The 72,089-nt window shown below is 40.9% G+C and overlaps 3 protein-coding genes and 1 long non-coding RNA gene across 4 annotated transcripts; 1 reads left to right on the top strand and 3 right to left on the bottom strand.

The window, feature by feature from the left end:
- The first annotated feature begins 13,306 nt into the window (after window positions 1-13,306).
- Window positions 13,307-18,857, top strand: LOC143883060 (uncharacterized). The gene is made up of 2 exons (XR_013252333.1): window positions 13,307-16,127; window positions 18,482-18,857. It is a non-coding gene; the product is annotated as an uncharacterized LOC143883060 (long non-coding RNA).
- Window positions 18,858-19,376: 519 nt separating this feature from the next.
- Window positions 19,377-23,747, bottom strand: LOC143883061 (uncharacterized). The gene is made up of 4 exons (XM_077386424.1): window positions 22,466-23,747; window positions 20,963-21,202; window positions 20,782-20,873; window positions 19,377-20,263 (listed from the first exon to the last, which is right to left on the bottom strand). Exons 1-4 carry the CDS (start codon window positions 23,249-23,251, stop codon window positions 19,579-19,581), a joined length of 1,803 nt encoding a protein of 600 aa, XP_077242539.1. The 5' UTR covers window positions 23,252-23,747; the 3' UTR covers window positions 19,377-19,578.
- Window positions 23,748-31,735: 7,988 nt separating this feature from the next.
- Window positions 31,736-32,747, bottom strand: LOC143883062 (uncharacterized). Its single transcript, XM_077386425.1, has 2 exons — window positions 31,919-32,747; window positions 31,736-31,811 (listed from the first exon to the last, which is right to left on the bottom strand). Exons 1-2 carry the CDS (start codon window positions 32,550-32,552, stop codon window positions 31,765-31,767), a joined length of 681 nt encoding a protein of 226 aa, XP_077242540.1. The 5' UTR covers window positions 32,553-32,747; the 3' UTR covers window positions 31,736-31,764.
- A 2,298-nt stretch (window positions 32,748-35,045) lies between these two features.
- On the bottom strand, window positions 35,046-36,318 carry LOC143883063 (transcription factor bHLH162-like). The gene is made up of 3 exons (XM_077386427.1): window positions 36,064-36,318; window positions 35,427-35,759; window positions 35,046-35,323 (listed from the first exon to the last, which is right to left on the bottom strand). Exons 1-3 carry the CDS (start codon window positions 36,181-36,183, stop codon window positions 35,255-35,257), a joined length of 522 nt encoding a protein of 173 aa, XP_077242542.1. The 5' UTR covers window positions 36,184-36,318; the 3' UTR covers window positions 35,046-35,254.
- Between the last annotated feature and the right edge of the window lie 35,771 nt (window positions 36,319-72,089).

A 72,089-nucleotide genomic window follows, 5' to 3' on the forward strand; every position in this document is an offset into this window, starting at 1 on the left:
TGAAGTTTGGGGCCCTATCTCAATGATTTAATGGGGTTTTACACAAAATTGGAATGTTTAGGGCACGGTCATAATGGGGTGTCTACAGGATTTGATTGTTGCGCATGGTCATGAGTTCACATATGCTGCTTGCAGTGAGATACACTATTCGAAACAAATTCAATTTTTTTTGTTTTCATGGGGATAGGATGGATGGAAAAGGCTCCAAAATAATGGACATAATGGAGGTGGTCAAACAAATCCAACATAGCACAATAGGGTACATATGATATTTATGTTAGAAAAAAAAAATTTAGTACTGCTCGGAAGTCCGACATTTACTCGGAATTCCGCAGCAAAAAAAAAAAATTTCTCGGAATTCCGAGAATTATTTTCGGAATTCCGTAGAACGTATCTGCAAATTTATGTGTTTTTCACAACCCTGGTCGGAATTCCGAGAGTTTCTTCTCGGAATTCCGCAGTAAACTTCAACTTTTTGGAATCCGCAAAATCTATCTGGTCGGAACTCCGAGAATTATGTCTCGGAATTCCGCAGCGAGTCTGATGGTTTTTAAAAAACTTTCGGAATTCCGAGACATAGTCTCGGAATTCCGAAACTTATGTAACTCCTTTTAAACCCTCGAACGTGGTTTTTTTTTCATTTCCCTCTTCTAATCTCCCTTCGTTTTCCGTTCTCTCTGAAAACCGTTTCCAAACCCTAACTCCATTAACCATTCTCCCTTACAATCCGTTCAAATCTAACCCTAATTTATCATCTTCATCCTCCACAACCCTGTTTTTTACCCAAAAACCCATAAAATACGTCATCCCTGCTAAAACCCCCAATTTCTCTTCCTATTCCTCAATTTCCTCCTCCTTTTGTCAATTTTCTTCCATTCACACTCCTTCTCCTTCCATTTTCTCTTCTTTTTCTTCCACATTCCTCATTTTCTTTGTCATCTCTTCCATTATAATCAATTTCTCTTCCATTTTCTTTCATAATCTCCATTTTCAGAAATCTAAGGTTTCCCATCTTCCGTTTTACCCTCCATTACAACTTCTCTTATTCCCTAACTGTTCTCAAGATGCCTCGAACCAAAAATGTCCAAATCAGAGGTTCTACCCAACGCCAGGACGATGAAGGACCATCGAGGAAGCGGTCTAAGAAAGCTACGGCTCCGGCTCCCGAACCGGAGCTTATTCCAAATTCCTACTTCTCCTCTGCACAAGCGAAGAAGGCATGGCCGAAAATGGCTAATCGTGGTGTCCGCACCGGACGCTTCATAGAGCCCGACGTCCTCAAACACTTGGACCTTAAAGCTCGGTTTGACGCTCTTGGATGGACACAATTTCTTCATCTTGATGAGCTTATCTATCCTAGATTGGTACGTCTTTTCTATGCCAATCTCACAATCAGTCCTACGTACTTCGAAATTGAGTCTCGCGTCAAGAAAACAACGATTCGACTCAATTATCATGAACTTGCTGAGATGCTTGAGATTAGTTCCAATGGTTTTGAGCATTACTTTTGGCCTGGAAATGGGATCCATTCACTTAATGATCTTGATCACGACACTGTGTATGGTCGGATTACCCGGAGTTATAGATCCAACATGATAGTGAAAGCCTCCCATCTCATTCCTGAAGCTAAGATGCTTCACAACTTCATGTTCAGCAACTTCACCCCTCGCGGGGGCATGACCGATGCTCTAAGGCCCTTAGAGGCCTACCTCATCTATTGTATTCTTGAGCGTCGCAAGGTTTGCCTACCCTATATCATCTTCCGTTTTATGTTCCAAACACTTAAGCGGTCCAGAGCCTCCTTGCCATATGGCATGCTCCTTACGTGTATCTTCCGCAACTTTGGCATTGCTCTAGATAGTGAGGCGACCATCATTCCTACCGCTCCATTTGATGATAAGTCTTTCCGGCGCATGGCTCTAAACAAAGAAGTAGTTGAAGTTGCAGCTGGAGAAGAAGACGAAGAAGGAGAAGAAGAAGGAGAGGAAGAAGAAGAAGAAGAAGATGAAGAAGAAGAGGCGGATCAGGATACTGAGGCACCTGTGGCACCACGGGCATCTTAGGATTTCACCGCTATGCAGGAGGCCCTTCAGCTATCCATGGCTTCTCAGTTTGAGAAGCTCACTACTCACGTTGACAGGGAGATGACCAGTCGCTTCGAAACGCTCACTACTCACGTTGACACGGAGATGGCCAGTCGCTTCCAGGCGCTCAGTACTCACGTTGACACGGAGATGGGTAGTCGCTTTCAGACTCTTACTACACACATTGATGAACAGTGGACCACCTATTACCAGTACCTCTCCGGTGGTCAGTGGGGTCAGCAGCCTGCCAGTTCCTCATATCCTCCACCACCACCTCCAGAGCAGTAGATGGCTTCAGTTCTCCGATGATGATGGATACTTTTTTGCTCAGACGCTTTATATATACTGACATATGATGTATTAAGCTTATCTTCTTGGATGATAATTTGGATAATGTAGTTCGTATGCTGGCCAAGCACCTGATAGGTAGATTCTGTGATCAGTCGCTTTCAGGTTTTGACAATTGTAAGTGCTCCTTTGCTTCGTAAAAAAAAAATTCTCATTAATTATAGCACCCCATTACAGAAAACATACATGTAATCCAAAAAAACATACAATTATTCCAAAAAATGTTTATGAATTCCAAAAAATGCCGGGCATGCAATTCATACTTACAGAAAAAACGGAGGCAGGCAGGATAGACCAGGCCTGCAATAAAATTTACACGAATCGATTAACGCCAGCACGGGTTGTATCGAGGACTAGTAAAAAAAACATGTTAGATTGATCATACCTGTTCTCCATTGGTGCGGAAGGCCCGATTGGAGCCTCGTTTTGCTGACGATTTACGATGGGAGGATTCTTGCACGATCTCTTATTATGTCCAAGTTGCCCGCAGGTACCGCACTTATGATGCACTCCTCTTTCCAGTCCTCTCTCCACTCTGACTTTTTTTGGTCGCCCTGGCTGTCGTCTTACTTTTGGCGGCAATACCAACGGCAAAGTATGGGAAGGATCTGGCCATTGCGATCGATCTAACGTGGGATAAACTACTCCATCATAAGTCTTCCGATATGCATCGGCCAGATACCAATCCTGGCAGTAACAGTATGGATCTTGGTGGTTTAGTCCCATGGCTGCTATCGCATGCCCGCACGGAATTCCCATCGTTTGGAACATACGACACGTACATGTTTGCTTAGCTAAGTCCACCTGGTCAACGTGATACCTGGACGTTACTTGAAATTCGGTCCAACTACACTGCCACGGCGTATAGGCACCTGCTTCTTTACGTGCTTCCGCCAACCAGGATTCCGCTTTTGGTGTCAAACGAGTCGTCCATTTGCTACATGTCTTCTGACGGAACTGAAAGAAGTCGCAAACTTTCCATCTTGTGTGTTCGACAAGTGCTGCAATTGGCAACTCCCTTGCTCCCTTTAAAACGGCATTGAAGCACTCAGCTGCGTTAGTTGTCAACACATTATATCTGCATCCCTCAAAATACGCGCTCGCCCAATTTTCTTTAGGAATGTCCGATATCCATTGGTGTGCTCTTTTACTCTGACTTTTAATACTCTCCATCGCATCCTTAAAAGCACCCTCCCTTAGGGAATATGCAGCTGTCATAAAGAGTTTCCGGAGCTTTTCATTTTTAAAGGTTGAATGGAAGTTGGCACTGAGGTGATGGATGCAATAGCTATGGTGTGACCTGGGCAAAGCTTCAGTTACGGCTCTAGGCAACCCCTTCATCCGGTCCGACCCAATCGTGATGACATCTCGACCCTCTGAAATGAAATTATGACGGAACAAATGCAGAAACCATACCCAGCTTTCATACGTCTCAGCCTCGACTACTGCAAATGCTAGCGGGAATAACCCACCGTTGCCGTCTATCCCAGTTGCGGCTAGTAGAGTCCCCCTGTACTTCCCCCGCAAATGGGTCCCGTCAATTAGGGCGAGGGGCCTAACTGTTCGGTTGAATGCAAGTATGCTAGGGCCAAATGACCAAAATAAACGGGCGAAAGTATCATCCCCTCTTGGCCGTAACTCTCGGGATCGGCACAACCGTATTATTGTGCCATGATTCCTTCTTACCAACTCCTCAGTATACGCAGGCAGGATGCGGTAAGACGCCTCGGCATTTCCGCACTTAATTTCGTGTATAAGCTCCTTCGCCATGTGGGCTTTTCGATAGGACAATGTTATACCCCACTGGACCTTGATGTACTCTCTTATCAAAGTAGCCTTGACGTCTTCTGGCCGGGGGAATAAGGCTACACAATTTTCAGCAGCCCATTTTGCAGTGGCCATGGGATGATCGTTCCCTTTCACTGTGCCTGAGCATGTGTGTTGGGGGATAAATGTTTTTACCTTAACATAATCTGTGTAAGTGGTCCCTGTGATACGCCACGGGCAACTATGCTCCTTGCATCTAACGCCATACTTTGTGGGATTTTTCTCCTGTGGGACAAACACAAAATGATGCTGGATTGCATAGTCTTTGACTTTCTTTTCAAAGACTTTAAGATTTGGGAACATTGCCCCAACCGTGAACTCCTCAAGTCGCACAATCTCATTTACTTCATCAGCCCCTACAACCATTTCATCTGCTTCCATCGGCTGCCTTTCATACATATTTCCCAAAGCATTGCCTAGATAATTAGTAGGTTCATCTTGCTCATCACCCATGTCCTCACTGTCACTGAAGTCCTCTTTATCATCACCAAAGTCATCATCATCGTTATTACTGCCATCGTTCGGTCTAATCAATTCATTAGCATGAACATCACCTCCAAAATTCCTAGACAACTCCTCCTCGTATTGGCTTGGGTGGGTTGTCTCAAACTCGGTCTCAGTGGTGTCGGTCTCATTAAAATTGGGATCATCAAAATCCTGATTCAAGTCCACTTCGTAGCTGCACATCGGGTAGCAATTAGAGATAAAATATTCGATTCATAAATGAAAGGAAGGAATATGAATAGCACTCAACAATTGATCTCTACTATAATTTACCGATGTATGTTATGACTACTGCTATGTCTTCTTTTTTTTCCTTCTCGAGCAACGACCGATGGACTCGGTAATGCAGGGACAAAATTAATTTTCGGCCTCGAAGCGTCTGCAAATGAGGTAGGGATCGTTGCGACACCAACATTCTGGTAAGAAATATGATCTTCATAAACTTCACTTAAGTTGGCGTGACATCTGCGCAAAGGTGAGTAACAATAAAGGGAAGGCAATTTCACAAATGGATTGTAAACAATCAACTATTTTACCTATCACTCGTATATCTATCACCACATCTTCCTTCATCAAGAGGATCTCCACACCGATACAGCAGACCGACATCCGTAGGGTGAGGAGAATTGTTTCCTCCAAAATTGTACTCTTTAGTTACATACAAGCTCAGAGAATTAATAACCGTACAATCAAAAAGCATCATCACCAGATCAAGGTCGTTATCATCTCGAATATCGTATAAGATGATCTGATATGGGTCTAAAATATATCGACACTTGATGGATAAAGAAACATTACTTCGATTAGTCCCAATTTTCCTGTGAATTAGAGTGTCAAATTCTCTAAATTTTATTTTCTGACCCACAATTAATGGCAACTTCTTCCCTCCTACGTATTCAAATGATACCGCATCCTTTACAAAGCCGTCGACGTGTAAGATAAAAGAAGCTCTTCGTTCTACTGTTCTCCTGTTTACACAAAATTAAACCATTGTCAAAATAACAAATTAAAAAAAAAACCATTCCAATTAACAAGTAAAGCACCCATTTTTGAATTATGCACAACTTCAACCATTGCTAAGTCTCCATAAAACAACATAAACCACTACTAAGACCTACTAAGTCATGACAAGGAAATATGAACCACTACTTACCCCATATAAAGCACTTAGAAATACTATAAACCACTGTTAAGCCAATATAAACCACTGTTAAGCCAATATAAACCACTTATAAACACTTTAAACCAATGGTTATCCTAAATAAACAACTTATAAACACTCTAAAACCACTGGTCTATATAAACTACTTATAAACACTCTAAACCACTGATAGGGTTATATAAAGCAGTTGTAAAAACTCTAAACCACCGATAAACCTATATAAACCACTTATAAACAGTATAAACTACTTCTTACCCTGTATAAACCATGTATAAACACTCTAAACCACTGATAAGCCTACATAAACCACTTATAAACAGTATAAACCACTGATAGGCTTATATAAACCACTGATAGGCTTATATAAACCACTGTTTACTTTATATAAAGCAGTTGTAAAAACTCTAAACCACTGATAAACCTATAAAAACCACTTTTAAACAGTATAAACTACTTCTTACCCTGTATAAACCATGTATAAACACTCTAAACCACTGATAAGCCTACATAAACCACTTATAAACAGTCTAAACCACTGATAGACTTATATAAACCACTGTTTACCTTATATAAAGCAGTTGTAAAAACTCTAAACCACTGATAAACCTATATAAACCACTTATAAACACTATAAACTACTTCTTACCTTGTATAAACCATGTATAAACATTCTAAACCACTGATAAGCCTACATAAACCACTTATAAACAGTCTAAACCACTGATAAGCTTATATAAACCACTGTTTACCCTATATAAAGCAGTTGTAAAAACTCTAAACCACTGATAAACCTATATAAACCACTTATAAACAGTATAAACTACTTCTTACCCTGTATAAACCATGTATAAACACTCTAAACCACTGATAAGCCTACATAAACCACTTATAAACAGTCTAAATCACTGATAGGCTTATATAAACTACTGATAGGCTTATATAAACCACTGTTTACCTTATATAAAGCAGTTGTAAAAACTCTAAACCACTGATAAACCTATATAAACCACTTATAAACACTATAAACTACTTCTTACCCTGTATAAACCATCTATAAACACTCTAAACCACTGATAAGCCTATATAAACCACTTATAAACAGTCTAAACCACTGATAGGCCTATATAAACCACTGTTTACCTTATATAAAGCAGTTGTAAAAACTTAAACCACTGATAAACCTATATAAACCACTTATAAACAGTATAAAATACTTCTTACCCTGTATAAACCATGTATAAGTACTTTAAACCACTGATAAGCCTACATAAACCACTTATAAACAGTCTAAACCACTGATAGGCTTATATAAACCACTGTTTACCCTATATAAACCAGTTGTAAACACTCTAAACTACTGATAAGCCTATATAAACCACTTATAAACACTATAAACTACTTCTTACCCTGTATAAATCATTTATAAACATTTTAAACCATTGTTAATCCTTATAAACCAATTATAAACACTCTAAACAACTGGTAACCCTTAATAAACCACTACTTACGATTATAAACCACTACGGAGGAATCTTACCCAAAGAACCTATATAAACCACTTATAAACACCCACTTGAGTACTGGTTTATGGTAGTGAAATACTGGTTTAACTTAAGAAATTAGTGGATTACAGTAAAATAACAACGATTATAAAGTGTTTAAAGTAATTTAAATAAGATTAAATAGTGATTGAAGGCTTTCTGCAATTGAAGACAGTAGTTTAACATGAAAAACTTTCATTCAAGTTTATAAACATGCCTTATAATGGAAAGAGAAGGGAGAGGGGTACCTTTCCATTCAATGGAAGCTTTCTGCAATGGAATGGTGGTTTCTAGTGAACATTTTTAAGATTTCCAAATCTAATAACGTTTTTTTCCAATATTTGTTGAAAATGGAAGCGTTGTGCAATGCAATGAAGGGTTAGGAAGGCTTTCACATCTAAAATGAGGTTTTTAGCATTAGAATGGAGCTTTTGGCATCTAACAATGGAGGTTTTTGGGTTTCAAAAATGGAGGTTTTTGGGTTTTTCATACGTACGTTTTTTTGGTAGGTGGGAGGAAGAAGAAGAAGAGGGAAAAAGGTGGGTTTTGGGATTTGTTTTCTCCTAAATGTAATCATTTCAAATAGGTGATTTGATAGGGAGAGAGAGAGAGAGAGAGTCAAGGGCATTTTAGTCATATGCACTCTTGATTGGTGATTTAGAAAACAGCCCTCTTGAAATGTCATAGTCAGAAGAAACCCCTTCTATTTGGTCATTTTCCCTAAAATAAAGGAAACGCGAACAAAATAAAGCAAAAGACTGTACGGTTGAAAGTTACGAAAGAGAGGATAGAGGGGACAATGCTGCATAAATCAAACACAAATAAAATAGGGTGATGTTATTTTCACCCCACTGTAGTACGCATGCGCCCCCCTGTTAAGGTGATTTGACGTAAAAAAATAACGCAAAAATAAATGCTGTGGGGTTGGAGGTTACGAAAACGTGGGGCGCTTCTTTTTGCTAAATTGTGAGGCACAAGAATCGTCGGGCGTCAATGCTCTTGACATTTCTTTCCTTGCCTAGTGTGAACTTAGGCCCTGTTTGGATTGAAAGAAAAACATGTCTGATGAAAAAAAAAAATCTTGGAAAATTCTAGAGGGAACCATACGGTTTGAGTCAATTTGGAGGTCCATTAACATGTTAAGGTCCTCTAAGTGAAGAATGGTGGTGGTTTATCTTTTTTTTCCACAAAATTCTTGCAATCCAAATGAGGCCATGCATCATCTATTCGTCTTTGTTGCACCCAAGCGAATCCATGATCATCAAGGAGTATAGCCAGGGGGAGCCATGAACGCCGGTAAAACCCTTTTTAGTTTTACTCATAAAAGGGATTTTACAAGTCTTTGGGGGGTGTGGCCACCCCACGCTATATGTGGCTCCACCCCTGGTAGAGCAAGATTCCGAGCTGTTGCAAATATCAGTTCATGCCATTAATGGATCTATTGCTCCCTAAACTAATAAGGTTCAATGGTATCTCAAACACAGACCTATTGTTATTCTTATCGACTCTGGATCAACACATATTTTTGTGGATACAGTAGTGGCAAGAAGGGTTGGTTGTGTGCTTGAAGAGACTTCACCTTGGGTCCCATAGGTTGGGATTTTGCTGCATTACTAATGGAGTTTGAGCACAAGGATAGGCAACACGTGCTAGGGGGTTCCTCACATGGAGACGTGAAAACTGTGAGAAAAAAGAGAATCAAATGTGATTGCAAAGGGAGCCAAAGTGATGGCATTGTAAAAGTTGCAAAAGATTTCACTAAACTTGGATACTTTTACAAGAGGATGAATGTGTGCTTATATTGAGCACTTACATGATAAACATGGAATCGAAGTAAGATAATTATAGAATGAAATAATCCTAATCAAGTCTACTTTCCTAATCTCTCTTGCTTGCATCTTCTAATCCACTTCCCTAGTTTATCTACCTGCTTCATTTAGCCAACTTACCCAATCTACTTCCAAGATGATCCAACGGTGAGATCTTATCCCAATCCAACTGTTGGATCCCACATATTCTAACATGCCCCCTCAAACGTATATGGATTGAAAATCAATATAAGTTTGACAACAACAAAAAAAATTCCCCAATACAATAGAATTCCTGAAATTACAGATGTAATCAAAATTAGCCATTTAATGCACACTTTCAAAAGTCGACGACAAAGATCCTTTGATGAAGACTGATGTTGCTGCAAATGATCATTGATGATGATTGTTGAAGAAGATGATGCTTGTTGATGTATCACGAAGAAGGCTTAAAAGCCAATAGATCGTAGCCTCAATAGGACTAGATGATACTCAAGCCTTGATGGGCGAGTAGAAATTGGTCACTATGGACCAATGCCGGAACGGGCAAGAATTGGGTCGCTATGGACCAATGTCGGAATGGGCAAGAATTGGCGGGTCACTATGGACCAATGCCGAAATGGGCAAGAAATGGGTCACAATGGGCAAGACATCATGGGTTGGCATGTACCGATCCTCATGGAATTTGACTCTCTCAGGCACAAACCTCAAAGAATCGAGGCCCCTCAATGGAGTAAAGCAATCACTTTCAAGCATGCACCTCGAAAAGGTACCTCAATTGAAATAAGACAAAAGAAAGAACCGATAATAAGAGAGAAAGACGAGTAGGGACGAGACAACCAAATAGCAGCGAAGATTTTGATGACAAATATCGGCAACACTGTCTAACATCAACCCAGATCACTGAAGACAAAAGAGAGAAGTGTGATGACTAAACATAGGAGTTTCAAAGTGCCATGAGGAGAAGGTAAGAAATGAGAATGAAAAGGAGTGCAAATATCATGTAGAGGGCATATTCTGGACAAGAGAAAAGAAATGAGTGTCTTGAGTAAAGTGACAGGTTGCTATCAATCGCCACTTTCCCTCCTCCTCTGACTCGGTTGCATACAGACCTGGCAAAAGCGACCCGTGCCCGCGGGTGACCCAACCCGCAAAAACACGGGTCGGGTCGAGTCAACCCGCGGGCACCCACAAGTCACTTGGCTTTTTAAAGGGTGGTGATTTTGTTATGCTAATCTAGTTAGATGGTTTTTTTTTCTAATGCAAAGGATGGTGATTTTGTCATGCTAATCTATTCTTTAAGGGTTTGATGCCTAAATAGGTTATGGCTGCCACCATAGAATATAAATAGGTTGTGACTAGCACCATAGGTTGATCCCAACCCTCCGATTTGAAAGTTAGAGGGTTGATCACTTGATCCTAACCCTCTATAGATCGGAGGGTTAGGATCAACCCTATTGAAATGATTTTTGGGGCACAACCTATTTAGGCTGTGGGCCATCTAATGGACGGTTTGGATCATCCCACGGTGCCGGCTATACCCCCTCATCAAAATCCAGTGATAATATTTTTCAAAATAAACTACTGTTTGAATTTGCGGGTGACCCGCGGGTTGACCTGGCCCACCCGCGGGCCGCGCGGGTCACCAAAATTCTGACCCGCAAAATGCGGGTCATCTCCTTACCCGACCCGTGTGACCTGCACCCACATCACCCGCGGGTTGACCCGGCCGACCCACCCATTTGCTAGGTCTAGTTGCATAGCTTGACAACTCTCTCTCTCTCTCATATCAAGAGCCAAAAGACGAAGCATAACACAACACATCAGGTTGCTATATGAAATGATGCCTCTAGGGCTACTCGAGCAGCTTTGGGGCCGAAGAACATTGGGCCGACAATTGCAATGTGGTGTGGTCGGATCTGTAAGAATCATGACCGGCATGACTAGGAGATGGTGGGAAAGAAACACAGTCCGGCGATGGAAAATTGGGTTTCTGAAACTACCGACGACAACACAAAGCCAAATCCAAGCGGGAAATTTGCCGGGTTTGGGTTGATGAAAAAAAGGTGGGGACCAACTATGGTGGTGACCCGATTATTGAAAACAACAAGGTAGAAGCCCGAAACTAGCCGATCTATCCGATGACTGGTCCACTGTGGAACAACGGCAAAGGTGTGGAGAAGATGAAGGAGATTGGTAGTGCTTTTGGAAGGTATATCAATAAAAGCAAAATTGGAAAAATCCTAGAAGAAGACTGTAAAGATGAGGGTTCAAAAGAGCTAAGGATTTTTAAGCCATGGTTTAGGGTTGACTCTTGACGACGGCCCGACGAACGGCAAGATCGGCTGTCCGCCTGAGAACTGTGTTATACGAGTTGTGGTCAGGTTACTATAGGATGGGGGTGCTTTGATACCATATAAAATTTACAGAAGATTTCACTAAACTTAGATACTTTTACAAGAAGATGAATGTGTGCTTATACATAGCACTTACATGATAAACAATATAATGGAATTAAGATAATTATAGAAGGAAATCTACCTAGTTTATCTACTTGCTTCATTTAGCCAACTTATCCAATCAACCTTCAAGATTATCTTATCCCATTCCAACCGTTGGATCCCACATATTCTAACATAAAAAAGAAATGTAAAAATTTGTTGCTACGACTTATGTCCGCCTATTGTTGATATTGTTGAAGATGAATTGCCGCCTTTTGTTGAAGAATGTGTCACATGAAAGATGAGCTGCGAAGAGCCTCAATGAACTGGATTGGACTCAAGCTGGAATAGGCGAGCCTTTAGGCCGGTTTTGAATACCCAACCTTTTGGAAATGAGTCACCATGGACCAATGCCAGAATGGGCAAGAATGAGCCGAAATGGGCAAGACTTCATGGGTCTGCAAGTACCAATGCTCATGGGATTTGACTCTATCAGGCACGAACCTTAAAGAATTGAGGCCCCTCAACTAAATAGAGTGATGAATTTCAGGCACACACCTCAACTTAAATGGATCAATGATACCAAAGAAGGAAAAATTGATAAGAAAAAAAAAGAAAGGAGACGAGCGACAATGAATGACACGCGACAACAAATGGCTGAAGATAAGGACGACAAATATCAATGGCTGTACGAGCAGCCTAAGAATGTGGATGGCGCAATATATATATATTTTTGGTAAGGAGTGTTGAGATTAAATTTGGGGCTCATCCACAGATAGGACAATGGAATGGGATATTTGCAAGAAAAAGTAGGCACTTTAAAATTGGAATGGGGTGCCATTATCAATTAGGGGATAATTGATATTTTGCAAAAGACAATGTGACGGACTGTTGAAATAAGATGGAAGTGTGAAAGGTACTCCCACTCAACATGACAACACATTGAAAATTGAAGCCATGTGAGCACAAATATGCACCAAAAGCAGTTTTAGGATGTTTAGGCAATGATGAATGTGGGCTCTGATACCATGTAAAATTTATAGAAGATTTCACTAAACTTGGATACTTTTACAAGAGGATGAATGTGTGCTTATATAGAGCACTTACATGATAAACATGGAATGGAATTAAGATAATTATAGAAGGAAATAATCCTAATCAAATCTACTTTCCTAATCTCTCTTGGTTGCCTCTTCTAATCCACTTGCCTAGTTTACCTACTTGCTTCATTTAGCCAACTTACCCAATCTACCTCCAAGACGATCCAACGGTGAGATCTTATCCCAATCCAACCGTTGGATCCCACATATTCTAACATACATTGCCAACTTTTTTAGGCCACACTAGAAACAATACCAACCGAAACCCCAAGTGAACTCTGTGATTTATTAGTTGAGTATGATGATATTTTTTCAGAACCTCATGGCATTCCACCACCACGTGCCCATGACCACCACATTCCCTTATTTCCAAACACCCCCACCCAACCATCAGCCATATCAATACCCTTATATCCAAAAAAATGGAATTGATCATATAGTCGAGGAGATGTTAGGTACTGGCATAGTTCGCCCTAGTTTCGGCCCCATCTCCTAATCGGTACTCCTAGTTCGGGAAAAAGATAGTTCAAGGCACCTTTGTGTGGACTACCGAGAATTGAACCGAATCACAATTAAGGACAAGTTTCCTATACCAATTATTGATGAGTTGCTAGATGAGCTTCGTGGAGCTCAATACTTCTCCAAATTAGACCTCAGGTCTGGTTACCACCAGATTCGTGTACATGCCGAAGATGCTCACAAGACGGCTTTTTCGCACACATGAAGGGCACTACAAATTGTTGGTCATGCTGTTCTGGTTGACCAATGCCCCTTCAACCTTATAGAGTTTGATGAATGACATACTCCGACCTTACCTTCGTAAATTTATTTTTGTGTTTTTTAAGACATTCTTGTTTACAGCGACAGTTGGGGAAAATCATCTCCAGCATCTTAGGGTCGTCTTTGAGTTATTGTGATCTCGTAAACTTTTCGTCAGAAAATCAAAGTGCCTTTTGAAGATGTGGAATATTTGGACCGTATCATCTCTATGCAGGATAGAGCGATATGATTGATCTAGCAAAGGTGGAAGCTATGGTGAGCTGGCCCAAACCCAAAACTCTCAAGGCCTTGCGAGGGTTTTTATGGCTCACAGGTTACTACCGTCGGTTTGTTGGAGGTTATGGGAAAAATCAGTCGTCCTCTAACTGACATGTTAGGGAAGGACTCATTTCATTAGTCAATTAATGCGGATGAGGCTTTTGAAAAACTCAAGCAGGCTACGGTGACAACTCTAGTCCTTTCTCTCCCAAATTTCTCAAAGACTTTTGTTGTTGAATGTGATGGCTCAAGAATAGGGTTGGGGGTTGTTCTCATGCAAGAAGAAAGGCCTATAACTTTCACAAGCAAGGAACTATCAGAAAAGCAGTTGGGCCCAAGGTTACCAGAGCAGGAATCGAAAGCGGGAATCGAAGGTTCCCAGGGAAGAATCCTACTAAAGGTTGTCAGAGCGGGAATCGAAAGCGGGAATCGAAACGGGAATCGAAGCGGGAATCGAAGGCTCCCAGGGAAGAATCCTGCTTCCTTGGTTGGGCCTATCAACACATGAAAAAGAACTATTGGCAGTGGTATACACTGTCTCCGGGTGGCAGCCACCTGGCAGCCATCTATTGAGTAGAAACTTCAAAATCAAGACCGAACATCGTCGCCCGGAATATCTCTTGCAGCAATGTGTCTCGGCACTCATGCAGCAGAAGTGGCTCACCAAGTCGCTTGGGGTACAATTACAAGTTGATTTATAAGCACGGACATGAAATTCGATCACCGATGCCCTCTCTAAAAAAAAATGAGGATCTAGCAACTTCAGCGGTGTTGTCCCAACCACAAACCTTCTGGCTCGATGACATAAAACGAGAATGGAGTGAAGATCCTACGTTAAAAAAATTAATTGAAGAGCTGCATGCTAATGATGGGTTTCAAGCAGGTATTCTTCGACAGCTGGCTGACTGTTGTATAAGTGATGTCTTATGGTGAGCCCTACTTCTCCACTTCATGATAGCTTAATGCGAGAACAACATAACACTTTCATGGGTGGGCACTTGGGAATCATAATACCATAAAGAGAATTCATCGAGCATTTTATTGGGAGGGTTTCAACGTGATGTCCAACAGTTTGTGAGTGAATGTGGAGAGTGCCAACTGAATAAAGCCGAGACTGTGGCTTACCCTTGGTCTGTGGCAACCGCTACCAATACCCACTCGGATTTGGACAGATAAATATATGGATTTTATAGAGGGATTGCCGTCATCACAGGGCAAGACTGTAATCCTTGTCGTCATTGATAGACTTAGTACGCCCATTTTTTCGCATTATCTCATCCTTACACGGCCACCATAGTTGCTCAAATATTTCTTGATAGTGTGCACAAGCTTCACGGAATGCCATCTTCCATTGTTAGTGATCGAGATCCTATTTTCATTAGCACATTCTGGAGAGAAATTTTCCAACTGCAATGAACTCAACTCAAAATGAGTTCGGCTTACCATCCCCAAACCGAGGTCATTAACAGGTGCCTCGAGACATATATTCTTTGTATGAAATGAGACAAACCCAGGCAATGGGCACACTTGCTTCCATGAGCATAATGGTGCTACATTACCAGTACATTACCAGCTACCACTATGCCACACAACTCACGCTGTATGAAAGCAGTGTATGGACAACCACCCCCAACTCATATCTCATATATTCTTTGTGATTCTTTTAGTGCCTACAGTGGATCAGTAGCTTCAAAATATTGAGTCTCTCATTCGTATGATACGAGAAAATCTCTTCCAAGCCCAAAATCAAATGAAACAGTTGCGGATAAACACCGCTCAGAGAGGGAGTTCCAAGTGGGAGATATGGTCTATCTACGCCTCTAGCCATTTCTCCAAACATCAGTGGCAGTTCGACATTCAATGAACATTGCGCCAAAATTTTATAGGCACTCTAAGATGCTACAGCGTATTGGGCAAGTTCCCTACAAAATTGACTTGCCAGCTTCTTAAAAAATACACCCCGTATTCAATGTTTCTTGCCTCAAGAAGAAGATTGGGCAACAAACTCCCATACAACCTCATTTTCCGCCAATTAATGATGAGGGGCAGATACAATTGGAACCGATGGCAATTATTGATCGACGGATGGTGAACCAAAATAATCGACCCATAACTCAAGTGCTAGTTCATTGGTTGAATTCGTTTCCTGAAGATGCAACGTGGGAAGATTGGCAGGAGTTAAAGCATTGCTTTCCTAGCTTCCGACCTTGAGGACAAGATCAATTTCAAGAGGGGTGGGATGCTACGTGCGTGGTAACACATGAATCCAAAACAGTATGAATGTTTCATTTTTCATTTTTTATTTTTGCATTAAGATTATTTCCTCTTTTATTGTTTCCTTTCGTAGTAGGATTGTTTCCCTTTTGCAGTAGGATTGTTTCTTTTTTTACTTGATCTTCAAAATAGAAGTTTAGGATTTGGTTTCTTTTAGGAGATTTGAAGTCATACGGGATTGGGACTCTTTTCTATATCATCTTGCTTCTGTAATTGGAGTAGACAGGGAAATAACATTGTCTTTTTGAGTTTCATTCGTGCAGCGGGTGTCTCTCCTGAACTGAGAAAGTTTGTATATGTATTTCTTGCGTCTCTCTCTCATATACGTCTCCTGTCAAATTTGGTCTGTCATATTGTGCTAGTTGGGCAAGAAAGGAAAAGGAAAATACCTCATTTTCTATGAAAAGTGATAATGAAAATTAGCGACATAATTTCTTCGCTTAAAATATTATTAGAGACAGATTTTAAAACACTATTACTAATAATTTTATTTTTTATGTGCAAGATTTTTTTTTAGCAACAGATAATACTATTTTTAAATGTTTTCAATATGCAAAATTTAAGCTGATCGGCACAAATTCTTCCCCCATTCCTGCCCTTCATTTTAGGTAATAGGGTAATGAACATAGAGTTTTCTTCCTTTTTGTTACATCTATTCTCATGGAATTCATCTAGCACTCGTAGTAGATCACTAAATTTTTTGAAGAAAATCGTATTCGGGCATCTTAACCCCTTTTCCATACCAAGAATCCCGAATCTCCTCTTAATGGGAACTTCTTCCCATTATCATTAGCCAAGACTTTCAATTCCAATCCATCTAGGTTGGTTCTCCACTCCCTGCCACTAGTGTAATTTATGAAGAAATTCACAGTACCTTCCATTCCACCACCTTTTCCTTCAAAATCCCTCTTACTTAAATGCATTTAATGCAATTACGTATTCTTCTGCCATTGTCTATATGGAAAAAAAATGCCACATCTTTGTCTTCTTATTTGAGTCATATTTCCCCTGTTTTTTTCCCCCTCTAACTAGTTTCCTCCCATTTGCATATGCCCTTGATGTCATTTTTTTTTTGTTTGACGCATTTTCTTTCTCCTATGACAGTTCTGATCTTTTTCATCTTGTCTATGGTCTCTATCATTATGAATGCTGCCTCCTCTGCATGAAAGCTTTGGAATCCTTTTGCCCATTAATTTGGAAATTGTGCCACCATGCCACTGCCCCTGCCCCAATCGTATTAGGTAGGTCTCCAGTCGGTGAAAGCAACTTTCAAACTCAGTCCAATTCATCGACTTCATTACAATTGGGGAGTGATCAGATCTAGGCCTAGGTAATACTTTTTGATAGTGGCTCGGAAGCTGTTCCTTCCATACTTTTGAAATTAAAAGGGAACTGCATTTGTTTGATTATTAGACCTTGTGAAGCGAGCTTCCCCTAGTGACAGATCAAATCATCAAAAAGCTCATCCTTTCGGAATAAATCCTTAAGGTTGCTTGACTTCTACTGGCCTTTTCATATGCTCATCTTACAGTGTTCAAGTCCCCAATGATGCATCATGGGATGACCAATCGTTCTTGACACCCTCTAGTTCAGTCCAAAACCTTTTTCTTGCTTTAGCATCATCCGGCCCATAAACCAATGTGGGGACCCAAATGGTAAAGTCTACAACAGTTATGAATTTGACAGAAACTGAAAACTTACCACCATTATCGCTCGACATTGAACTAAGTCCTTAGACCAAATTTTATTCTGTCCGAGTCACAGGTGATGATTCCCACCCTTCATTTTTCCTTCTCCATAAATTATTGTCTGTTTAGTTTCACATTCATTGTTGTATAACCTAATGATGCTAGTGTTGTAACATCCAAAAGTCTCTTCAAATTATTTTCTGATCCGTTATTTAGTTACGGATGTGTATCATCCTTAAGATCAACTATTATTAGTTGAAACCATGCTATTGATTATTAAGAGCTACTGACTAAAGCATTGGTGGTCACTAGTTTAGCAAATGAAGAATCTGTATACCATAAGAGAGTGTCCATTCGAATTGTTGCCTGAATTGTGCCTGATTTTTTAATCCCTATTTGTTTTTGGATTTTGAGAATTGATTTTGAGTTGAAAACCAATTATTGGACTCAAAATTAAACGCATTTTTTAGTCCAATAATCAGTTTTGGACTCAAAATCCAAAGCGAACAAGGCCTTATTGTTTGTTAGTTGCATTTCTGTTCCTAGGGAGGAGTTTACTGGTAATATGTTACTTTCTAATCTCTAGCTACATGTTTTTACATTTCCATTTTACATGGTAACTGATTAGGAGATCCATACTTGACAAAAACCACATTTCTAGTGCAGAGGCGAGCAAAGATAAAGGTTGGCGGCCCCAGAAATTCCCATGGAGATTTGAGCAGAGAAGGGCTCTTGAAGCTACTTATGCATGCTGCTTTGGTAGGGATTCCATAGAAGAAGATGAAATATTACTCTGTATCATGCTTAATGCTGTTTTCACTTCTGTTGGGAAATCTGAGATGGATAGGATTGTCAGTGCAAAGGCAAAGCAAATAGCCAAAAAGTGGGTTAGAAAATTCTCCAGCAGCTTTGCAGCTACAAATGAAGGGCCTCCAGTTTCTGAAATAGAACAGTGAAACTTAAAGTTCGCATCCTTCTCTTTGGTGTAAAAGCAAACTCTTTGTTTTTGTTTTTTTTTTAATCGAAAGGAAAATTTACAGGAGTTTTATTGTTTCATAATGTCTTTCTAGCCCATTATAGAGATGACAAAGATCTTTATTTTCAGCTCTTTAGAGAGATAACAAGAAAGCTTTGATTGAATCAGCCATTCACCAAAAAAAGAAAGAAAGAAAGCTTTGGTTGAATCCCTTCAAGAATGTCAATGACATGAGGGGCTTATCAAAGTATGGCCATCAAAGTATGGCCCCTCTGATATTGGGTTAAATTTCTCATTAATTAGGGAAAAATGTTCTTAAAGGCCCTCTTTGTCACAGTGATTAGCTATCCCTATACCAGTCGCAACCCTCGGTCATTTTTGGTCACCAGGAATTGTCGCAGTTGGAATCCAAAACCTCTAATACTTTGGTAATTGGTTTCAGAAACCTTCAAAACATCACTTTACGGTACAATCGAAAACTTCCTATGACACTCTCAGAGTGCAGTCTTTTGTGGTTTCATTGAATGGGTATTACTGAAGTAAATGACAAGAATACTTCCTATAAAATTAAAACACAAGGGCTGCTATTTTTGAGGATTGGAAAGTTGTATATTTAATTTTAAGAAGAAAAATGTTATTGAACATACATGTATAAAATATATAGTATAAATTAGAAGACAACCAAGCTCCTATTAATTGTTGGAACACAAACAAAGCAAACCCAGCACCATCTCATAAAAAAAGATCTAATCTTGTCCCTGCCTACACACCACCAAACAGAACTCATTCAAGGATTCTTTACTTTGATCCTTAACTTCCTGGCAATCTGTGCTGCTTTTGGATGAACAGGCCTTTTGGTACAATCACTCTGCTCCACCTCTACCCAGTTGATAACCTTGAGTAGGAGTGACTGAGGGCAGCAAGAAACCTTTCGCCCGTCACCAGCGGTCCATCCTCTCTTCTTCTTTAGACCCATTTCTAACGCCGCCTCCAAAAATTCCATGAACCAATTTCCAGATTCAGTCTCAATCTGCTTACCCAATTTGATTGCGTTGCTAAAACTACTCAAAACTGGTTTTTTGTTTTCATCATTCATGCTTATATGAGTGGCTCCTTTTCTGTCCAAATTCTTCTCCTGGGCTTTGGATTCGATCTTACGAGGGGTTACTGAAATTGATTTAGATAGTGCAAACCTTCTCTTAGATGAGGTTATGTTCGAATTCCCACTTTGGTCGATCGAGTTGTGCGCAATTTCATGTAGGATGGATGAATCCTTTTCGTATTGTTCTTTCAGTGGTTCTTTCTGCGGGCCTGTTGGGGTTTGAGGGATTGCACTTGTTAAGCTGGTAGCCGCTTGAATGGACTCCAGATCAATCACTGCTTGGACGATTTGGTGATGAAAACTCAGGAACTGATCGAAACAGGCAGCTGGAGCATCTGGTTTAGCAGATGTACTCAAGTCTGAAAACATCCTGCAATCAACAGAACTAATTCACTTGACTGCATTGTGATTGCGCATTGAGAAAAAGGTACGGGTTTTAGAGTATTAGAGGAAAGTGTACATACAAGAGGCGAGCAGCGGACGTAATGGGCATATACAAAAGCAGGAAAGTTTTAGAGGAAAGTGTAAAAGAGGAAACTTCCAATTACGCTTGCCTCTTATACATTTTCCTAAATTACATCTAATACTGCCTCTTTTACACTTTTGTTGAAGTTTAAATGATTAAATAACACCTATTCTAACAGCTGAAGCTTTTGGAGTATTGGTTGGTTCACATGGTATGAGAGCTATTGTCTCACGGTAGGTCCTGGGTTCAAACTCCTTGATATTAAAAATGCACGTGTATGGCCAACCCAAAAAAGTGAGGGGTCACACGTGAGGGGGAGTGTTGAAGTTTATATGATTAAATGACACCTACTCCAACAGCTTAAGCTTTTGGAATAATTGGTTGTTTCACAACTTTCCTCTAATATAGAGAGATCTACGTACTTAAGAGTTCGAACTATATTTTCCATTGCGGAAGCATCGCGTAGTGCTTGAAGAGCGATTTTTTGAACTGCTTCTCTCTGCTGTATGACTTCCTGTGAAGTTATAGAACATGTTGATGATCCACATACCAATGAATTCTCATAACTGCACTAAGGACACAAGCCAAAACATGTAAAATTACCTTTCCAATTGTGCTGAGCTTTCCAGGTAATGACATGAACTCACTGGTGCTGCTTCTAGAAGTGGTGTTACCAAATGTGGGTTGATTGGCAACATTCTTGAAGGAGAGATTACCAGACTGAGACTGCAAATGGGGAGTTGCCTCAGGATTTGACGAGTTTTGTGCATCCCCGGCCAGAGTGAAGGAAACTGCTGTTCTTGCATTCCTTAAACTTGGTGGGGGTGTTGTACTCTTCTTTTCCTATACAAAAACCAACGAACATTTTATTTGCAACATTTAAGTAAACTTCAACCATCAAATTTTTCTTTTTATGACGAAGGGGTAGGACTATTCCCTACGGATGCGCGCAGGCACTCGTAGACCACGCGCATCGGGTAAGCCCGGGTGGGATTCGAACACTCGTCTCCGGGGAGCAAACCCGTGACTTTAGCCGAAGAGCCACACCCGTCCGGGTTTAAAAACTTCAATCATCTTGGTTGAGTATAAATGATTAAATAACACCAACTCTAACACAGCTTAAGCTTTTGGAGTAATTGGTTGTTTCATATGATTAAAAATTCACCGGTGCCCACCCAAAAGAGGGGCCACATGTGCTATTGCCTCTAAAATTCACGTGTATGTGTCAAAATATAAATGATTAAATAACACCAACTCTAATAATAACTTAAGCTTTTGAAGTAATTGGTTGTTTCACATGGTAGTAGAGCTATTGCCTCACGGCAGGTCTTGGGGTTCACAACCCAACAACTCATTGATATTAAAAATCCACATGTACTGTACTGCCCACCTTTGAAGTAATTGGTTGTTTCACATGGTAGCAGAGCTATTGCTCAGGGCAGGTCATGGGGTTCACAACCCAACAACTCCTTGATATTAAAAATCCACGTGTATTGCCCACCTTAAAGAGGGCCCCCAAGTTAATGGGTTACACAAGCTTTTTGAGTAATTGGTTGTTTCACATGGTATCGGAGCTATTGCCTCATGGCAGGTCCTGGGTTTGAAAAAAACCCAAAAAGGGTCAAACCCAAAAAGGGGCCACATGTGTCATGCATATGGCTAACCCAAAAAAATAGGGGCCACACGTGAGGGGGAACGTTAAAATGTAAACAATTAAATAACACCAAATCTAAGAGCTTAAGCTTTTGGAGTAATTGGTTGTTTCACAGTATCAATTAATCTTTTGTTTCTTTCTTAATAAATTCTGGTGGGGGTCTGCCTAACCCCCCAGCTTGCTGATAAAAAAAAATTAATCTTTTCAAATTTCTTCACTGATTAAAAGCTTTTTTCTTTTCTTGTAAAAAACCTTCCATTAGTGCCTTAATGAGAAGTAGTTGATAATTTTTCAGCTTCTGTATTCCTTTTTTAAAAACACTGATTCTTGGAAGAGGTAGTATGGCATCTCTTAAACATAGTTCTAGAGAACAATTTCAAACTCTTGCAAATCCACATGAAGTTATTTTGTAAATAGAAAAAAATAAGCAAAGAAGGGGAAAATGTACCTACAGTGAAGTTGAAGGGACTCCTTGGGATCCTCTGTTCTCGATCAGACACGCTCTTGCTCCTCGGAAGCTTCGATGCAGACGAAGGCGCAAAACAGCTCTTTCTAACTGACATTGGACTTTCTCCTTTTGAATCTACCATCCTGGACAAAACCCCACTCACTGAACATCTAATACCCATCCCTGAACCCTCCTTTCCCATTCTCCCCCTTATCTGCGGAGAAATTGCAATACAACTCGTCCTCATTGAACTAGACCTCTCTTTAATCGGCGTACTTTGGTTGAAATCCAAATTGACCGGTTTCACGACCGTAGGAGAAGAAACAACATCAATTAGATTTTGATCTGGTCCCCAAGACCCTCGCCTATGAGAATGGAATTTCGAATTTTTAGTTCCCAAATCGGTTTTCTCCCCATTCTCTTTAATAACTATTATTGGTTCGGGTGTGCCCACTAAAGGGTGGCGCCCGGGAAGCGGCTTTGTGCCTTTTATGACGGGAACTGGCGAGCCGGGCTCTAATCTGTCAACATAGACAAACTGCCCAAGTTGCATTTTGTTACTGAGAACAAGTTCATCTTGTTCAAATGGGAGACTAGTGTAAATTGAATGTGATGAATCGGATACTTTTATGTAGAACCCGTGTTTAGGCCATAGATCCTTTTCATCGAGATCCACTGGGACGATATCAGTAACTTGCAAGAGTGCGCTTCTGTGCTCGCTGGTGGGTTTAATCCCCGTGTTCATGCCGTTAAGGAGCTTCAATAGAATTCCCGGTGCCAATGTCGCCATGGTTTTTAGAAGGAAAACAAAGGATAAAAAGAAAACTCTTGGATGAAATGCTTGGAAAAATCCGGAACCAGCAAAATTTTATAGGGAAAGTTTCTCAAACAATGTACGGGGAAGCCCTGATTCGGATTGAGCCGGATAATCGATCAAGGTTCTTGATCAAGATTGAACTAGAATTAAAAAAGAAACCATATAAAGGAAATTCACCAGAACAGCATTCTGGGTGCTTTCTATATTCAACCGAAAGTGATCACAGGATACTGAAAAGTATGGAAACTAGGCAAGAATTATAAAAGAAACCTAGAATCAGAGAAAATCAATGAAAAAAATCACCTGAAACTGTAAGGATTCTTCAAGAAAAGCATCAAGAAATTAGCCCCAAAATCTACAATCATGGAAAACCTTTTGAGAAATAGGAAATTTCATCTGAGATTTCTGGCCAGGAGAAGGATATCGGCTAAACAGTGGGTTGAGAAAGAGGGCTTTTGAGAGTGCCGACTCCAACGGTCACAAGTACGTTATTAAGATCTTAAAATTTCGATTTTCTGGACGTTGGGGCAACGGTCATATTTTGCTGTGGCGTGTGACGATTTGAATTAGATGGAAAATGACGGAAACAGGCTGGCACTAATAGATAATGACAATAATATTTTCAAAGTTGGGCCCTCATTAACTTTCAATAGACCTGGGAAACGGATGGGCTGGGCCGGGTCAACCCGCGGGTGATGCGGGTGCGGGTCACACGGGCCGGGTTAGGAAATGACCCGCATTTTTGCGGGTCAGATTTTATGTGACCCGCACGGCCCACAGGTGGGCCGGGTCACTGCGCGGGTCACCTGCAAATTCAAACAGTCGTTTATTTTGGGAAATGTTATCATTGGATTTTGATGAGGGCGGTATGGCCGGCACCATGGGATGATCCAAACCGTCCATTAGATGGCCCAACCCCTTAATAGGTTGTGCCCCAAAAATCATTTCAATAGGTTGATCCTAACCCTCCGATCTATAAAGGGTTAGGATCAAGTGATCAACCCTCTAACATTCAGATCGGAGGTTGGGATCAACCTATGGTGCCAGTCACAACCTATTTATATTCTATGGTGCTAGCCACAACCTATTCAGGCATCAAACCCTTAAAATATAGATTAGCATGACAAAATCACCATCCCTTGCATTAGAAAAAAAAAGCTATCTAACTAGATTAGCATGACAAAATCACCATCCTTAAAAAAGCCAAATGACCCCCGTGGGTTGACCCGACCTGACTCGTGTTTTTGCGGGTTGGGTCACCCGCGGATCAGTTTTGACGGGTCACTAAAACTCATACCCGTGCCCGTAAATTTGCGGGTGGGTCGGGTCGCCCGCAGGGGCGGGTTGCGTTTACCAGGTCTAACTTTCAAGGACAAGGTAATCATTTAATTTATTTCCAAGGGGTATGTACGTCATAAAAAAGGCTTCTGTTCCGGACGTAATTTGGCAGTCTGTGGTTACCCCACCTGGAAATACGAAGTCTGCCTTGGGCAATGGGCATGATATAAAATGACAAGATTGTCCTAAAGCTGGACCTGCTTGTTGTAGCTTGAAAAGTAAAAAAGCAGGGTTATGTAGGATATTGTTGTAGAAGGAAGGGATAGAAAAGTCTTTATCCTTCGGAATGATTAGGGCATACTTTTTTGGGTTAATTAAGGGATAATTGATTGTGTCTTGTCATCTCTAATGATGCCCGTGAATGTAACGTCATTGATGGCCATGTCATGTGAGTTGGACGGAATGCTTTATGAGTTAAGAGATCCTTTTAATACAATATTTGGAATGAAATGGGCCCACAAACTTTATGGATGGGGCCCAATTTTTCAGTGATTCAAATCCCTTTGTTTGGAATGCCCCGATTGACGTCTGCTTTCTCCCCTACTAGATGATGCTAAGGGGATATCAGCACGACCATGTTCTGATAATTGGGCTAACTCATCCTCTCTTTTTTTATTTTAAGAGCTGTCAAAGGTTATACCAGTTCCCAAAAACTCTCACAAGGCGATTGAAAAAAGAAAAGACAAGATGAGTTTGTGAAGTTATCAAAAGATAGTTATGCACTTATGCTGATAGGGAAATGATATATTCTCTCCTTCTTATGCCGGAAGGAAAAGGATAAGGTAATCGAGAAAAAGACCGATCAGAGAAATCAACACCAGAATCCATCATGTGTACTAAAAAACGATCTTTTTTTTGGTTGTTTCCAAAACCAAAAGGCCTAATTTTGTCACTTGTGACGTTGTGGAGTTGTTATGTCACTTGTGACGTTGTCGAGGTAACTTATTTTTTTGATTTCCTTCTCGGTTGTAAAACCAGTTTCCCTAGCGTTTGGTTGCACAAAAGCTCGGCAGCCGTCAGAATTTGGATTTAAGTTGGCATGCCATTCCACGTTTGGTTGCCAAAATGTATTGGACTCCTATTGATTCCCTTGGATTTTTCTCATGTAATAATTGCTTGTCTTTTTCTTGTTCCCTTCTTCCAAAAGTAAAGAATTATGGTTGAATTTTCTAGGGAATGATGCTCTCTCTATCTCTGTCTTCCTTCTCTCTCCTCTCTCCCTATATTGATAATGACACCCCCTACTTTTTCTCCTATTCGGAGAGTATTTGCCGTGCAACTAAACACTAGTACACAATTTTCCGAGGTAACTCCAGGAAAATCAAAATGCATGTCTCCTCCCTTTAACTTCCTATTCCACTACTCTCCAGGCCACTCCAAGCAACCAAACGTAGCATAGAGGAATGCTTTGGCCGGTGGATAGACTTTGATCCGTGTTGGTCTCATCTCGAATGTGATGGCTTTAATAAGTGAGAACATTTGTTTGAAATTCTCACCTTAATAAACAGAGGAATGCAAAAAGTAGCTGCAAATAAGTAGGGCTGCAACTCGAGCCGGGTAAAACCCGACCCGCATCGACCCGACCCGAAAATAGCCTAGGTCGGGTTCAGGTTTCATGGGTTTTGGGTCGAGCCGGGTTCAGCATTCAAAAGCCCGCATGAATCTCGGGTCGAGCCGGGTTTGAAGGGGCCCGACCCGACCCGACCCGAGTTACATAAGTTATAGTATGTACATTTTTTTCTATTGTTAGTTAAAAGTTAAAGGGATAATTACATTTACACCCCCTCTAGTTTCTGACACATCCACTTCCACCCCTATAGTTTAAAACGTGACAACTACACCCTTGTAGTTTCAATTTGTTTAAGGTAGGCCCCCTCAGCTGAAGGTTCGTCCATAGATTGAAGGGTTAGGATGATCCGATGGAGCTGATTTTTTGGGCACACCCTAACTATGTCAGGACCCATCAAATGAACGCTTTGGATCATCCAAACAATGTGGGCCCACATTATTTGGATGATTTTTTGGTAGTGTTTGGATTCGGGTAGGGGCCCACATTATTTGGATGATCCAAAGCGTTCATTTGATGGGTCCTGACATAGATATGGTGTGCCAAAAAATCAGCTCCATCGGATCATCCTAACCCTTCAATCTATGGACGAAACTTCAACTGAGGGGGCAAACCTTAAACAAATTGAAACTACAGGGGTGTATTTGTCACGTTTTAAACTATAGGGGTGGAAGTGGATGTGTCAGAAACTAGAGGGGGTGTAAATGTAATTATCCCAAAGTTAAAAGTGAAAACCCACGCACCCACTGTTACTGTATGTGAGTGTAATTTCTGCTTCTATGAGATGAGTTGATTCAAGTGTTTGATTCAGCATTGTTTGATTGTAATTACAACATTATTTGATTACAGCATTGTTTGATTCAAGTGTGATGTGAGTGTAATTACATCATTGTTTGATTCAAGTGTAATGTGAGTGTAATTTCTGCTTCTATGAGTTGAGTTGCCTTGCCAAACAAGAATTTTCCTTAAAAATTTGCGTCAACGTGAAAAAACCCGAACCGACCCGAGATTTATCATGGGTAGGGCCGGGTTTGGGAATCGTGGGTTTTCCGAAAAGAAACCCAACCCGACCCGACCCGAGATATTTCTCGGGTAGGGTTGGGTTCTCCAAAACCCGACCCGCCCGACCCGAGTTGCAGCCCTACAAATAAGTTTACCTCATTGATCCACATCATCGAAGTGCATTTATAATTCAATTGCTTCTATATTTTTTAATGCTGTTACATTGATTACGTCGGTCCATTGGGGCACCCTTGCCCTAATAAATGCTAGACATAAACATGAGGGTGACAAAATATTGACTTTAACAGGGATGACATTTGTTTGAAAACCTATCTTTTGTCATTTTCTGTTGATGAGTCCTGCTAGGGAAAGATAACCTTACAACTACGTATTAAACTATTAATTGTTAGTTTCACCCTCGTCTTATTCTCATTTCGGGTCAGTTTCCTTTTTATTACCAGAAACGAAAGTGAGAATAACACATATCAGACATGTAGAGGGTGAAATGATAAATCCACGGACACCCACCTCCAGTGGATTCGTTACTACTCTTTTATACTCAAATAGGCTGTCCCATTAAAAAAAATTGCTGATATGTCTCTTTCCTTTGAGAAAACATTGAAATTTCCATACAAATGGTTCATCATCCCTAGAGGGGTTCATCACCTTTCTACCCATTGTAAGAGGCAACAGATCTTGGCGATTAAACATTGAGAAAATCACAGAAACAATATGGATTGAATTTAAATGAGAAAAATCATACCGGAAGCCATGAATTGGGTTTTTCTTTCTCTCTGAGTTTCTCTTCGCTACACAACCGTCGGTGATGGGGACCGGTTTCTTTCTCTTCAAGCGTGGATTCTCAAAGATTCAAAACGAATTTGTTGTGTGGAAATAGGACCGAAGAGTTCCCTTTTATAAGCGTTTGTGGGAAGAGATGCGACTCCTCATCACGCCCATCCCTCTCCCCAAACGTCTCTTTAAGTTCATACCTTTTCACATAAAGTCTTTTCATTAATGACTTTTCACAAAACCAATTAACTAACCAAATGATCTTGACCATCGATCTTGCAAAAGCCACATCCACCGTTAGGATTATTTCGTAACATTCTCCCACTTGGCTAGCAAGATCTTTGAGCCAAACATAAGGATTATAACTTTAAATTAGTTAGATAATAAACCCAACATTCCGTTTAGCAAAACTACCAACAATAAACCATGTAACCATTGGGTCACCAACTCTACCCAATAGCCTACCCCATGATTATATTATTAGTAATTCTTACTAACATGAATGTAAAAGTATACATGCATAAGATGTAAATATGGTCCAAAACAGTCATACAGACACATTCTACCTCTTATTAACAATCCATTTACAAAATGTGCACGAAATGGAACGGTAGAAAATAATCATAATATATATCAGAATCATAAAATATAATGTGATCACAACAGTGTATCTCAATACCAAATGCAGACTCCCACTATCATAGGCTATCAAAAGTGTCAACCAATCCCATGCGCGCTACATGCTCTCTGAAGAGCTTTGGTGACAAGCCTTTAGTGAAGGGATCCGCCAACATAAGTGCGGTGCTTATGTATTCCACAGATACATGCTGATTCTGAACTCTTTCCCTCAGAACAAGATACTTTAGATCTATATGCTTCGAGCCGTCTCCAGACTTGTTGTTCTTGGAAAAGAAAACCGCAGCGGAATTATCACAGAGAAGTTTCAGCGGCCTCTCAATAGAATCAATCAAATTAAGCCCTGAAAGAAAATTTCGCAGCCATAAGGCATGAGCCGAAGCCTCCGAACATGAAATAAACTCTGCCTCCATAGTGGATGAAGACGTCATTCTCTGCTTGACGCTTCTCCAAGAAATAGGTCCTCCTGAAAGCATAAAAATATAACCAGAAGTGGACCGATGGGTGTCCCAACAACCAGCGAAGTCGAAATCAGAATAGCCAATCACCTCAAGGCTATCTGATCTCCTAAATGTGAGCATGTAATCTGAAGTCCCTCGCAGGTAACGCATAACCTTTTTGGTTGCCTTCCAGTGATCCAGACCTGGGTCACTTTGGTATCTACCAAGCATGCCAACTGCAAATGAAATATCTGGACGGGTACAGACCTGAGCATACATGAGACTACCAACAGCGGAAGCATAAGGAATATGTCTCATCTCATCCCGTTCCAGTGCGTTCCTGGGACATTGTAACTGACTGAATACATCACCCTTAACTATAGGGGCAAGACTAGGGGAGCACCTCTCCATGCTGAATCTCTTAAGGACTTTTTCTATATAGGTCTTCTGAGACAATCCCAGCAATCCTCGAGTCCTATCTCGATGAATCTCTATTCGTATAACATAGGAAGCTTCACCAAGATCTTTCATATCAAAATTCCTTGAGAGGAATTGTTTTGTTTCTTTCAGCATGCCTAGGTTACTACTGGCAAGTAGTATATCATCAACATATAACACTAGGATGATGAATCGACTCCCACTAACCTTAAGATATATGCATTGATCTACAGCATTTTCCTTGAACCCAAAACTAGACACTACCTCATGAAATTTCAGATACCACTGCCTAGAAGCCTGCTTAAGTCCGTAAGTGGACTTTTTAAGCCTACAGCTTAGGTGCTCTTCGCTCTCAGCCTTAAAACCTTCAGGCTGAATCATATAGACATCTTCATGAAGATCACCATTTAAAAAAGCAGTCTTCACATCCATCTGGTGTAACTCTAAGTTATAATGAGTCACCAAAGCCATGACTATCCTCAAAGAGTCTTTCCTTGATACTGGAGAGAAAGTCTCTTTGAAGTCTATTCACTCTTTTTGAGTGAACCCTTTAGCGACTAGTCTGGCCTTATATCTTTCAATACCGCCCTTAGAGTCTCTTTTGGTCTTGAAGACCCATTTACAGCCTACAGGCTTGACCCCTTTAGGTAACTCGGTAAGTTCCCAGACACGGTTCTTTTCCATCGAGAGCAAATCATCCTTCATGGCTTCAAGCCACTGAGCTGATCGGTCGCTATTTATGGCCTGACCAAATGAAAGTGGATCATTATCCATTTCACCGTCGTAGTCACACTCGTTTAGATAGACAACATAGTCATCAGAGATGGCTGACCTCCTCTCTCTCTGTGACCTACGCACAGATTGCTCAGCGACAATCGTTGCTGGAGCATCAGGAATGTGGGGCGAAACCTCCAATGTGCCATTTGGTGCATCAATATCCTCAGGTGGAGGAATCGACACTACTCTTTCTTGGATTACCGGTATTGGAACAAATATCCGGTTCTCCTCAAAAGTAAGTGACCTAGGCACAAAACTCTCACTGAGATCACCATCCTCTAAGAATACAGCGTATCTTGTCTCCACAATCCGGGTGCTATGAGTAGAACTATAGAACCTATAACCCTTAGACCGTTCAGGGTAACCTATGAAGTAACAAGAGATGGTCCTAGCATCTAACTTTCTCAACTGGGGGTTATAAACTTTGGCTTCAGCCATACAGCCCCAAACATGCAAATATCCTAGCTTAGGCTTTTTACCGGCCCATAACTCATAAGGGGTCTTAGCCACAGCTTTACTCGGTACACGGTTTAGGATATGAACGGCTGTTTTCAATGCTTCTCCCCACAAGGACTCAGGCAATGGTGAATTGCAAATCATGCTCCTCACCATATCCATAAGAGTACGGTTTCGTCTCTCAGTAACACCATTTTGCTCAGGTGTACCTGGCATCGTGTACTGAGCGACAATACCGTTCTCCTGTAGGTAAAGTACGAACGCACCTGGACTGCGGCCCGTATCAGAATATCTGCCATAGTATTCCCCACCTCTATCGGACCTCACAACCTTAATCTTCCGGTCAAGTTGTAACTCAATCTCAGCCTTATAGATCTTAAAAGTATCCAGTGCTTCCGACTTTTCTTTGATGAGATAGACGTAGCTAAAACGTGAAAAGTCATCGATAAAGGTAATGAAATATCTCTCGCCACTTAGGGCAGGAGTAGGAAATGGCCCACATATATCAGTGTGAATAACTTCTAACAGCCCGGTACTCCTAGTGGCACCCTTCTTACTAGTTTTGGTTTGTTTACCCTTAAGACACTGCCTACAAATCCCGAAATCAGAAAAGTCAAGAGGAGGAAGAACTCCATCATTCACCAGTCTTTCCATATGACTAATGGAAATGTGGCCTAAACGCTTATGCCACAAACTGGAAGAGTTTTCATCAACTCGACCTCGTTTATTGCCACGGTAACTGATTTCCTCATTCACATGCATGGATAACAGAGAATGTGCAAACGAGCTATCTAAATAAATCATATATAGATTGCCTACAAGAGGACCAGAACCAACAACATTGGAATCATGGAGTAATGTAAAACCTTTATTCCCAAACTTAAATTCAAATCCAAAGGAAACAAGTTTGGATACAGATAAGGTTTCTGCTCATGGCAGGTACATAAAATGTGTCTTCCAAATACATAATGAAGCCACTATCTAATACAAGACGAAAAGTGCTAATAGCCTTGACGTCTGCTTCTACTCCATTTCCCATCTTAATGGTTCGCTCCCCTTTCTTGAGTCTCCGTCTCTCTTGAAATCCCTGCAAGGAATTCGAAATGTGAATAGTGGAACCTGTATCTATCCACCAGGTATTTCTAGGAGCATCTACAAGGAAAGATTCATGACAAACAAAAACTGAATTATTACCTTTCTTATGCAGCCACTCTTCATACTTGGAGCACTCTTTCTTTATGTGACCAAGTTTCTTACAGAAATGGCACCTAATGCGACTTTTCATCCCACCGGTCAAGCCCTGAGCCGAACCACTTGCTACCTTCTTCTTGCCTTTCCCAAAGCCCTTTCCTTTGCTTTTCTTCTTGAAGTGACCCTTCGATGTTCCCTCTGTGGTGTAATGAGCACTTTCAGGTTGTTCGGTCTTCAACCTCTCTTCTTCTTGAACACACATGGCTATGAGTTCACTCATTTCCCACTTCTCTTTCTGCGTATTGTAATTAATTTTAAATGGAGTAAACTGCGCAGGAAGAGATGTCATCATGAAATGAACAAGGAAACCCTCAGAGATCTCCATGTTCATTTTCTTTAGCTGGGAGGCCATGTCATTCATTCGCATAATGTGCTCTCTCACACCACTACTACCATTGTACTTCATAGTGATCATCTTCATCATCAGTGTACTGGCAAGAGCCTTAGACGATCCCTTAAACTGATCCTCTACTGCCTGTAGGTACTCGCTAGCAGTAAATTCCTCATTTTCCTCTGAGTCGGGAATGCCTCCTTGGATAGAGGTAGAGATCGTGCTTTTCATAATCATAAGGCTCATGCAATTTGACCGTTCCCATTTTTCATAGGTAGCCAAATCCGCAGCAGTACTTTCATTAGAAGGCACTTCAGGTTTGTCATTCCTAAGTGCATAATCTAGGTCCAAACAACCTAAGACTATGTGAATATGATCCTTCCATTTTCCGAAATTAGTCCCACTCAAAACCTCGATCCCGGACAAATAACTAGAGATAGAACTAGGGTTCAATGCTGTACCCTACCCAAATCGGCCCAGGGACCTTTTTTTTGGGCCATTTCTGGCATTTTTTGAGGTTTTGGGTCCGGCTAATATTGGTTCTAGGGGTTTGGAACCCTCCTGAACCCATTTTTGGAGTCAGTTTTTTCATATGAGCACTGTATTATATGGTTACAGTGTAAATTCAACAAAATTTGGTTTTATTTGTTTGATTTTGAGTCAAATTATTTTTGGGTTTTGGGCCGGGTAAATCCAGATTTAGGGGATTTCCACCCCTCTGAACCCAAATTTGATGTCTGTTTTTCATGGAACTTGAAAACGGGTTTTATGTACACATGTTTGTACACTTTGTTCATTATTTTAGTTGTGAATGAACAAAGAATTGTGATTCCGACTGGGAAACGGAATCGCTTAGGATTAGTGGTTTAAATAAAGAACAGTGTCGCATATAGTGACACATTATGAACTACAAAACCACTTTAAATTCCGTCCATTTGTCCAAGAGCAACACTCAGCCCAACGGATGACTGTTGCTTTGCACAAATATGCGGTGTGAGAGGGCTAGGCCTGGATAACTTGGTTTGGGGTTGCGCTTCTGCCCAACGGTGATGTGTACCTTAAGTATAGAGTTATTTGGCCCTAGTTAGTCTCATGGATGAGAGTCAAATGTGTGTCGTGGCACGGCCCAACGGACGACCCATGATGATACGCTGGTGTCTCCCTAGAATCACATTTATGTGTTTCTGTGATTCTAGGCAATCCAACTAACTTCCCTAAAGATAAATTGACTTAAAAATGGAGCCACTTGTGTATCGTGGCATGGCCCAACGGACATCCCACGGTGACACACCGGGTGCTCCATCAAGAACACACTTATGTATTTTGTGTTTATGTTTACTTTAGTCATTTATTTTAAAGTTGGATTACATTAAATCGTGGATTTTACTGAATAAACTCCTTTTGTGGATTTAAATGATGTCTTAGATAGTGAGCAAAATTATAACTGTCTGTCTTTTTCGTCTACAGCTTTGATACCACATGTAAGAGGCAACAGATCTTGGCGATTAAACATTGAGAAAATCACAGAAACAATATGGATTGAATTTAAATGAGAAAAATCATACCGGAAGCCATGAATTGGGTTTTTCTTTCTCTCTGAGTTTCTCTTCGCTACACAACCGTCGGTGATGGGGACCGGTTTCTTTCTCTTCAAGCGTGGATTCTCAAAGATTCAAAACGAATTTGTTGTGTGCAAATAGGATCCAAGAGTTCCCTTTTATAAGCGTTTGTGGGAAGAGATGCGACTCCTCATCACGCCCATCCCTCTCCCCAAACGTCTCTTTACGTTCATACCTTTTCACATAGTCTTTTCATTAATGACTTTTCACAAAACCAATTAACTAACCAAATGATCTTGACCATCGATCTTGCAAAAGCCACATCCACCGTTAGGATTATTTCCTAACACCCATTTGTTAGGCAATTTCGCATAAAGCCATTTGGTGAATCACTTTTGCAGGAGAGAACAGCCATATAGGCTCACTTGTATTCAGATTTTGACTTAATTCATTTAATTCATCAGAGGTGGCAAAATTGAGCCCTTTCTGCGAAATTGCCTAGCAAATCCATTAAAACAGAGCAACGATTTTCTATCCGGTAATTGTGGATACAAACTATCCCTCTTCATCTATCCATCCCGTGGATACAAACTATCCCTCTTCATCTATCCATCCCATCTGTCTCTTTTATTTTTTGTCTGTTTGCAGGTCATTGGCTCACCTGTCCTGTGACTTACAGCAATTTCTCATTAGTGGTGGGATTGGACACAATTTGAAAATGGGGCTGGTTTTGGCACCCTTTAAATTACACCCATATCAGTTTGTCCTGTACAGAAATATGTGTGAGGTATTCAAATAAGACAAAGTGGAATGGTAGGAATGCCTAAACTTGTAAGTGTAAACACAAACTCGTACTGGAAAGACCTCATTTTCTATGGTCGGTGCGTGAAGTCCAGTATTTTTAAAGAAGTACTGTGGGGCCACTTCATATGATAATCGAAACCGTCCACTTGTTGGGCCGCAAAGTAAATAGGATGCATCCCATTAAATCTTCTACATAGGATGATCCTAACCCTCTTCCTCTACAGATCGGAGGGTTAGGATCACCCTATGTAGATGATTTACCAGGTACAACCCATTTCTGTTGTGGGTTTCTCTCTCTCTCTCTCTCTCTCACACACACACACAGCTTACCAAAAAGAAGATCAAACAGGGCAAAAAGAAGATCAAACAGGGCTAGTTTGTGGATATATAAATTTTCATTATTGCATCACTTAGCATATACAATCTCCATTGAAGTCATGACCGAAGTCCCCCCTTAACCAAAATTTCACACATTCCCTTCTGTTACAGCTCTCAGTCCACTGGTGATACAACATTAAAAACATTCTTTTATTAGGAACTTCTATAGACTAACTACACAAAATTAGGAACACCATCTTGGGAATTTCAACAGACCAACTCCTTCAGTCTCTCATAAACATTTGCACTCTCAAAACCAACTCTAGAATTTCTGACCTGCCAAAAAAAAAAACAGAGAAAACCAGTCTTATTACCATGAAACAAACATGTATAAATCAATCTCAAACTAACAAAGATGAAGTGAATTATTAGTTTTTACCTGAGAATGAATTATGTGGAAAATCTTATCACCCACATTAGAGAAATTGGCATTCACAATATCTACTCCTTCTTCCTCAAGGACACTAATAACATCACAAAACATGAATTTCTTATGAAGCCCACTAATTAAAACCACTTCCAGACTAGAACCTACTTCTCTCACTTCAATCACAGGCAAGCTTAAGCCTATCATCATTCCCCCACTAATATTTTCATTAATTCCCTCAATACTCAGTGCCAATTTCCTCTCCTTCAGTTCCTCAATTCTCTCTCGCAAATTCTTTATATAAACTGCAGCTTGCTCCAACTGATCTTGTTGAGGTAATGCATCCTGTAGCACAGCCAAAAAAAAATAAAAAAAATTCAATTCTTATGTCATGAAATCATTAATGAGTTCAAGTCCAGAAGTGCCTGTTTGGACTCCTAGTGAAAAAAATTGTCCATTATAATGTATTTTAGACATATTGGAGAATTGGGTTTTCAAGTTTAAGGCCTTAGAATTCGAAACACATGTAAAACTTGCATATTATTTGTTGATTTTGTGGAAAATCTTGTGCTCATGTATCAGAATACATCTTCAAATGAACTTACTTACATTACTATATAGTTTTGTTTTTGAAGAGGAATTTACGTACCCTTGAGTAGCGATTTGGGATGAGAGCAGCGAGCTTGAAGCAGAGACTCTTCATATGAATTCTCCTGTTTCTCTCCACGGTCTTTCGTTCTAGCTTTGATGAAGCTTGGGTGCTCTTCATCTCTCTCCTTTAGAGGAAAATAAGAGAGGCTGTGTGTAAGAAATAGAAACAGGGTTGTTTTGCCTTTGCTTGAAAATTATTGGGACTTGGGAGTGTAGTGGGCTCTTTTTTTGCCCTTTCTTCTCTTGTGTTAGTTCTGAATTCTGATTTTGAAATGATTTGGTAGACGCAATTTATAGAGCGAGATAAGGCAAAAGAGGGTTGTGATGTCATATGGTGGGTGGGGCCCATGTCATTAGTTTTTTGTGGCACCGAGAAATACGTTAAAGGCGGCTTTGCTTGACTGAATTCCCCGCGGTATCACCGACCTAATTTAGGATGAATTTTAATTTCCAGAAATTACTATATCCATTTTCCAAATCAGATATTATTAAGGCCCTACTATTTGTTTTGGCTTTTGAGAATCGATTTAAGCCAAAAAAAAAAAAAAAAAAAATGATTCATGGGAAGAATTGAGCAGTTGGTTTGCAGTTGTAGAATCAACTATGGACTCTAAATCAATCGATTTGAGTTCAAAATTGATTCTATGAACCAATTGCAGTATGGACTCTAATCCAATCGATTTGAGTTCAAAATTGATTCTATGAACCAATTGCACTATGGACTCTAATCCAATCGATTTGAGTTCAAAATTGATTCTATGAACCAACTGCTTAATTCTTCTCATAAATCAGTTTTTGAATTAAAATTGATTCTTAAAATCCAAAACAAACAGGGCTTTAGCTGGAAGATGTTCGAGAAGATCAACAGTCTCAGTTGCACATGCCATGTCCCTGTGGGGGGAGTTGCAGAATTGATTGTCACCATTAATATCCTGACAATACTAGCTACCTAGTTGTTCTCTAGGACCTATTCGGATGTTGAGTCCAAAACTGATTATTGGGCCTAAGTAGATATACCATAATGGAGATTTGCTAGGCAATTTCAGGGAAAGCCATTTTGCCACTTTTGCGCACGAGAACAACCACACAGGCTCACTTTCTGTCAGATTTTGTCTTGTTCATTTGATTCATTTTAGGTGGCTGTTCTCTCATGCAAAAGTGGGCCACAAAATGGCCTTCCGGGAAATTGCCTACCAAGGTGCTGATATTTGGGGGCATGGTTGGTTTGGAGCATTTAAAGAGCTTGGGATCAACCTAGACATGCAGATGAAACTGATGGACCCTACCTCAGCGTTGCTTGATCTTAAGCACATACACCAATTATTCGGTGTATGTTGTACACGGGCCTATCTGTATTGGGGCCTACCAATTAATTTAGACCGGACAATCAGGTGTAAGGTGGTAATGGGTAATTGACAGATGACAACATTAGTTGGTAATCAAGTGCTCGGGTTCGAATCAATAATGGTCATCAAAATGCATTGCTAACATGATGTACGTCACGCATGTGCGGTAAGCATTACACAATATTTCAGTGGGAGGAAGAACAAAGCTTTCTCTACAAAATGGAAATGATATCGTCACTAAAGAACACCCTTCACTTTATTATTCAAGAAAGGGTTTCTTCTCGGCGTTTCTTCTCGGGGTACCTTCTTGGGTTTTCTCTTGGGAATTTTCTCGGGTTATCTCTTGTGTACGGTCTTGGGTTGAGAAGCAAGGAAAGGGTTTTGGGTTTAATCCATTGTAATCTTTGTATATTATTTTTTCTCATAGTGGAAGATCGTGTTTCTCGCCCGTGGAGTAGGCTGAGCCGAACCACGTAAAATGTTGGTATTCATCTTGTGGCTTGATTTATTACTTTTACTTTTCCGTTTAATTTGTGCGGGTTCGGATCAGATTTGCCCGGCAGATTTTCTCAACAAGTGGTATCAGAGGTCAGGCGGAGCGATCGTCAAGGCCGGGTGGAGTGATCGCGAGTGTTGTGGTTGGATCGTGGTTAGAGCGATCTCTAAGAGTAGAAAGATTTTTCAAGAAAGATTCTCGTTCGAGGTGGAGCGGTACACCGTAAAGTGTGAAGTAATCTAAGATAGCGGTAAAATCAAGTTCTACTTAGTTCAACATCAACAGATTTGATGAAAATGACAGTTTCATCCTATGGCAGATGAGGGCAAATGACATCCTAGTTCAACAGGGCTTGGATAAGGCGTTGAAGGGAAATGATGGAAAGCCGGAGAAGATGATGGGTGCCAAGTGGGAAGACATTGAATCGAAGGCGGTCAACATGATTCTACTATGTCTGGCAGATAGCGTTATGTTTAACGTTATGGAAGAAGAAGATGCGCCTAAATTATGGGAGAAGTTAGAAAAGCTTTATATTTCAAAAAGCTTGGCCAACCGGTTGTAACTGAAGCGGCAATTGTACTAGCTGAAGATGTAGGAAGGCAGAGATCATCTGTGTTAGAATAAGCCTACAAGTCTATGGGCAGTTTGGTCATTGTACTTCTCTTTTCATTATTATTAATAAATGAGTAAAGGGGAGATGCCCATCTCACTTTCTCTTTCTCTCTAATCTCTCTTTCAACATGGTTTCAGAGCCCTAGGGTTTCTGATCCCTAGAAAAATTCCGTAGCCTCTATCTTCTGCTTGCAGTGGCCTGGGAGGCACTCTGTCGAAGACGCTGGAGCTCATCATAGTTTGCCCTCGTGAAGGAGAATGAGTCATCAGTAGGAGCAGATGATACTGTGTCAGACGAACCAAAGGTGCAGAGGTGGGGTGATCGGGACGGGAGAAGCTCTGGATGCAGCATATAACAAGTCTCAATGACATGACCATCGTGCTGGAAGTGGGTACAATAAGGACGACCACGCCCACTGCCAACACGGCCACCACCACGGCCACCATGTCCACGAGCCCGGGAAAAAGAAGCATTATTTGGCTCTTCCTCTGGTCCTTCCACTGTCAGATCAGAACCTGAGGTGACAATTTCTCTTCCTGAGCTTTCTCCCCTTCCTACTTCTCCTATTGTACAACTTCCTACATGCCCTCCTGGACAGGTCGACTTGTGTGCTCCCCGGGTAGATCGTCTCCCTATTACAGTTCAATATACACCCTCGTATACCGAGAAATCGTCCTCACAGCCAGAGATCTTCTTACCCCCTCATCAGGTATCTGACTCTCCTACTGCTTCCCGTACTCGTTCCCATTCTACTGCTCACCCGCTTTCTAATTTCGTTTCTTATTATCGTCTAACTCTCCCTTTCAAAAGCTTTGTCTTGTCTATATCTTCTGCTGTGTTACCCCAGTCTTTGGATGAGGCTCTCCTACACCCACCCATGAGGCTCTCCCTCGCCGTTAATAATGGTTGGCCTCTTCACCAACTAGATGTGAAGAACGCCTTTCTGCATGGCGACCTCCTTGAAGAAGTGTATATGGAGCAACCGCTAGGTTACGTTGCTCAGGGGGAGTTGTCCTCATCTGTCTGTCGACTCAGAAAGGCGATTTATGGGTTAAAGCAGTCACCACGTGCTTGGTTTGGTAGATTTAGTACGGCAGTTATGAGGTTTAGTCTCAAACAGTGTGCTGTAGATCACTCAGTATTCAGCTATCAGTCCTCAGCAGGATGCATTATGTTGATTGTATACGTCGATGACATCATTATTACAGGCAGTGACTCAGGGGGAATTCAAAAATTGAAAGACTTCTTACAAAAGGAATTTGCAACGAAGGACTTGGGACGTCTCAGATACTTTCTTGGGATAGAAGTTGCGTACTCATCTCGTGGTTTATCTTTATCTCAGATGAAGTATGTTCTTGATTTGCTAGAAGAGACAGGAAATCTTGGTGTGAAACCAGTAGCTGCAACCATGGATCCAAATGTGAAACTGGTTCTAGAAGAGGGTGATTTGTTGAAAGATCCTGGTAGGTATAGAAGACTTGTGGGCAAGCTCATATACCTTATTGTTACTCATCCTGATATATCCTCTGCCATTGGGGTAGTTAGCCAGTACATGATCTCTCCTCGCACATCTCATTGGAACGCAGTGATTCAAATTCTCAAGTACCTGAAGGGTGCTCCAGGGAAAGGGTTACTATTCAAACGGCATGGTCATACACGGATTGAGGGGTTCTCAGATGCTGATTGGGCTGGATCTCCTGCTAATAGGAGATCGACTACCGGGTATTGTACCTTTCTTGGAGGTAACCTGGTTTCATGGAGAAGTAAGAAACAGGATGTCATTGCGAAATCAAGTGCTGAAGCAGAATATAGAGCTATGGCCCATACTACGACTGAGATTATTTGGTTGAGGTCACTCTTAACTGAGATTGGTATTGGGTTTCCCTCTCCTTCACAGTTATATTGTGATAACAAGGCAACCATTTATATTGCGACAAATCTTGTCTTCCATGAGAGAACTAAACATATCGAAGTCGACTGTCATTTCATTCGTCAGAGGATTCAGAAAGGGGAGATACACGCTGTATTCACTCGTTCTGTAGAACAATTGGTAGATATATTCACAAAACCATTGAATAAATCCAAGCTTAGCGATTGTAGACACCCCATTTTGACAGGGCCCTAAACCCGCGTATTCGAACGAAATCCCGAGGTTGAACAAGGTCTCGAAGTACGAAACCAACCCGAAAAACCTGGAAAATACTGTCGTTGCTAGGCCCTTTGATCGATGTTCATAACCCGAGAAACCCCCTTTAATTTGAAGCCCTGATCCCCACTCTCATGTCCCCGGAATTGGTGAAATTACCAATGTAACCTTCACCTCTGATATCGGCCCCCTTTTTATTTTGAACCCTAAATTGTTGGTATTGATATCTGGCGCTCATGTCTATAGATTGGGTCGAGTCAGGCCAAGGTCAGGCGGAAAATGAATGGAATTAATCCGAGCCTAACCCGATTGCGAGTTGAAAATCTCAACCCGAATTTCATGAATCGACCCAAGTCGCTTTCCAACCCATGTCTCGAGCTCGAGCTGGGCGTAGTTTAAAGGAATATGAAAAGGGAGGGTGAATTAGCAGGGCATGGGTGTGCCAATACTAGCTTACCATAGGCAAATCAAAGAAGAAGAAAATTTATTCCGCCCCCATTTCCTACCCAAGTGCCACCTTGTAAAGAGAAGATTAGTTATAAATGCCCTAGATGGGGGGTGTCCAGACAAGAATGGGTTGGCAAATATATTGCTTTTTCTTTAAAAATGGGTAAAAGAGTAAAATCCCCCTCTCCAAAAAGGCATTCTTGGAAAACTGGTATTGCTTCTTCTATAAGCAATGAGCAAGGACCCTAGGATCAAAATGGGGACAAGTGTAGGGCCATGATGGAAAGCACATGTTTAGGTTCTAGATCTTAGCATAATGAGAAGTGATCTAGGCCATCAAAGGAGATGAAGGGTTAGGATTAGAACTAGGTCCCTAACCCTAGTTATAAAAGAGAAAAAGATCGAGAGAGAGAAAAAGAGAGGAGAGGCTCATTTTCTCTGCAAACAGAGAAAGAGAGAGAGAAGAGGAGAAGCAGCATCCTTAACATCCAAACCCATTTCCCTCCACCACCACCTTCCTCTTCTCCTTTTCACCGGCCACCTCCTCCATTGCAGCCACCCAAAACCTTTGAATCCGGTTCTACTCCCCCATCCACACCACCATCGTCTTCAACCCTCATTAAAAACCCATTTCTTCTCCACCGTTGCAGCCGCCATCGCCGGCCTAAACCCATTCCAGAAACCCTCCACCACCGTCAGCACCACCACCATCTTTCATTTTTCTATTATTAGAACCTCAAACCCATCACCATCCATCTTCTCCGGCAAACTTGCCGGAATCCGGCGAGCCTATCCCACCTCCATCTACCATCCTCCACCTTCATCTCCATCAAACCTCTAATCCCATATTTACCACACCATCTAAACCAGAACCCATCTCACCGTACTCTCCATTAAACCCTCTCTTAAGACCCACCCAACTCCGGCCGGCCACCGAACCCCACCCAAACCCTCTCCTCCACCTCATTGCTTTTCCCAACCCCCATTAAACCCCAAGTCTCTCACCCCATTCCAAAACCCATTTCCGAAACCAAACCCATTTAAAAAAAAAAAACCCAAAAACCCAGCCACCGAACCCCTTCTCCCTGATTTTCTTAAATCTAAAACCCATTTTTTGTAAACCCATCTTCCACTCCCATAACCAACATCCCCATTGATTCCGGCAAGCTTGCCGGAATCCGACAGGCCACCGCCACCCCATCCATTTCCTCTTCTCCGGCCGTACCTCCACCAAGCCTCTTCCACCGAGCCTCCATAACCCCCATCTCTACCCTCCACTTCACAGCCACCTCTATCTCACTCCTTTTCCCGATCATCTTCTTCGGTAAAACCTCCGGCCGGCGAATTCACTTTCTCCTGCAAGCACCTTTTTCATCTTAATCTCGCCTTATCTCTCTTGATTTCTTCCTTATTTCAGCTATTGATTCTCCTTGTTATCTTGCTTCAAACCCCAGACAAACCCTAACCTTTCGTTCTCATATTCTTTGATTAGCCATCACCGGCGAGCTTGCCGGAGCTCCGGCTAGGCGTCTGAGTGTATGATCTCCTTGTTCACCATTTCCTTTAGCTTTCTAACTCTTGCTGCCTCTTTATAGCAAGAGATACGGTCCTTGTTTCAGCGAAAAAAATCTAGGTCCAGAGCTAGAGGTCTTCAGATTTTTCTTTCCTTTTGGCCTCAAGTTTAGATGTTGATTTTTTTTAGCTAGCAGATCTGAGGGTTTTCACGAAAATCGGAATATCATCTCCATATTAGAGCATTTTCTTATCTTAAAGAAGGTGATGCCGTAATTGTTTCTCAGAGCTACGAAGCAGGAAAATTTTGGAAGCTTACTGAGTTGATCCTCGTTGGAAAATTCGATTGCTTCTGCAATCAAATATCATTTTCTGCAGCTGATTTGTTTCATGATACTAAAATTGGCTCGTAACAGGTACATCTCTTTCTCTATTTTAAGAGCCTATTTCAAAGAAAATGGTGCCTTTAAGAGGTAGTTGCTAATTTAAGCTTTGCTAGAGTCAGCTTCAGTTTTCCTTCATATATATTTTATATTTATAGTTGTTCAGTGTGTCACATGCTTTAGGTAATGATAACTGATTCTTCTACATTTGGATTTCTATATTGGTCATTGTTTGAGCGGTATCTGATCTAAGTACATGCATGTTAATTTCTGAATAATGTGGCATCTGATGTTGTGGAAAAAGTATAGAGGGCTGGTGGTGTAAGTTCATTTAGTTATTTCAGCCCCATGTTTCAGCACAGATTCGGCCTCATTGCTGCCCCTGTTTCAGCACAGGTTCAGCCCATGCCGTTTGTGACTCAGCCCTTGTTCATTTTTGTTTATGCTGATTTTATAATTTTAGTTTTGGGGAGCACGGGTTCGGTCACATTGATTAATGGTATATATTCTTTAAGAAATATATATGAATATGTTGGTCGTTTTCATTAGTCTCGGGCTCATAAATGTAGAACCTGTATTGAATCCTATTTTGCTCAAGGCAGTCCAAAGCGGATATTGTGTCAAAATGCCCTGTGCTTGTACTTTTATCTCCCCTTTTTCTCACAAAAAGTGAGGTCAATGACATCCTCTTCCACTTCAAGAGATGTCCCATATGCCGGATTCGTCTGCTATTGAGCGCCATTATCTTTCTCTTTCCTTCCCTTTCGAGGCTTCTCTTAGTTTTTAGGATTTTTCCTTAGATCTCAGGGTTCCCATATTGTCCATCGATTTCAGAATTTTTCTATCGGGTCTAGGCTATGACGGAACGTATCTTGAGCCAACCCCTTCCCTTCCTGCCTTAGAGTTTTCGCAGGTTAAGGGATTTCTTCCTCTTCAGAGTCTGTCCTAGAGAGTTCAGGAGTCTGTCCTGCCATCCTAGGGTTTAGGAGTCTGTCCTACCCTTGTAGAATTTAGGATGCTGTCCTATCCCTTCATAAAGTTTAGGATTCCGTCCTTTCATCTTTCAGAGTCAGTCTTCAGCATAGGAGTCAGTCTTTCAGTCTTTCAGGAGTCTGTCCTATCATCATAGGGGTTAAGATTCTGTCCATTCCCTCATCAAGTCATGTGATTTTATCCGCTCCTGCAAGGTATAGGATGGTGTCCAACCCTTGCAGAGTCGTGATTCCGTTCATTCCTCCCCGCAAAGCATAGGATGTTGTCCAACCTTTGTGGGGATGTCAAGAGTCTGTCATACCCTTATGATGATAGGATTCTGTCATCTTGTGTCAAAAATTCAAAAACACTTCAAAAACATCTAAAAACCAAAAATCTCAAAAATCAAGATTCATTAGGAGTAGTTAGGAAATTCTAGTCCGAACTACGGATGGCTGGATCCCTAGCTGAGGGGTACGTAGGCAGCTCAGGCGTGCTGTTGGCATCCTGAGTCCAGTCACCATTTTTTACATCTCCATTTATATATACCATTTTACAAATATTTCTCACCTTTTCGTCCGAACTACGTTGGCTTGATCCCTCTCCGCAGGGTACGTAGGTAGCTTGGGTCCACCCAAGTTCAGTCAAACCTGTTTAATAAATATTTTCAAACATTTCAAAACAAAAGCAAAAATGGGCAAGGATGGTGATTGCCAGGTCACTCGGAGCCCTCTTTTCATTCCATTTTCGGTTTTCATCGTGATTTTTCAATTTTCATCGGTTTTCTGACGTTTTATTGGGTTTTGGGACGGGTGATGACGTAGCGAGGCCCTTTACAGGGATTGTCCTCGCGGAGCCCAACGATAGGTCATGACGATCGCGAGACTTGTCTGATCTTCAGCAGATTAGGATCGTTGGGCTTGATTCCTTTTGAATCGCCCTCTGAGCCTATTGTGTGTTCCATCTTCTTTCCCCTGGCATTTTTGGTTCTCACATGCCGTTGATTTTTCGATTTCTTTTTTTTCTTACACCTTTTAGCTTGCTGTGTGCTTATCTTAGATTTCTCATGCATTCTAGTTTGTTTGTTCTTCAAGCGTGCGATCGATTGCCATTTTCTTACTCTTATCTCTTGCATAGGCTCGCATGCTAGTGTGTTTACTTTACTGCTTTGATTGCTTAGCTATAGCGTTTATCCGTTCGTCTTAGCTTGATTATCTGTCTAAACTTAGATATTTGCTTTCCTTATCTCATTATATCTGTCATTATCTGCTTAGCTGTAGCTATGCATGCGATTGTTTATTGCTTTCTTAGATGTGATGAGTTAGGATTAGATGCGATGAGTTAGGATTTGGATGTTCACTTTCTTTGCCGATCCCCGGGTCATGCATGCTTAGATAGACGTTGTCTCGGGGATGATTGTTCCCATTTCACATGATTTTTGCCCAAAACTCTTCAAAGTTAATAATAAATGGCATAAGAGACCAGGTGCTTGCACTTGGGCGAATTGGGGGCGCCTAACCCCTTCCCCATTCGTCATCAGGCACGGACCTTTTGTATCTCTGGTTATCTGTTGCGATAGAGCACATCATGGGATTCAGGGCCTACTTCCTTGGATGACGACTCTTTCTTTGTTTAAGGTGCGTCTCGAATCCGGGCTGGTCCCCGAATCGAGAGGTATCTCACTTTACATCGCCGCTCATGCTGTGAGGGAAACTCTTTCGAGAGTTCCTTGGTGGGGCTCTTCTTCACGTGGATGATCCTGAGACTCGTCTGGGGGCACGTCCCCCCGCCTCTCTCGGATTGGGGTCCACAGCGATATATGTAACAAGCTAGGAATGTATGATTTATACATTCTAGCTTGAGGGGGAGTGTTAGAATAAGCCTACAAGTCTATGGGCAGTTTGGTCATTGTACTTCTCTTTTCATTATTATTAATAAATGAGTGAGGGGGAGATGCCCATCTCACTTTCTCTTTCTCTCTAATCTCTCTTTCAACAATCTGGAACACATTACAGTGTTCAACGGGCTTGTGGATCAACTCCACAAGGTTGACGAAAAGTTGAAGGAAGAAGACAATGCCCTTTTGTTTCTTGCTTATCTTCCTGATTCGAATGACAACCTAGTGGCGACTTTATTGTATGGTAAGGATACAATAAAGTTTGAGGAAGTCACGGCGGCGCTTTTATCAAATGAGATGCGAAAGAAACCTATTCTTGGTGGAATTGAAGAGCACGGGTTGGTTGTTCATGGTGGGAATCAAAGAGGAAGGTCGTCTGACAGCGGATTAGAAAAAGGCAGGTCAAGATCTAGGGCCAGCGGAAAGGGTGTGCAATGTTACCGTTGCAAGGAATATGACCACATTAAGCGCGATTGTCCGAAGCGAGCTGACGAAGCGGACAATGGTGCTATGAATACTGTGGTGGCGGTAACGGATGAGCAGAGCGAAGAGTTTGGAGACATTCTCACAGTCTCCACAGGTAATCACACTTCTCCTCATAATGAGTGGATTTTAGATTCAGGATGCTCTGTTCATGTATGTTCCAGGAGGGAATATTTTGATACGTTCCATGAGACAAGGGTGGGTGTAGTGTCCTTGGGTGACATGTCTACTTGTGACGCCACGGGAGTTGGAACGGTGAAAATCAAAATGTTTGATGGAGTGGTTCATACTTTGGGTGGTGTGACGTATGTCCCAAAGATGTGAAGGAATCTAGTATCACTTGGCCGGTTGGACTCAAGGGGTTGCAGGTTTTTAGTTGCAGGTGGAGCCATGAAAATCACACGCGGTTGTATGGTTCTGATGAAAGGAGAGAAGTGGGCGGATTGTATCATTTGGTCGGGGACACGGTGACTAGTGTTCTTAAGATCTCGATGGCTAATTGGAAACGGGGTGGTAGCGCGTGCATGCAGAGGGTCACTTTTGCAATTGGTTCAGGGACGAGTTTTCAGGTTGCAGACGATGGTGAGATGATGGCAGTGCCTGCGTTGGGGAAGATTGATCTAAATCCCTCTCCAGGGTTGACTGGGTGAGTCAACGGTTTGGCAGCTACACATGTGCATTGGCTGTGTTGATCGAATCGGGAGGAATCAGAACCAAGGATGATTCAAGGGATGTGTAGCTGGTACTTTGAAAGGCTAATGGTGGTTTGCGGCGATAGCGGACCAGTGGCGACATCAATGGAAAATCTTCAAGCGGCTGGAAAATAAGCCAAGGTGGAGATTGTTGGGAAAGTTGCCTTATTTCCCCACCATGTGCGATGGAGGAGAAATAGGAAATGCATGTTTTAGGTTTTGAGAATAACCTAAATATATAAAGTTTTCTTGTTCACTCGAGCATGTGTGAGACTGCAAGAGTAGCGGTAGCCTTGGGGTGTGTTCGGCTGCCCCAAGGAGGAGAGAGAGAGAGAGAGAGAGAGAGAGAGAGAGAGAGAGAAAGGTTTTCTTCTTGGCGTTTCTTCTCGGGGTACCTTCTTGGGTTTTCTCTTGGGAATTTTCTCGGGTAATCTCTTGTGTACGGTCTTGGGTTGAGAAGCAAGGATTGCGGGTTTTGGGTTTAATCCATTGTAATCCTTGTATATTGTTTTTTCTCATGGTGGAAGATCGTGTTTCTCGCCCATGGAGTAGGCTTGGCCAAACCACGTAAAATCTTGGTGTTCATCTTGTGGGTTGATTTATTACTTTTACTTTTCCGTTTAATTTGTGCGCAATCGGATCGGATTTGTCGGGCGGATTTTCTCAACAGAACTAATGAACTCGGAAAATTCATTTTCCAAGGCAAATTTCTTTTTTCATAGTTGCTAATCGTGTCCTAATATTTTTATTTTTGAGTAATGTTGAAAGCTCAGGCCCTGTTTGTTTTAGACTACAACCGATTGTGGGCCGAAACCTATTGGGAGAGTCCAAAGGGTTTGGGCCCACAATCGGTTGCAACAATCTAAAACGAGCAGGGCCTTAGAGGTTAATATTTTCTGGACGGCACAAAAATTCAACCTTTATCTCCAAATAAGATTATTTTATTTAAATCATTTTTTCTTCACATGGGTCACGCTGAGGCCTATTTGGAATCCATTAACTATTTCATTTTAAAACCTGTTTCAAATAATTATATTTAAATTCAAAATCTTTTACTTAAAAGATTAGAAGAATGCTAAACTGAAGGGTTCCCATGCAAAAATTAAGCTCAACGGTGCTTTCATTGGATCCACTGTGATAAGTCGTATTTATAAACATTTATGATTCCTTTAATTTGTTACTTGTCCCAAAATTAGGAATTACTTTTGAAAGTGAACGCCCAAACATGGAAGTACTTCTTTGAAAATGCACTCTGAGTGGGGTCTACGCGACCGTAGGCTTTACGTGCTCTTGCTTTCGTCATTAAAATGACGCATGCATGTAGTTCACAAGTTTGATCTGCTGATATTTTATCCAAGAACAAAAATCTAGAGGAGATAGCAGAGTCTATCCAAGGATAAAAATAAACCCGTGCTTGCTATCCCTACATAGAACATCCACTTTCAATTAGGTAGGCGTACAACTGGGCTAAGCTTGTTTTGCTAAACACTAAGGCCATGCTCGTTTTGGACTTGGAGAAATGATAAGTGAGTAGAAAACTTGTAACCCGAATACACTTGTGGGCCTTGCTAAATTGTGGCCAACAGGGGTTGCCTCTTGTGATTCTCACCATGTGGGCGATGACTGTTAGCTAGGATCAATCCTGAAAATCAGCAATTTTTTTATTTTTTATTTTTATTTTAATTATTATTATTGTTAGAGTTAGTGCCCTAAAACAATGCAATTTCTTGACATGAAATTTTCTCCTACTTGAAATCGTGCCCATCTCTCTCTACAAATTATGGGCCCCACGTAAATTGATCCTATCTAATGCTAGGAGGTGTTGAAGGAGTGGCCGTTACTGTTTTTTGATTTTAATAAGAACTGGAAATTAGTGCTCCTTACTGTTTTGGATTTTAATAAGAACTGGAAATTAGTAGTAGGGTGGTGGGCGGAATTGGTCACTTTAAGGAGAGTCTCAATTTTTATATTGGCAGCCCCTTTATACGACTTGATATTGCCAACTATTTCTCACTTTATCTACAAAAGAAGAAAACCCAGATTTGATATACTTATGAAAAAGAGTTTTTGGAGGACTCTCATATCTCTATCTCCTGCAACTTTATCTCGGTTCATAGTAGAGAAGTCAGATTTCTCTCATTCTCTTTTAGAGTTTGATTGGAATGAAGACATTTGTCCCAGGCTTATAAAAATCCATGCATGCTGCTATTGTGGGAACTCTATCTTACGTTTTTGGTTTTTAGCGGTACACTTTGGTAAATATTCTTGGTGACCTAATCAGTTACTTGGCTTCCTAGTTGAAATTCAACTTCTTCTTGGAGGTTGAAATTCATCTCATCAATTAGGTGTTGCCTGTTCTTATCGTCCCAAGTTTTGGTCGTTGTGGCATATTGGGATCTCGTTTGAGGCTATATTTTTGTTGCTTCTACTCTCAAGCTTGGTCGAAGTTCCCATCTAATATGATCTGATTAACAAAGGTTGTTCTATCCCTTGTGTAAAATCAAAGGATCCCATCGGATCAACTTTCAACATTCGCGACGAAGAGTTCGTTCGTGACGATTCGGGGAGTAGATCAAGCAGACGATCTTCTTCGTAACTTCATCAATCAAGGTATTTTAATTATGTTTATTTTTATCACCATCAAATCATATAGTTCCTAGATCCTGGGTTACGGGCAAAATTCAAAATTAATTATTCTATGTGATTTGATTCCGCTGCGCATAATGATTTTGCCTAGGGCTTATACGACCCATCTAACAATTATTATTATTATTATTTTGAGGGGGTGGGGGGGGGGGGGGGGGTCACAATCTGAGATGAACAGGGCCTAAGTTTCGGCGTGGATGCGTGGTTATAATCGATTTCTTAAGTTTGGGGGTGGAGGGAACCCACCAACCATCTCTCACCCCAATAAAATCCTAAAATGTCTCCCTTTAACACACTCTCTCTCTCTCTCTCTCTCTCATATGGTTTTGTGCCTTTCTTTAGTATAGTCAAGGTAAAGTATTTAAGAACTATATATACACACTATATAGCAGAAGAGAAAAGGAAGAATATTTTCATTTTTCTAAAATGAACAGGGCCTAAGTTTGGGCGTGGATGGGTGGTTATAATCGATTTCTTAAGTTTGGGGGTGGAGGGAACCCACCAACCATCTCTCACCCTAATAAATCCTAAAATGTCTTCCTTTAACAAACACACACACACTCACACTCACTCTCTCTCTCTCTCTCTCTCTCTCTCTCTCTCTCTCTCTCTCTCTCATATGGTTATGTGCCTTTCTTTAGTATAGTCGAGGTAAAGTATTTAAAAACTACACACACTATGTAGCAGAAGAGAAAATGAAGAATTTTTTCATTTTTCTAAAAAAACTATCGATTTAAATTAAAAAAATAAGCTTATATGTGCTGGAGTGCCCAAACGCATGGGTCCCACATTTTTTGTGGTGATCCAAACCATTCGTTTGCAAGGCCGTATCATAGATAGGGTGTGTACCAAAAATCGGGTCCATTAGATCATCCCCTCCAAAAGTGGAGGGCAAAAATGGGCACATTTGTGGATAAATAGTGTCTGTCCATTTTGCCCACCACTTTTGGATGGGTTAGGATGATCCTATGGACCTGATTTTTGGTACACACTATCTACGTTGGGGCCTTGCAAATGAATGGATTGGATCACCCCTAGAGATGTGAGACCCATCTGTTTTTTTGCACTCAAGCGCACAATCACTTCCCGCCCGCCCTCTCTCTCTCTCTCTCTCTCTCTCTCTCTCTATATATATATATATATATATATATATGTGTGTGTGTGTGGGGGGGGGGGGGACGTTTTCTGCGCGATACCTTAGATAAGTTATCAGAGCAATAGCTCAAAAAAACATATGGGCCCACATTGTTTGGATGATCCAAAGCATTCATTTGGATAGTCCAAAGATAGATAGAGCGTGCACAAAAAATCTGCTCCACAGGATTATCCTACTCCTTCGATTTGTGGAGGTTAAAGTGGATGGGTATAAACCTCCACAAATCTGTCCATTTTTAACCTCCAAAAATCGAAAGGTTAGGATGATCCTATGGGGCTGATTTTTTGGGCACACTCTATCTATGTAAGGGCCTATCAAATGAAAGCTTTGGATCATCCAAATAATGTGGGCCCACATGATTTTTTGAGCTCTTGCAAAGGCAGAAAACGTTTCCCCTATATATATATATATATATATATATATATATATATATATATATATATATATATATATATATATATATGAGGAAAGCTTATGGTGAGCTTAAGCGCCCCAATCACATGGGTCCCACATTTTCTGTGGTGATCCAAACCATTCATTTGCAAGGCCCTATCATAGATAGGGTGTGTACCAAAAATCAGCTCCATAGGATCATCTAAACCCTCCATTTGTGGAGGACAAAAATGGGCAGATTTGTGGACAAATAATGTCTGTCCATTTTTACCTCCACAAATGGAGGGGTTAGGATGATCCTATGGAGCTGATTTTTGGTACACACCCCATCTATGTAAGGGCCTTTCAAATGAATGCTTTGGATCATCCTAACAAAGTAGGCCCCAATGTGATTGGGCGCTTAAGCTCACCATAAGTTTGGTGAGCTTAAGCTCACCAACACTTTCCTCTCTCTCTCTCTCTCTCTCTCTCTCTCTCTCTCTCTATATATATATATATATATATATATATATATATATATATATATATATATATATATATCGCGCAGAGTGAGCAGCCCTTTATAAAACACCATCTCCATGTAGCTTCACTCATCCAACCCAATCATTCTATAGAACCTCACATAGATTATGCGTTCCTAACAAACCATAACCCATAACCATAACCCAAATAATTACTAGCCATCCATTTGAAAACCTCCACTAATCATAACTATAACGATAACCAATAACCCTAACCATAACCATAATCCTACCTATAACCTACAAAACTAATGGGGTGGACGAGTCAACCAACTATGGGTGACAGGGTATTTAGAGGGCTGCTCAGGGTGGCGATACCTAAGAAACCTTTTCCCTTATATATATATATGAGAAAAGTGTAGCTACAGTGGGCCCCACATTGTTTGGGTGATGCAAACCATTCATTTGATGGGCCCTCACATAGATAGGGTGTGCCCAAAAAATCAACTCCATAGGATCATCTCAACCCTACGATTTGTGGAGGAAAAATGGACGTATAAAAACCGTCACAAATCTGTCCATTTTTGCCTTCACAGTTTGAAGGGTTGGGATCATCCAATGAAGCTAATTTTTTGGGCACACCCTATCAATGTGAGGGCCTTATCAAATGAATGGTTTGGATCACCCAAACAATGTGGGCCCACTCTATTTTAAGCCGTCGGTGTAGCTAAGTTAGCTACACGTATGTGTAGCTTCACTTAACTCTCTCTCTATACACACACACACACACTACAATATACCAGGAGGAAAAAGAAATTTCTTTTCTTTTTATCTGAGATTTACACGTTAGCATTACTCTTTTACCATTAACCCCTTTCTGCTATCTAACATCTATATCTATGAGAAATTATTTGAGGGTAAAATTGTCAATATATCCCTGATATTTTACGTCTCTATTAGATGTCTATGCTTTTCTCACAATTTCTTTGTCTTATTCATATGAAAAGTACCGACACGGGTACCTGTCTATGACAATTACGGAAAAAACTACCAAGAAGAGGTGAAGACATATGACAATGACAACAAAACTACTTGATATTTCACATTTCGGACAACTTTCAAAATATTGACAGATTCCGCACACCTGAAGAGGAACAACAATTATGGAAACCCCTATCGATTGGAGGGCTAGGATCAGCCTATGGAAATGATTTTACGGGCACCACCGATTGATGTTGTGTTCTATCACATGGACGGTTTGGATGAACCTATAACCCTCTATAGATCGGAGGGTTATGATCAACCTATGAAAATTCTTTTCGGGGCACAACCTATTTAGACAGTGGCCCATCTAATGGACGGTTTGGATCATCTTATGGTACAGGCCATACCGTACATTTTAATAAATTGAGGAGTACGATCATAAAAATACGGTGAGTAGTGCCATTATAAAATATGGTAGTGAGGACATTAGCACTATATATATTTGAAACCATCGCTGTTACTTGGATGTTCCCACTCTATTCAAGAAATACAAAATGATTTATGCCTTTGTTTGGATTGCCACAATCAGGCAATGGAACCAGTATGTGATTCCGTGCCATTATCAAAATATGGTAGTAAGCATGGTTTAAAATTCCGGTTTTGGACCACTGAAATTTTGAAATTTCTGAAATTTCGGTCGAAATTGCCGAAAATTTCGGCCTAAACTTTTTTTGACTTTTTTTAACAAAGGCACCCATTCAACCCACATATTTTCAATCCTATCCCGTCCTTTATGCTTTTTAACAAATGCACCCATTAAAGCCACGTAATTTCAATCCTACCCCCTCCTTTATGCTTTTTTAATTATGGAAACCTCTATAGATTGGAGGGCTAGGATCAGCCTATGGAAATGATTTTACGAGCACAACCTATTGATGTTGTGTTCCATCACAAGGACGGTTTCGATCAACCTATGATGTGGTCAGTACAGTTCTTTGTCGGCCCGTGCATCGCACGAGGTTCTTTTTACCAGTATACTATATAGCAGAAGAGAAAAGGAGAGAATTATTGGAATTTCTTCCAAAATTCTAATAGAATTACACATCACTTTTTTGACTTTTTTTAACAAAGGCACCCATTCAACCCACATATTTTCAACCCTACCCCCTCCTTTATGCTTTTTAACAAAGGCACTCATTAAAGCCACATAATTTCACTCCTACCCCCTCCTTTATGCTTTTTTAATAAAAAAAAAGTGGACAAAGTCAACATAGTGACGTTTTTTCTTTGCAAAATTACGGATTGGGTATATAGTAGAAGAGAAAAGGTTTGAATTTTTGGAATTATTTGAAAAAGCGGTGGTATTAACACGTCTACTGTAATTTTGAATCATTATTTGCTAGCCACCTTCTCTAAAGGCTACGTCTCTCCCATCCTTTGCAATTGTATGTGTTTAGAGATTTGTTTTATTAGACGTGGTGAAAACTGCATGGAAATACTATTTCTTGAAAGGTGGCTAGCAATAATAAGTACCGAAAGAATGTAGCAATAATAATCATTAGGTACTAAAGTTTTGGAGGAACATTACCGACAAAGTGCTTGAAAGTCAAAATTACGAGAAAAGTACCGAAACAGGTACCTGTATATGACAATTACAGAATAAACTACAAAGAAGAGGTGTCGAAATATGACAATTACGAAAAAAACTACTTTTACTTATAAATTTTTTGAGGATATTACAAATTCGAGACACCTTTAAAAATATTTACGAATTCCGAGCACCTTAGGAAGAACAACATATTATGGAAACCTCGATAGATTGGAGGGATAGGATCAGCCTATGGAAATGATTTTAAGGGCACAACATATTGATGTTGTGTTCCATCACATGGACGGTTTCGATCAACCTATGATGTGGTCTGTACAGTTCTTTGTCGGCCCGTGCATCGCACGAGATTTTTTACTAGTGTGTGTGTGTGTGTGTGTGTGTGTGTGTGTGTAAGTGAGCGTACTCGGTCGAGGAGGTAAGCTTATCTACTCGGTCGAGCTAAAAATAGTGGGGGACCACATTGTTTGGGTGATCCAAACCATTCATTTGATAGGCCCGTACCTACATAGGGTGTCCACAAAAAATCAGCCCCATAGGATCATCCTAACCCATCCAAATGTGGAGGGAAAATGGGGGCAAATGGACAGACACAGTTTGTCCACAAATCTGCCCATTTTTCTCTCCACTGTTGGATGGGTTGGGATAATCCTATGGGGCTGATTTTTTGTGGACACCCTATCTAGGTAAGGACCTTTCAAATGAATGGTTTGGATCAACCAAAAAATGTGGGCCCCCACTGTTTTTAGCCGACTGAGTAGATAAGCTTATCTACTCGACCGAGTACGCTCACTTTTCCCATATATATATATATATATATATATATATATATATATATATATATATATATATATATATATATATATAGAGAGAGAGAGAGAGAGAGAGAGAGAGAGAATAGAGTTCCTAAGGTGTCACCTCATATAGCTTATATGAGGTGGCGCTTAAAAACATAAGGGGCCCACTTTGTTTGGATGATCCAAAGCATTCATTTGATAGGCCCTCACATAGATAGGGTGTGCCCAAAAAATTAACTTCACAGGATCATCCTAACCCTTCCATTTGTGAAGGTTGAAATGGATGGGTATAAACCTCCATAAATCTGCCCATTTTTAACCTCCATAAATGGAAGGGTTAGGATGATCCTATGGACCTGATTTTTTGTAGGCACCATATCCATCTAAGGGCCGTTCAAATGAGTGGTTTGGATCACCCAAAAAATGTGGGTCCCTTATGTTTTGTGAGCACCACCTCATATAAGCTATATGAGGTGACACCTTAGGAACTCTATTCTCATATATATATATATATATATATATATATATATATATATAGAGGAAAGTGTTTCTACTCGGTCCCCTAGATAAGCTTATCTACTCCTCCCTTTAAAAAAATACAGTGGGCCCACGCTGTTTGGATGATCCAAAGCATTCATTTGATAGGTCTTAACATAGATAGGGTGTGCCCAAAAAATCAACACCAAAGGGTCATCCTAGCCCTTCGTTTTGTAGTGCCTTGTGGTGCCCAGAATGGACACATATAAACGTCCACGTTTATATGCGTCCATTTTGGACACGGTGTGCCCAACAAAACGAAGGGCTAGGATGACCCTTTGGTGCTGATTTTTTGGGCACACCCTATCTATGTTAAGACCTATCAAATGAATGCTTTGGATCATCCAAACAGCGTGGGCCCACTGTATTTTTTTAAAGGGAGGAGTAGATAAGCTTATCTAGGGGACCGAGTAGAAACACTTTCCTCATATATATATATATATATATATATATATATATATATATATATGAGGAAAATGATTGTGAGCTTGAAGCTCATATAGCTTATATGAGCTTCAGGACCCAAACACATGTGGGCTTACATTGTTAGGATGATCCAAACCATTCATTTGAAAGGCCCTTACATAGATAGGGTGTGTACAAAAAATCGGCTCCATAGGATCATCCTCACCCATCCAAAAGTGGAGGGCAAAATGGACAGACACTGTTTGCCACAAATCTGCCCATTTTTGCCCTCCACTTTTGGAGGGGTTAGGATGATCCAATGGAGCCGAGTTTTGGTACACACCCTATCTATGATGGGGCCTTGCAAATGAATGGTTTGGATCACCACAAACAATGTGGGACCCATGTGTTTGGGCCCTCAAGCTCATATAAGCTCGATGAGCTTCAAGCTCACAATCATTTTCCTCTCTCTCTCTCTCTCTCTCTCTCTCTCTCTCTCTCTATATATATATATATATATATATATATATATATATATATATATATATATATATATATGAGAAAACGGTTTCTACACACATGTGTAGATAAGTTATCTACACACTACCTTAAAATACAGCGGAGGCCCACATTATTTGGGTGATCCAAACCATTCATTTGATTGGCCCTCACATAGATAGGGTGTCCACAAAAAATCAGCTCCATAGGATCATCCTAACCCTTCGAACCGTGGAGGCAAAAAATGGATAGATTTGTGAAGGTTTATGCACGTCCATTTTACCTCCATAAATCATAGGGTTGGGATGATCCTATGGAGCTGATTTTTTGTGGACACCCAATCTATGTGAGGGCCAATCAAATGAATGGTTTGGATCACCCAAACAATATGCCCTCCACTATATTTTAAGATAGTGTGTAGATAACTTGTCTACACATGTGTGTAGAAACCATTTTCTCATATGTGTGTATATATATATATATATATATATATATATATATATATATATATATATATATATATATGGGATTTGCTAGGGACCATTACAAAAGGCAATTTGCGGAAGCTCTGTTGCATGAGAGAGCATGAGAGAGCAGCCACATAGCTCAGATTTTGTCCTATTTATTGGAATTTACAAGGGACCATCGCATAAGGCATTTCGTAGGGGGTTGTTTCATGAGTGTGCAGCCACCTTAGATGAATTAAATGAAAAGCCACAATCTGAGCCTATGTGGCTGCTCTCTCATGTAACAGAACTTTCGCAAAACGCCTTTGTAGACACCCCATTTTGACCGTGCCCTGCACCTCCATGTTCTGTGCTTAACCCCTTCAAATCAGTGTATTAAAACCCCAAATTGCACCCTGGGCTAGCTCAGTGTCCCACCAAGGTCCCTCTAAAATTTCGTCGCGATTCGAGCCCGTTTGCCTAGCAAACGAGCTGAGACAGTGTCGAGGTGCGAGTTCAGGGGCGGAGGTGAAAAATGTCATTTCCCATGTACAAGAGGGCATTCTTGGAAATTTATGTTGCTTCCTCTACAAGCAACGAGTGAGGGCCATTAGATCAAATTAGAGGCCTAGGATTAGAGGAGAAAAGAAAATATTTGCCCCCTGTTTTCTGTTTGCCCCCCCCCTGTTAGCCAAGGATTGATTAGAAATACACTATGGTTGGCTGTCCAGGGGAGAAGTGGGGAGGGTCAAATTCATCGTATCCTTTTAATAAAACCCAAACCGAATTAGGGCGAGAAAGGGGTCGCCTCATTTTTTCTCTAGAAAAGGAGAGGGAGGAGAAGAGTAGCAGAGGGAGGAGGAGGAAGAGAAAAAGGGCAAAGCAGAGAGGGTGAGGAGGAATTGCAGAGAAAAGGGGAAGAAAGCCGCAGCCACCATCCGCCCATCCACCCAGCCACCATCTTAGTCTTCTTCTTCTTCTTCAGCCGCCCTCGCATCCTCTCCGGTGGGTTTGCCGGAATCCGGCAAAACCCTCGCAACATCCCCCTTTCTCCGGCAATCTTGCCGTGGATCAAACCCACCCTATCAGTTACCATCTTCATCTTCCCATCCATCTTCACCCAGCTTCGGCCAAAACCCATTCTCTGACCAACTTCCGGCCGGAACCCGGCCAAGTTGCCGCCTCCTACAACCCACCACCACCACCGTCAAACACCTTCTTCCCCTCTGCAACCACATCCGAATCACCACCAAACCCATCTCATTTTTACCCAAACCCATTTTATTTCCACCCATTTCTGCACCCTAAAACCCCTTTCCTCCGGCCACACCATCTCCTCACCTCCGTCCATCTCAGCCGCACCACCTCCACCTCTATCCCACCACCACAACCTTCTTCTTCTTCTTCTTCTTTCTTTCATTCCATTTACCTTTTTTTTTTTTAAAAAAAAAAAACCCACTCCTCACCACCACCGAGCCACCATCTCCGGTATCAACTTCAAATTTCACTCCTCCATCCGAATCCCACATCAACCACCCTTTTCTTCACAGCCATATCCTCCCTCTCTTCTCCATTTCCAAAACCGACCACCATCTTTCACAGATTTTACCCAAACCAGGCCCTAAACCCATTTCATTCCCACACCTAATTTCAGCCATCCTCTGCATCAAATCAGCGGGGATTCCATCTTCTTTTCCCCACCTCTTGGATTGCCCCCACTACCTCAGCCACTACCTCAAGTTTTCATCTCAGGTAATTTCATTTGAGCTATTTCCTTGTCATTTTCATGGTCTGAATATTTAACTCTCTACTTAGATTGGTTTTAAATTGGCTGCTCAGAATGTTTCTTGTGCAATATTTGATGTTAATTTCGTTTCAGCTGAGATTTGATACTTTGCCCCATGTCGTGGCTATAAGTACATGAATCATCTAGGGTTAATAGTTTGATGGTGTTCGTATTCGCTGCTCGTCATATGGTTATGGGTTCCATGTCAATAGTTTTCTCTGAACTATATGCATTTTATTTGATAAGTTGTATGTGGAAATCAATATTGGAGTAAGGTTTAGCTGCTATGCCTTTGAAAATCTTGGGGTTATCTTGCACTCTTCAAATTAATTTTATGAATTCTTGATTATTGGAGATTTGAGTTTGAGGGCACTACACTGTTTCTGCTATCACGTGTCTTTATATCCTTTGGTCATGATTTATGCTTGCAAGGTTGGGGGAGTGCTAATTAGAAGCCTCTAAGGTCTTGGTTAGATGTGATCGCCATTTATCCATGCGTGTTTGAGTCATTGTCTTGATTCTATGTATCTCAAAATTTGCATGACCAAACTGTCATTTGTCTCTACTTGGGTAATATTCATATAGCCTAATAGTTTTGGTGTAGGCTTTCCCTTCCAAGGGCTCCCTTGAATGCACTTTTTTTTTTAGAATGTGTTTTCCCCATCTTAAGGCCATCTGTAGTATGTTTTCGATTGCCTTCATCCATATTTCTTTCATTCTTTCGTCTATTCCAAGGGTTGTTATTCTGTTAGTGTTCCTATACCAATTCATTTGATATCGCCTTGGTTAATTACCTTCATTTCTCTCGCATTTATATATGATCGGCGCTACTATAGAGTTGGAATTGTGAATTGTTCTTGGATTTGGTTCAGAAATTTCTGAAGCCTTAGCCGTATGATGATTTGATTTCAAGGAATTTTAAAAAAAGCGATACTTTCGTATGGAAGGTCTTCTACTTAGTCTTTTCGGGATTTTATTCATATTCGCTCTTTGCAAGGGCGATGAAGGCGCTAGCCCAAGCCCATCCTTAGGGGACTTGCTCAGTCCAAGTAGCATACCCCTCCTTTGTATGTAGGAGACTTGTCCAGTCTCATTCTCTTGCTTAACCTCCTCTTTGTGTGTCGTTTGGTTTTGGGAGAACACCCTACTCGGCTTGGCAGCATACCCCTACCCTTATGGGTATTAGGTTGCACATTTGTTGCACCCTACGGCTAGGTAGCTGTCCGGCCCGGCTGGGTGTTTCACCTTTGCCAAATATGCACAAGGTCTTTTATTCCTTTTAGACCCGCCCGGTCTCATTCTCTTGCTAAACCTCCTCTTTGTGCGCCGTTTGGTTTTGGGAGAACATCCTACTCGGCTTGGCTTCATACCCCTACCCTTATGGGTATTGGGTCGCACATTTGTTGCACCCTAGGGCTAGGTAGCTGTCCGGCCCGGTTGGGTGTTGTACCTTTGCCAAATATGCACAGGGTCTCTTATTCCTTTTTACGTCATTTGTGTCTCGGAGACAAGCCTTGTCTCCTGTAGAGAGTTTCTCCTTTAGGAGGCTTACCTAGCCTCATGTTAGAATAACCCTTCCTCCTGGCGAGTCTTTGACTCATTTTTACCCCTTTCTTGGTAGTGTTTTTAGTGAGTCTCCGACTCATTTGTGCTCTTCTTTTTTTAGTGTGTTAGTTAGTAGTTCGCCTTTAGATTTGTTGTCATTCATCCTTGTTTGAGACTAACTCAGTCATATAGAGCCTTCCCTGCTTGGGATCTTAGATTGTTTTCTCTGTTCTTGGGACACTTCTTTGCGTGTTGTGGTTTGTCTCTTTGAGACGCTAGTTGCTTATCCGGGGTTTCCCCTTTTGCTTTAGGGCTTTGCCCTAGTTTGTGGTATTACTTGCGTGTTCCCTTTAAGATTGAAAACATTTAAAGGTCCTGAGCATTGGAAAAGCTTTAAAATCCAAAAACATTAGAAATTTAAAACTCAAAAACATTTGAAAACTTTAAAAATATCAAAAACATTTAAAAATATAAAAAACCTTAAAAAAAATATAAAGTGTTGAGTGTTTCTTTTAGAAGCATAGTTTGAGAGTTCGTTTCGAACTACGTTGGCTTGATCCTCTTCCGAGGTACGTAGTGCAGCTTGGGATTTATATCCCAAGTCCAGCCAAACTTTGTAAATAAGTGCTTTAACCCTTTTTTCCTTTAAAATCTTGTTTTCAAAGGATCTTCCTCTAGAGTTAGGAGTTTCTCTTAGATAGAGAGTTTTAGAGTTAGGGTTTTTCTTTTGATAGGTTGTTTGATTGTTTGTGTGCTTGTTTGTGTTTGTTTTAGAGTTAGGGGTTTGTCCTAGCTAGGAGTGCCTCCGTCCGGTTAGTTGGCGATTCACATCGCCGACTGATGACTAGGTCTTGGATACGTTAGCAATCCTATTGTTTTCCTTAGGGCACACAGCCTAGTTACACATAGGTTGTAGGAACCACCTGCATTAGCCTAGGGCTAACCCGCATTTAGCTAGGGCATATAGGGTGTCCTAAAATCTACAATTCACTGGAATTTAAATAATCGTTCAAGAAGCTTTAATAACTAGTCCGGTCTTTTAGATCGAGTCTAAGATAGAGGTCTAGGTGTCTTAGGCATCCTAGCTTAGAATAGGCGCGAAGAACTACGTTGCCTTGATTCTCGTGGAGGCGGGGATACGTAGGCTTCTTTGGATGAATACCAGACCATCCGAGGACTCGGGCTTAATCATTTAGAGTCTTAGGATTTGTTGTGTTGTTATATTGTGTATTTTGTTGTGTTTTCTTACTTTCTTGTGCAGACCCTATACCTTTAGCTGTAGCATGCATGCGTTCGTCCACCAGAACTTAGACACCTGTTAGGCCTGTCACTCATAACCTAGTTGTCATTAGGTGGCATTTATTTCGGTTCTTTTGTGTGTGCTTATTTTCATCTCCGAGACATGCATGATTAGATAGACGTTTTCTCGGAGATGTGTGTTCCCATTTCATATGATTTTCGCCCAAAACTCTTCGAGGTTAATAATAAATGGCATAAGAGACCAAGTGTTCGCACTCGGGCGAATTGGGGGCGCTCTTCGGACCTTCTCCATTCGTCATCAGGCACGGACCTTCTGTATCTCTGGTTATCCATTGCAAACAGAGCATTTGTTTTGGTTCCATGGCGTGTCCATGGATGGCGACTCTGAGTTATATTTTCAGATATATCTTGGTTTCGAGCTCTGGCTCCGGATCAGGATGTATCTTTCTTTTTATGTCGCCACTCATGCTATGCTGTGAGGGTGGCATCCGTTTCGAGAGTTCCCTGGTAGAGCTCTCCTTCACATTGTGGAGATCTTTGAGGATTGCTGTGGGGACCTCGCGTCCCTCGCCGCACTCGTCCTCGGATCGGGGTCCACAGCCTTCTGCGATGGACCCTAGCAAATTGCACACACACACACACACACACACACACACACACATATAGGGATTAGCTTGGGTCCATCGCAAAAGGCATTTCACAGTTGGCTTGTTGCATTTCAAACCAGTCACCCGTGAATGAAGACAATAGCTTTTGTCTCCATTCACGAGGTGGTTGGTCTGACATGCAACATACCAGATGTGAAATGCCTTTTGCGATGGATGCTAGCAATTCCCATATACATATCCAATGGGGCTGATTTTTGGGCCACACCCTATCCATAGAAGGGCCTTCCAACTGAATGCTTTGGACCCCCAAAAAATGTGGCCCCCACCCTATTCCAGCACGTCTTCAGCTAGGCTTACATGCACACGTGTCCACACGTAAGCCCCATTGGATCATCCTAACCCTGCCATTTGTGGAGGGGGAAATTGACAGAAACATGGACACACAGTATCTATCCATTCCCCCACTTTGATTGGGTTAGGATGATCCAATGGGGCTAATTTTTGGGGCACACCTCATCCATGGGAGGGCCTTCCAAATGAATGGTTTTGATCCCCACAAAAATATGCCTCCCACCCTGTACTTACCTGCACACGTTTGCAGGAGCCATTTTCTCATATATATGTGTGTGGATTTGCTTGCAATTTCATTGAAAGCCATTTAGTGCTTCACTTTTGCAACAGAGAACAACCACACATGCCCACTTTTTAGCAGATTTTTTTTATTCGTTTAATTCATTTGAGGATGTTGTTCTCTCCTACCAAAGTGCCCCTCAGAATGGCTTAATTTCTGCGAAGTTGCCTCATAAATGCCATATATATTATGAGTGACCGTCGCACCGCTGTTGTGCACCCGTTGCTTGCATGTAAGTGCATTCACCATAAAATCTCTCTCTCTCTCTCTCTCTCTCTCTCTCTCTCACACACACACACACACACACACACACGCACACATGCACACACACATACTATTAAGGAAAAATTATTAAAAAAATGCAAAGTTTTGGTTATATTGTGAACAAAGGGCAGACGATTCAATTTTATAAAAAAGGAGCTATCAGTGAGAAAATATGGCTTTTAGGACAAATATACCCCCCTTGCTTTTTCTCACGACTTTTTGTGGTTCCAATCCCTATGTTATTCATCTATCCATTTGACCTTTTTCTTTCTTCGTCCCTAAGCTTTCCTCCTTCCAACGTGAAAACTCCATTGCCATAGTGAAAAAGCTCCATTGCCATACTGACTGCTCTCTCATGCAACTCCACCCACAAAATGCCTACATGCGAAAGTCCCTACCAAATCCCATATTATAGTTAGACAAACGGTGGAGGATCTGAGGGGAAAAAAATAGTGGGGCCTGCTTATTTCAGTGATCTAAACCATTTACTTGCTAGGCCCTTTCATGTAGTGCCATAAAATCTTCTCTACGGGATGATCATAACCCTCTGATTTGTTAAGGCTGTTTTTATGGGATTCATTCATTCTAACTCTCTATAATCCTAATGGTTCAGATCATCCTATGGAGACCAATTTGGAAGCAAGTCCTATCTATCTACACCTAGACCTGGCAAACGGGTGGGTCGGGCCGGGTCAACCTGCGGGTGATGCGGGTGTGGGTCACACGGGTCGGGTCAGGAGATGACCCGCATTTTTGCGGGTCAGAATTTTGGTGACCCGCGCGGCCCGCAGATGGGCCGGGTCACCCGCAAATTCAAACAGTAGTTTATTTTGAAAAATATTATCACTGGATTTTGATGAGGGGGCATGGCCGGCACCGTGGGATGATCCAAACCGTCCATTAGATGTCCCACAGCCTAAAGAGGTTGTGCCCTAAAAATCATTTCAATAGGTTGATCCTAACCCTCCGATCTATAGAGGGTTAGGATCAAGTGATCAACCCTCTAACATTCAAATCGGAGGGTTGGGATCAACCTATGGTGCTAGCCACAACCTATTTATATTCTATGGTGCCAGCCATAACCTATTTAGGCATCAAACCCTTAAAAAATAGATTAGCATGACAAAATCTAACTAGATTAGCATAACAAAATCACCACCCTTTAAAAAGCCACGTGACTTGCGGGTGCCCGCGGGTTGACCCGACCCGACCCGTGTTTTTGCTGGTTGGGTCACCCGCGGGTTAGTTTTGACGGGTCACTAAAACTCAGACCCGTGCCCGCAAATTTGCGGGTGGGTCGGGTTGACCCATGGGCACGGGTCGCTTTTGCCAGGGGCCAAACAAATAAATAGTTTATGTTCACTGGGGCCCACCTGTGTACCACCTAAGAAATATGGGATCCATAAGTTTGATTAGATTATCCTAGACCCTTGATCAAACAAGTGGTTCATCTAAGCTTGTTCCAAAAGATCACATCTTATACCCCGGAACCACATTTTATACCCTGGAACCACTAGAGAACCACATCATACCACGGAACCACTAAGGAACCACATTTTATACCCCAGGACCAAGGAACCACATCTTATACCACGGAACCACTAGGGAACCACATCTTATACCACGGAACCACTAGGGAACCACATTTTCTACCCCGGAATCACTAGGGAACCACATCTTATACCCGGGAACCACTAGGGAACCACATATTATACCCCGAAACTACTAAGGAACCACATCTTATACCACAGAACCACTAGGGAACCACATTTTATACCCCGGAACCACTAGGGAACCACATTTTCTACCCTCGAACCACTAGGGAACCACATTTTATAACCCAGAACCACTAGGGAACCACATTTTCTATCTCGGAACCACTGGGAAACCACATTTTATACCCCAGAACCACTAGGGAACCACATTTTCTATCTCGGAACCACTAGGGAACCACATTTTATACCCCAAAACCACTAGGGAACCCTGTCTTAAACTCCGAGTCGGAAATCCAAACCAATGGTCGGACTTCCGAATGGAAGCCAGTAGAAATGGCAAATCTACTGGTTTTCGTCGGAAAACAAAGTCCGAAACAAACGTCGGAAATCCAACAGAAACCAGTAGAAATTGAGGTTTATCACGTTGGCAATGAAGTTTTTTTCTTTCAAAACTACAATGGCAATGGAACTTTATCACGTTGCAAATGGAGTTTTTTTCAACACTATAATGGCAATGGAGCTTGGAAACGTTGGCAATAGAGTTTTTTTTCAAAACTACAATGGCAATGGAGCTTGGAAACTTTGCCAATGGAGTTTCACGTTAGAAGGCTTGTGGAAGGCTCAGGGAAGAAGAAAACAAAAAAGGTGATATGGGTAGGTGTGAAACATAGGGATTAGAGCCTCTAAAGAGGGTGAAAAAAGCAAAGGGGTATTGTTGTCCCAAAACCAAAATTTTCGTACCTGAAAACCCCTACTTTATGAATTTGAAATGTCTACCCTTGATTCACAATAAAACTAAAACTTTGCATTTTTTTAATAATTTTCCCTACTATTAATTAAGAAATTTAAATTTCCAAGATATTTAATAGTTATAAGAAAATCTACATTTATGAAGTTCTTAATATAGTGAAGGGAAAATACTTCCAAAACAAGATTTCGTTTGGAAAAAAAAGACGAACGGTTGGTCATTTCCACAGTGATTTTTGCATTTTGTAGGGATTCGAGCTCACTCCCTTGTATTCCTGTGCACGTGTCACAACATAATTTTTTGTCTTTATTTTCCAAACTAAATCTTGTCTTGCTAGCAACCCTCTATATTGAACATGTATGTCTACCAGGGTGGGAAATGAATTCGGGAAACGAAACATGAAACGAAAACGGGAAACGCATGAAAGAAAATACAGGGGAAATGAGAAACGAGAAACAATAGAAAATCGTGCGAGAAATGTCTTAGAAAATGATTTGTTTTTTCCAAAATGATTTTCGTATGTTCCACACATGTTTCCTCCACATTTCATATCCGTTTTCTATGAGTGTTGCAGACATTTATCATGCATTTACACATTATTTACACAGGTTTTCCATATGTTTCCCATGTGTTTCAGAAACATTTCTCCAATTTTGTATCATATTTTGGAAACGTTTTTGAAACGTATTTCCCTCATGTTAGGGGAAACGGGTTTCCTAACCGCATGAAACACGTATCAGGGGAAACGGGTTTCCCACCCGCCCAAGGAGTTTCCGGCAACTATGTGTCAACCTATATCATAGATATATAACATAGGGAAGTGATATATTTGCCCTTTTTTCACTAGGGACAGCCTCCTCTAGTGTATCTATGACTGATCTTTCACAATAGAGGTGGCTGTCCCAAGTAAAAATGGGGGCGAATATATGATTTCCCAAATTAGCTTATCCTTGTGTGTGACAGACAATTTGTTTGGGAGCATACAATAATGCGGGTGTTGAGCTATGCATGACATCTCCATTTGTGGGTTCCACTAAATGAACACTCAAAATCATCTGACATCAATTGTGGGCCCAACCAATTTTTTCCTCCAATTAATAGAAAGTGTATCTTTTAGTATCCTTTGTACAAAGACAGTGCATGCAGTGGTCAAGGGTCTTATGATGTAGACCTCCAGTCAACAAAGTCAACGTTTTCACACATATGAGAAAAGAGATGCTTCATGGCAAATTCTTTAGGTATTTTGTGTAGGAAGAGACTTTGACCGGTCAAAAAATAGCGACTACTGAGGTCGTGCTCTTTTTGGATTTTGAGAACCGATTGTGAATCCAAAACTGATTAAATTTGAGTCCAATAAGCAGTTTTGAACTCACAATCGGTTCTCAAAACCAAAACGGAAACTGCCTCACAAAGTTATCCTAGAATGGGATTAGGAAACTCCATTGTTTAGTTAGTACCATTCCTTGCACACCAAGTTTAATTTCTCAGTTTCCATTATTTCTAAATCACTGCTTATATGAATACATGACCTCTAACCTCTACCCTAAGTCAGGGTAAGCAGAATTTAACTTATATTAGCCTTTACAAAAAATTTCCGCGACAAAAAAAAAAAGATTAGAAGAAAATCCAGAAAAGAAATGTATGCATGATGAACTGGTTAGCTGATGTGTTTGCTACATTAGAATCCAAGTCCAGTTTTTGCCAGAGTGTCTTGTTTGAATAATTGATGAAGCATATGTCAAATTGGCATTCAAAAATTTAAAAAATGGGACATAAAGAATTCGAGATATTTTAAATAATTCTCAATTATTCGAAATATGGCTCTCTTTTCATGCCATTATCGCTTCTGTCACAATCTCGTGGACGTCGTGCCAAGCAAGCATCTCTTCTTCACATGAAGTCAAATGATCTCATGTTCTCTGTAACATACTCGAATTTTTGTGGCTTGCTTGCTCTTCGAGTAAGAGAAGATGAGTAATGCTATGGAGACCGAGAGTCCGACCACGGCCAAGTACGGGACCAAACAAATAGGTTCTCCCCAAAATATCACAAGTTACGAGAGCATGCGCATGCCCTTAGGTTTAGGAAAATCAACAAAAAGTTTTTTTTTTTTTTTTTTTTGACATTCTTATTGTTGGGCTTTCCCATCTGTTGGTACAAATAATTAATATGCAAGAAAGATTGACGAAACTTTGTCAAATCCGCATTGAAATTTTTTAAAACGTACAGAGCATACATTTTCAATTATTTGAAAATATGGCTCTATTTTCATGCCATAATCGCTTCTGTCACAATCTTGTGGGTGTCGTGCCTAGGGGAATCTCTGAGGACATGGTTCTCTCCCTCTCGTACTCTACCTACCCCTCTCCCAAATTCCCAATACTTGTTATGATAGTATTCCATGAGAAAATAAAGTCATGGTTGCCAAATTAACAAGGCCTGATTATATGATGGTTGCCATTTAAAACCCGTATTTTTTAAAAAGTACAGTACGGCCCGCTCCATAGGATGATCCAAACTGTCCATTTGTTCTACCACAATGTAAATAGGTGGTGCCCCCAAAAACCATATCCATAGGATGATCCTAACCCTCCGATCTATTGAGGGACTGCACATTACAGAAACTACTATAGATCGGAGGGGTATAAAGTTGAATCCCTCACGAGATTTACCAATAATTAATATGCAAGAATAATTGATGAAGTATTTGTCAAATCTGCATTCAAATTTTTTAAAATGGAACATATATTTTCAATTATTCGAAAATACGGCTCTATTTTCAATCCATAATCGCTTCTGTCACAATCTCGTGGGTGTCATGCCTAGGAGAATCTCTTATTCACATGCAAATTCCAACATGCAGTCAAATGATCTCACGTTCTCTGTAATAAAAACCTTTCCGTTTTTTTTCAAAATACCAGACTTCATGTGGTTGACGTGCACAGCGGGGAAGAAGAATAGCCTCCTCTGTTTCTCAGTTAAATAAACGATTTTGAGCTGTCTTGCAATCTGAACCAGTTTTTCCGTTCAAATTGCATTTTCGGCTACTCGTTGGAGACAGAAAGTAAAGATTGTTGGAATTATGGACATACAACCATCATAATCAACTACATATTATAATTGTCTCTTTAGAACTTGCTACATATGTGAGAATATGAATTGTAGAAATTATATAGGGCCCAATCCTACGATAACGGTACCACCCTTGATATTTAATCGAACAGCACACCACTTTTTAAGGGTCTGCTGTTGGGTCAAATATCAAAGGTGGTACTTTTATCATACCCTACACTATGACTTCAAGGTCGGGCACCGTATAAAATCTCTATGAATTGTATAGCCGAAATAACTCGTCAAGAAAATGATGGCACAGCTACTGTCCTTCAATTCTCTGGCACAGTGGCATTTTGGTTTGATGGTAAACCTCGTGAATTATCATGTGAGAAAAATCACATATAAAGTCAAGAAGTCTACCTGTGAAGATGCATAAAGTCAAGAGGTCTACCTGTGAAGGTTCTGAATGACAAAACTATTGGGGACGATCCAGTGTACTTACTACAAGATGTTGCACTATGTCTTGTATCTTCGCAGTGGATCCCACTATATGATGTCATCACATGGGTGGGCCCGATCAGAGTTTCCTTCCTACGCGAAGTGTATCTCACATTATCCTTAGACAAAGACAAAGAAAAGGTATGGAAATGACTTTGACTGGTCAAAAAATAATACATAGCAATGGTTGGCTGATAGAAAAGTGGTAGAAAGGAAAGCCTTTTTCAAGTTTCCATTAATTTCTTGTTTGCAAGCATCTGTGACTCTGTGAGGGTCTTTCACGGGACCTCTTTGTCCTATATACTGGTTTGAGAATAATTCGATGAGATAAATTTTTACAAGAGTTAACAAAAAATTTTTAGATGAGTTCGGAGAAAATGCAAAAAAATAAAAAATAAATATATGCTTTAATATTTACATTACTATCATTGATAGAATGAAGGACGCCCTGGCCAAAAAAAAAAAAAAAAAACAGCTTCAAGGGCGCCCCCATTGGTTAATTTCAGCAAAAGTTAAAGCTGTTCCACTTTTTATGGCGCCATCCACTATTTTTTGGCACCATCATAAACGCACTTTTTTTTAAAATTGACCGATGAGTGCGCCCTTGAAGTTGGTTTTTGCGAGGGCGCCCTTCATTCTATCATCCCTCTTACATTACACACAGGATTTGCTAGGCAATTTCCTAGAAAGCCATTTTGCGGCTCACTTTTTCAGGAGAGAAAAGCCACTTAGCAGAACATTTTGTCATATTCATTTAATTCATCTGAGGTGTCCGTTCTCTCCTGAAAAAGTTAGCCGCGAAATGGCTTTCTACGAAATAGCCTAGAAAATCCCACATATTATATATACGCATTTTTTAAAATAAGACAACAAAAAACATGAAACAATAAGTGATGCATTTGCTAGGTTAGAATGAGGGTTCAAGTCTTTTCTTGTAAGTATTAATTTTTCACAAGATTTACATAAAAAATGAGAAATTATTCATCAAATTCGCTTTTAAAAAAAAAAACAAAAAAACTTAAGGTTAAAAAGATATTTTCAAGAATTTTTCAACTATATGTTCGGAGAATTTGTAATTATATGCCATTGCCATTCAGGGTCAAACTCTAAACGTGGCTCTCGATCTTTTTTTCATGCCACATTCCATTTGTCCCAATCTCGTGGGTCGCGAGCCAAGATATTATCTCTTCATCACATGCATCTAACATGATCTAGTGTTGACAATTTCCAGATCCCTTGGGTTTTATTACTTGAATTCATCACCCTGGTCCTTTGTACCCTTAGCAACCCTTCAGAGTCTACAGAAGCCAAGACTAGAATTCCTCACCCTGGTCCCTCGTACCCTTAGCAACCCTTCAGAGTCTACAGAAGCCAAGACTAGACTTCCTCACCCTGATCCCTTCTACCCTTAGCAACCCTTAAGTGTGTGGTTGGTTGCACAAAAGCAGGGATGGCTTGGGGGTTTTGTTTCCGTTTGGATACACGGATCTTAGAATCCAGGATTTTTACAAAACTGTAGCTAAGAGACAAGAGAAGAAGCGGGTCAGCCGTCGTTTTTTACTTCTCACCCTTCGTTTTTTACAGCGAGAGAGTAATGTCTCACTTAAAATCCAAGAAACGATGTCAGGATAGCATACAACAGCTTGATCAGGACTCTCTTTTACACTGTTTTCAAACTAAAAACTTGGATTCTAAAATCCACGTATCCAAACAGCCATAAAGAGTCACTATTGGGGGCAGCCATTAAAGGAAAGGGCGACAATTTCCCCCCTCAATTTTTTTGGAAAAAAAAAACTTTTATTTTTTAATATTTTTTATACTTACCCCCATTTTAAAAAAATATGCCCCCCTTTCCAATCATCCCTTAGATAGAAAATAAGTTAAAATTTTTAATTTTACCATTTTTATCTCTCTTCCTTGTGCAAAATTTACTATATTTACTATAATTTTTGCCCCTTTGTGCAAAATTTCAGATAGAAATTTTTTCTATCTTAATTTTAAGATCGATAAAAAATTACTATAATTTTTGCCCCCCTTGTGCAAAATTTCTGGCATCGCCCCTGGGCTACATAATTTGTACGCTTAGCAATCTAGTCTACACAAGCAAAAGTCACTATTGAGGGCAATCTCATGTTCCCTACAATCAGGCCTATCACATGCATTCTAGTACTTCACATGCTTCTTGGGAATTGGGATTGACGAACCAACCCCGGTAAGTAAAATGATTGGGTCATTTTCTCCATTAATAGCCCATTCTGTGGAGCCATTTTTCATTTTAAACAAGTCGTTTGTGCAAATTGTAGTTTCAGCTACTAATTAAAAAGCTTTATTGATGTGGACCGAGCGTTACATCTGAACTGCACAGTACGTAAAACTTTGCCTGAATTATAATCACAACTATCACCATAAGGAAAATATTAATATCCCTATGTGGAATTAGGTAATGATCTAATGAAAGTTTATGATTTGTGATGGTGCCCAAAATCTGACTGCACGTACTAGCTGGTGGAGCCTATGCTCACAAAAAAAAAAAAAAAGCATCAGCGGGCCCAGAGTTGTGGCTCCAGGCGGCCACTTCGACACTCAAGTTAGGGATGGGCAGCATTGATAAAGGACAATGAGAAGAGGTGAGGGCCAAGGCCTTACCAGCAAGATGGGGAGAATGAGAGAAGATTGGGATCCCTTTGCTTGAGTGCGTAAATGCTCTTTTATAGGGGAGGAGATCCATTATCTCCATGATGCTAGTCATTTAAAGTATAAAAGATAAATAACGCCTTTCTCCAACAGCTTAAGCTTTTGGAAAAGTTGGTAAGTTAACAGTCATGTCCTTGATTTTGCCCACGTGGGGTGTAATGGGCGGCGGTTACAATCGTGAGGGCGTGATTCCCTGAAATCCTAGGCGGAGATGGGGGGTGGTGACCTTGGCGGGAACTTTTGAATTCGCGTGGAACGTGTTTGGCGTAGTGGTTACCCGGATTAACCGTTTGGTGGTGAGATTT

Source organism: Tasmannia lanceolata, unplaced genomic scaffold (assembly GCF_043159265.1).
Source record: "Tasmannia lanceolata isolate RefF3 unplaced genomic scaffold, GAP_Taslan_0.1 ptg000008l, whole genome shotgun sequence".
In the NCBI taxonomy this organism is placed as follows: Eukaryota; Viridiplantae; Streptophyta; class Magnoliopsida; order Canellales; family Winteraceae; genus Tasmannia; species Tasmannia lanceolata.

Bases quoted from the DNA above. Each gene is read 5' to 3' on its own strand.
- LOC143883061 (XM_077386424.1), bottom strand. From the start codon at position 23,251: ATGGCGACATTGGCACCGGGAATTCTATTGAAGCTCCTTAACGGCATG. The intron at 20,874-20,962 runs GTAATTTTACAT...ATAACTTCACAG, and splicing joins AGCTCAGCACAATTGGAAAG to GAAGTCATACAGCAGAGAGA. The intron at 20,264-20,781 runs GTACGTAGATCT...TGTTGATTGCAG, and splicing joins AATATAGTTCGAACTCTTAA to GATGTTTTCAGACTTGAGTA.
- LOC143883062 (XM_077386425.1), bottom strand. From the start codon at position 32,552: ATGAGCCTTATGATTATGAAAAGCACGATCTCTACCTCTATCCAAGGA. The intron at 31,812-31,918 runs GTAATAATTCAG...AATTCCTTGCAG, and splicing joins AGAGTGGCTGCATAAGAAAG to GGATTTCAAGAGAGACGGAG.
- LOC143883063 (XM_077386427.1), bottom strand. From the start codon at position 36,183: ATGAAGAGCACCCAAGCTTCATCAAAGCTAGAACGAAAGACCGTGGAG. The intron at 35,760-36,063 runs GTACGTAAATTC...GCTGTGCTACAG, and splicing joins TCCCAAATCGCTACTCAAGG to GATGCATTACCTCAACAAGA. The intron at 35,324-35,426 runs GTAAAAACTAAT...TTTTTTTGGCAG, and splicing joins TCCACATAATTCATTCTCAG to GTCAGAAATTCTAGAGTTGG.